Below are 51,062 nucleotides of genomic sequence, written 5' to 3' on the forward strand. Positions count from 1 at the left end.
GGGCAAACTGGCACATGGACATTTTGGACAGGATCTCCTGTTGTAGGGAACTGTCTGAGCAAAGCAGAAAGGCACCGAGAACATCGAGGGGGCGCAGAGAAACTCTGGTGTCTTTGTCTCTATGCCAAGATATCCTGTGTTAGTCACTAATTCCTGTATCATCTGAAGCCCAGTGCAAATGGCCCATGCTTCTGGCCACCCCATTTAAAGCCATGGCTTTTCTCAGGAATTGCCAAGGAAGAGTGCCAAATGTCTGAATTGTCCAGTCCTCTGCACTTTCTGGGTGAATTTCCAGGACGTCACTCTGCCTGAGTATTTTGCTTCCATGAAACTTTTAGCTCCGACAGGACTTTCTCAAATACTCTTCTCACCTCTGTAGAAAGATATGAAAACATGGGCACAAGTTTTGAGAGCTGAAGAAATTCTGTTTGAGGCACAAAAATTGATTTTATTTTTCTTTGATGGCAAATATGTATGTTGATGTTGGGTCACTAATGTGAAGGCGTGGAACACATTACATGTGATGTTTTCCCAAAAATGCCTAACATTCCAAACCTGGAATGAGCTCTGTGCAGACAGGGGGCGCCATTGTACTGGCTGCTGCACATACTTTTAGTAATGGCCTTGTGTCTCTGGGGGGAGATAATTTGCGCTGGTTCTTTGCACACTAACTACTGTAGTGTGTATTAGACAGTCTGCAGTAAGTGTGTACCTTTTGTTAATTTGTATCCTTTTTGCCAAATTGTAAAAAAATTAACCAGCCAAATTAAACCAAAAGACCCCCAACTTTTTCTGACGTTTGCAAAATGAAACATTTAATTTTAATTTTATTTCAAACAATTCAAATAGAGATAAACATTCAAGCTGTTTTCTTTGATCCCAAAGCATTGTTTTCCGACTTTTTGCTTTGCCAAAACTTTTCGAAAGTTTTGTTTTCTATCTGATCCCAAACTATTTTTTCCTCTGAGCTTTTCAAAATTGCCCACAAACTGAAAAATTCCATGATTTGCTGACCTCTAATGAGGGTGTTCACACAACCTTAATGCCGCCCCTTGCATGTAGTCAGTACAACTACCACTAACACCTGCTGCTCAGGTGTGGCAGGTTTGTATAATTTTTGGTGGTGCCCAGAATGAGCCTGCCTAAGGCTCTGGGAGGGAGTTTGGGTGTGGGAGGGGTGCAGGCTCTGGGAGGGAGTTTGGGTGCTGGGTGCAGGCTTTCGGCTGGGGCTGGGGCAGGGGGTTGGGGTTCAGGAGGGGGTGTGGGCTCTGGGAGGGAGTCTGGGTGCGGGAGTGGGTTTGGGGTTCAGGCTCTGGGAGGGAGTTTGGGTGTGGGAGTGGGTTTGGGGTTCAGGCTCTGGGAGAGAGTTTGGGTGAGGAAGGGGGTGAGGAGTGTGGGCTTTGGGAAGGCGTTTGGGTGCATGAGGGGATGAGGGGTGCAGGCTCTGGGAGGGAGTCTGGGTGCAGGAGAGGTGAGGGGTCAGGCTCTGGGAGGGAGTTTGGGTGTGGGGTGCAGGCTCTGGGCAGGGGGTTGGGGAGCAGGAGCGGGTGTGGGGTGTGGGCTCTGGGAGGGAGTTTGGGCGTGGGAGTGGGTTTGGGGTTCAGGCTCTGGGAGAGAGTTTGGGTGAGGAAGGGGGTGAGGAGTGTGGGCTTTGGGAAGTCGTTTGGGTGCATGAGGGGTGCAGGCTCTGGGAGGGAGTTTGGGTGCAGGAGAGGTGAGGGGTCGGGCTCTGGGAGGGAGTTTGGGTGCAGGCTCTGGGCAGGGGGTTGGGGAGCGGGTGCGGGGTGCGGGCTCTGGGAGGGAATTTGGGGGCAGGGGGTTGGGGCGCGGGAGGGGGCAAGGGGGTGCAGTGCTTGCCTCAGGTGGCTTCTGAAAGTGACCCCCATGCCCCTCTGGTAGCGGCTCCTAGGCGGGGGTGGCCGGCGGTCTCCATGCACCACTGCCGGAAGGCACCATCCCCACAGCTCCCATTGGCCACAGTTCCAATGGCAGAGTCAGCACTGCGGGGGCGGGGGGGGGGCACACCACGCGGAGCGAGGGCAGGCAGGAAGCTGCTTTTGCCCCCCTGTGCTGGCGGTGGTGGCGGCGAGGGCCCCTGGGCCATTTTAAATCACCCAGGGGCGGCAGGCAGAGCCGGGAGACGCTCCGGGGGAGGCGTGCAGGGGGCAGCAAGCAGGGCCGGGGGAGAGACCCAGCCCCGAACATTGGTGGAGCCGGGCCCCCGTGCTCTGAATATTCCTGGAGCACGAGTGCCATGGGCCCATACAACCCACCGCCCCTTCTGCTGCTATCAGTGGTAAATCTCAAAGCACTTTACAGAAGAGGTCAGTATAGTTATCACCATTTACAGGTGGGGAAACTGAGGCACAGCAAGGGGAAGTGACTTATCCAACGTCACCCAGCTCCCCTGAGTCCTAGGCCAGTGTTTTATCCACTGGGCCATGCTACCACCCTTTGTCTCTGCTGCCTTGCACCTTGTGTAGTCATTTACATCGCCATAATGGGAGGGTGATGTGCCACCCCATCAGAAAGGCTGTATTTGCACCCGGCACCAATTTTTACACATGTGAGGGGAAGTATAAAAGGGAAAATAAAACACCTTCAGAAAGGTTTCTCTCCAACTCCTCTGGGACTGGCTGCGGCTCCAATTCCTGCTTCTGAGTGAAATCATATTTATTCCTTGGCTTTGGGGATGATTGGTTCCCTAGTGTCTGCTGCTGATGTACCCCATCTCCATCCCCTGACTCAGGGGCTGGCTGAATCTTTGATTTCTCTTTCCCCAGGTTTACATCATCTTCCCCTTCTGCCTTTGGGTGAGGCTGGGTTTCTGACCCATACTCTCGATGTAAACCATCTTTCCACCAGGGCTCTGGTGTTGGCTGAGTGCTGACTTGCAGCTTCTGGTCTGAGCTACCTAACAAGAAAGCCAGAGGGAAAAGTAATTAATGCTCAGAAGTCATTATTCCCTTTCATTTCTTACTTTGTCCTCTCAAGAATTTTCATTCCTAATTGAAAGAATATAACAGATTTGGGAATGAATAAGGATAGTTTCCTCATTTCTTTAAAACCATATCTGACAAGATCAGTCTCTAATCAGAAGATTCTGTGTCTTCGTTGAGGATTTTGCCTTACGATTAGGCTGGGAAGGAGTCTATTTTTATCAGTAAATGTCAGAGAAAACATCAATTTCACCAGAAACAAACAGATTAAAAAATATTTCCATCAATAATAACTGAAATTTACTGATATGCAAAGTAAGAAACTGATGCTTGAGAACTTATTAGAGTTTGATTTAAGGATATTTACTTTGTATATTTTGCATATGATGTTGACAGTTTGTGTTTTAACAATTATAAAGCTTTAACTTGTTGAATATTTTGTCATTAAATAATTATTGTCTGATGCCTGCTGGTGTCTGAACCATCCCACAACTTCCAGCAAGTGTGAAAATTTAAATAAATAAAAATAAAAAGATTAAAAGTAAATATCAGTATTACCTGTCAAAATTATAAAAAATGAAAAATCAAATTCTGCCAAGGCTATTTATGATTCTTGGGTCATTTCTTACAACACACACAATCTTTGCCTGGCTGAGTTCTGGGCAGCACAGAACTAGTGTGCTACCTCATGGCAACAAACATGCCGTTTCTAGATCAAGCCCTTCAAAGTTCTAACAAGCCAATCAAAGTTGTGAAAACTTACCCCAGTTTTTCACCTCTCTCTGACTCCCCTTGTACAATTTGCCTCAAAGATTCCCCAATAATTCTACCCAAGATCAGTGAGTTAAGATCTGGCAAAGTAAGAGGGGGTGTGTGTGAATGGATTGGATGTCTGGGTCAACGTTAATGATGGAGAGAAATTCAGCTGTGCTTATATGGAGGGATTGTGTGAGAGCCACTGAAGGCATTATCTGAAGGCGCTCCTGCTGAACTCATGTTAATGGTAACAATGCCTGTGATGGACAGTAACCCAGCTTGACTTTCAGTTCCCAGGGTGGTCTGCAGTTAAAACAAATTGTGTTTTCCTCTATACTGAAATCATTAGGAGACAATAAACTTAGCATTCATGATGTCATTCCTGCTGGCATTTTTCAGAGTAGAACTGCACCTTAATCAGGTAGTTTACACAGTTAAAACTCAAGCTTAAAAACCCTTTAAAAAAGACTCTGGATGCCTTTCTTCACAAATATTCAGGCAAATTGCTCCATGTTGTTGCAGAGTGAAAATGGGGACTGTTACCTTCATGATTCCAAGCAGACTGAGCTGCAAAGCATGTCTGGGGAATTTGCAGACAGATTGTACTGGTATCTGGAACCTGAGGTGTTTCTAGCTGAACCATGGTAACCTGGCGTGCTGGAAGAGTTTCTGAAAAAGAAAGATCTTTGAAAACTCAACTCCATTCAAACTCCAGTGCACTGAGTGCTTCTCGTCTGTAGATCTCAAAGCACTTCCCAGAAGAGGGTCAGGATCATTTGGTCCCTTCTGGCCTTAAACCTCTATGAATCATTATTCTTTAGGAAAAACTGAGAGACAGAGAAGAGATGGGACTGGCCAGAGATCACATTGCAGGTCAGCAGCAGAACTGAGAATAGAATCCATGTCTTCTGCTACCCATTTCAATGGAAGATGCTGTCTCCATCGTGACTACTTTGCTATAGTGTTGTAAGACACCATCAAGGGACCTGCTTGTCAGAGATGCTGAATTCTACTGACTGGAGTTGTGGATACTCAGCCCCTCTGAAAGTCAGGCCCTAGGAAGATAATCAACAGTGGCCTCATCTTGAGGGCTTCAATTTTCCGCTGCCCGTTCTTGAGACACCTTGGTTCTCTGTTGTGCTGGCCACCCACAATGCCAATTGAACTCAGTGGGAGCTATGGAGAACTCAGCGCTGTTGGGAACCAGTGCTCAGGTGTCTCAAATTGGCCTTTTAAAAATGGAGGCATCCAAACTTAGATGCTACTCTCAACGCTTCGGGCCTAAGTGGCTTGACCAAGGTCATCAAGGGAGTTGGTGTCAGAGATAGGATTAGAACATGGGAGTTGCTTGGTATTGGATCTGTAGCAAGGCCACTAGACCACACTGCCCTTTGGACTGTTAGAGAGCCATTTCTTCTCAGGCCCGAAGTCACGCTGGTGGCTTGATGGGAGGCAGGTTTGGTGGCTGTCAGTAGCAGCCTGGGTAGCACCGTCCCACAGTAGCCATGAACTGTCCTTGAAAAAACCTGAGGGAACCATGACCATAGTTTTCATGGACCCCAAAGGTCAACTCCAGGGCCTGAAGTGGCGAGGCTGGGTAACCTGTGAAGGAAAAGTCAAGGACAAGCTTTGAACCCTACTGCCACTCCACCCCCCCAAAAACATTGGGGAAAAATCCAACTTACCTGTGGGTTCGCGCTTCATCATGCATTTTTTACAACAGCAGTATAAGCAGTACCAACACCAGCAACATGGCAAGCATCTGCTTGTCTCCGGTTTCCTACCACTGGAATTTAGTCCCTCCTGACCTGGCAAAGAATATCAATATAAAAAGAAAGAGAGAGGTACCTCTGTCAGAGCTGTGGCCAGGACTTGGAAACAGCCAATCTGTCCTCCCTACGCTGGACCAACACTTCTCTGAAGCCGCTACATTATTCTCTAGAATCTCAGCTTACCTTGAAAGAGAGAGAATGAATGTTTCTAGCTGCTCTGGTTGTGAAGAAAAACACCTAAAAAATGATGTGAGTGTGCAGAGAGTCTGGAGCAATAACTCTCAGAGGTGTGAACCATCCTACTTGTAGCTCAGAGAGGTGTGAACTCTCCAGTTCATCTCCGTGAGTGTTTAACTCAGATGCTCAGTAATCATCATTTTAAATGCCAACTTTGGTAGCTATTTTATCTCTAATGGGAGGAAAGGGGTGGGGGGGCGGGAGAAAGGGGAATCACAGCTCTGCACAATTTACTATGAGCGACATTCTGGTGACTTAAGTGGGTGCTGCTGGGGAGTCTCCACCACTTTTTTTTTCTCTCAGTCACTAAGGAGCCAAGATTATGGAGACTGGCAGAGCCCATGAGCACACCCAAGCCCCACAGAGGGGCAGCCAGGCTCAGGGAACTCAGAGGAACCAAGTGGCATGTGCAAACCTATTTTTAACACCTGCACAATCTACTATGTGTGGTGTCTCATTTTGGCAACTCACATGGGTGGAGCTTATATTGTGGGTGGAGCTTGAAAGAGTCCCACCCCTTGTTTCCCATCCTGACCCCCAGCTGTGGTAAAGTGTGCATTGTTGCAGGGTTATAGCCCAGCTTTCCCCGTTGAAGGAGCCTTTTATTTTTGGGATGCAGGGAAATCTGCTCCCCTCCCCTTTATAGCTGGTCCGTGGACTTCTGAATTTTAAAATCCCTGGCTGAGCAAGAATTTCATGTTAATAAAAGTAAGCCACGTTATATTTTTTCAATCCAGATCCCATTTTATTGATAGAAGCTGAATTTCTGTAGCTGGGAGCCATGAAGGTCTGTCCTACCTGGCCATCTATGCATCCCTGAACTTCAGGGATATCCCCTGGCCTTGCTTATTTTACAAATATACAATGACTTGATCTGGTTTTTCAGCCCCCCCCTGCAGTCTGGCCACCAGAGGGAGCTGTTGACCAGTAGAACCTGAGCAACTGATGGCAGGCTGGCTGAGCGCATAAAGGACAGCCACTCTTCAGTTACAGTTACCATGTGCTTTCGTGGAGTTTCCATGCAGAGTTTAGCTTATATACAAGCCTATTGCATCATTACTAACCTAAGCTGATGTTTGAGCTTTGGATGTTTTCAGCTGGAGCTATGGAGAGATAAAAGGGGGAGGAGTCAGTGATTGAAGATATGCAAATTCTCAAATGCTATTGGTTGCCTCCTGTGAGGACTACAAAGAATGACCAAGTGAGACATTCTGTTTCCTTCTTAGAGCAGCCAGTCTGTCACGGAAAAGGGGTGTAGGAATTACACTAATTTACATCCCCCCTCTTCACTGGGGTTCTTCAGTTTGGGGAGATAAAGGCTTTGGTTTAATGTGCGCAATTGCTTGGGAGCATTCTTTCCATCTTATTTACCTTTTTCCCATTACCTGACGTTAATTGTTCAGGTGTCCAAACTGAGACACCAACGGCCTGAATTTCATAGATTTTGAGCACCTGTAATGGACGTCAGCTGGAGTTAGTGATGCTCAAAACATCTGGGAAATCAATCTGTAGGTATTTCAGTCATGAACTGAGGGGGGCTGCTTTTGAAAAATTTGGCCCTGAGGGCTATTAAAACAAAGGCTGATCCTTAGTCTCTTTGACCACTGGGTATCTCATTTCCATTAGGTGGCTCGTGTGGGAATAATGGACAACTCTGTGTGTGGTCTCAGTCCTTCTTATCTACACAGTACAGATGTCTCGTTCTGATTGGAGAGTCGTGACTTGTGAGTCTGATTGCTGATGGTCTACACCTGGTAGAATGCTGGCTCTACACCTCCAGCTAAACCGTAGCCTGTGTGGTACTAGTAAACAATGGCTCTACCATGCCGTGACACAGAGTGGAGATGCTCTAAGCTGTTAAGCAACAACAACCAGTGAGAATTTTGCATCCATCCTCCAATATCCTGGTATATTAAAGCTTTTTCTTTGTAGCTAAGATCCCACCTATAAACAAACGCTGAGATGGTATAGATTTCATAGATGTATAGATCATAAAACCAGAATCAGCTGTGATCATCTTGCCTATATAACAGTAGTATAGCATCTAGCCAGTATAACATAGGTCACAGGACTTCCCTAAACTGATCCCCCTTTGTACTAGAGTTGATCTTTTAAAGAAATATCCAATCTTCATTTAAAAATCTGTAGTGGTGGAGAAACCACCACCGTCTTTGGTAAATTTCTCCAATGGTCAATACAATTTGCATTGTATTTCCAGTCCTGAATTTCTCTAGTTTCAACTTCCACTCACTGGATCTTGTTAGACCTTTGCCTGTTAGTTCGAAGAGCCCGTTATTAAATATTTGTTCCCCATGTAGGTACTTATAGATAAGGCTGTGTGTCTGTCACGGAGGTCATGGAAGTCATGGATTCCACGACTTTCTGTGACATCCGTGACTTCTTCAGCAGCCAGTGCGGCTGGCTCCAGAGCTGCCCGAGCAGATCAGGCAGCCCCTGGGCCAACCACACTGGCCGCTGCTGGGGCAGTTTGGGTGTGGAATGAGGCTCAGGGCTGGGGGTTGGGGTGTGGGGCGGTGCTTGCCTTGGGAGGGGGTGGGCTCCCTGGAAGTGGCCGGCATGTCCCTGCAGCTCCTAGGAAGATGGGCTGGTGGGGCAGAGAGGCTCTGCAGGCTCTCCCTGCCTGGAGGCACTACCCCCGCAGCTCCCATTGGCTGCAGTTCCCGGCCAATGGGAGCTGCAGAGCTGGAACTTGTGGAGGGGGCAGTGCGCGGAGCCTCCTGGCCTTCCCTCCCCCTAGGAGCTGCAGGGACATGCCAGCTGCTTCCGGAGAACTGTGCGGAGCCAGGTAGGGATCGGAGCCTGCCAGCCCCGCTAACCCCTGCCCTCCCAGCACCAGTATAGGTCCCAGACTGTGTGCCTCAGCCCAGCCCCTCTCCAGCACCAGCGGTGGTCCCAGGTCGCACACCGCCCTCTGCCCCCCACACCAACAGGGGTCCTGGGCCACCCCCCCAGCACCCACGGCACCCCCGGACCTCATCCCCAGAGCACCCGCCACCCCCAGGCCTACGTTTTAGTTAGGGGTATATAGTACAAGTCATGGACAGATCACGGGCAGTGAATTTTTGTTTACTGACCGTGACTTGTCTATGGCTTTTACTAAAAATACCCATGACTAAAACATAGCCTTACTTATAGATGTGATCAAGTCACCCCTTAGCCTTCTCTTCCTTAAACTAAACAGCTTGAGCTCCTTGAAGCTATCTCTCTAAGGCAGGTTTTCTAATAATTTAATCGTTCTTGTCTCTCCTCTCTGACCCCTCTCCAATTTATCAACGTACTTCTTGAATTGTGGGCACCAGCACTGGACCCAGGATTCCAGCAGCAGCCACCCCAGTGCCAAATACAGAGGTGAGATAGCCTCTCAACTCTTACTCAGGATTCCCCAGTTTACACATCTAAGGATTGCATTAGCCCTTTTGGCCACAGCGTCGCACTGGGAGCTCATGTTCAGCTGATTATCCACAATGACCCCCAAGTTTTTTTCAGAGTCTCTGCTTCCCAGGATAGAGTTCCCCATCCTGTAAGTATGGCCTGCATTCTTTGTTCCTAGATGTATACATTTACATTCGGCCATATTAAAACACATATTGATTGCTTGTGCCCAGCTTACCAAGAGATTAGATCGCTGTGTATCAGTGACCCGTCCTCTTCATTATTTACCACTCCCCCAATCTTTGGGTCATTACTTTATCAATGATGATTTTATGTGAGATCTTTCTGTAGGCACGTGGGAGATCTCCTCCCCTTAGAGAACTCCTTACCGGCTTTCCGTGAATTGGTAAGTCTCTGTTCCAAGTCTCTCTTGTTTATTGTTTTCAGCACCTCCACAGTCACATCCACTGCATAGTCCTCTTGGTAGTAGCTGACAAGCAGGTTAGTGAGGTCGATGCGATCTGTGTTCTCCAGCGTGCCCCAGGGGATGTTCTCATATGGCTTCTTCACGGGCATTGTCTTCAGGTGGAACTTGAAGGTCTTGAGCTCTCTGTCTGTCAGGTCATTGAGTGTCCACAGCAAGCTGTCTCTCACCGTCTTCTTCATGGTGACTCCTCCCACCGGGTCTGAGCAAACTGAAGCACGAAAGGAGCCAGGGATCTGCTTGTGGGTGTGCCACAAGAACTATGGAAGGGCAAGAGAGTGAAACCTGAATTAAAACTCTCTCACACACTCTGCTCACAGAATCTGTATTCTTATATTGCACCTGAGGCCCCAGCCAAGATTAGGGCCCCCATTGTGGTGGGTGCTGCACAGACCCCAACAGAGATCAGCTGGTTGCTGAACAAACACATGGCAAGGCAGTCCCTACTCTGAAAGGCTTGAGCATCTAAATAAACAAGCCAAGGATGGGAGAAAGGGATACAACATACGAACAAGTGATGGGAAACCGAGGCACAAAGGAACGTGGGACAAATTTTCCAAAGAGCTCTGATCCCGATGTTCTGAGCCCTTCTGAAAATTTTGTCCTAGGGGACTCATCCAAGACCACCCAGGGAGTCTGTGGCAAAGATCGAATCCAGGTGCCCTAACCACAGAACCACCCATCCTCTCCTGTCTCGTGCTAGAGGTTTGTGTCTATCAGCCTCTGTCTATCCTTCCGTCAGCGCTATCTCTCCATTTATTTATGTCCTGCACCCTCCCTCTTGCCTCTCCTCCAGCTCCAGACACTGACCTACTCCAATTTCCAGTGCCAAACATTCATCCCCTTCCTCCTTAAGGCAGATGAGCCTGTATTCTCCCAGCACCCACCTGCTGTGACATTACCAGCGCTTCACACTACTGCAGGTGGAGAGAGACCCTGGATCTAGCGGTTCCATAGATGAGTCCTTTGGAATCAAACCTGCCAGAGAAGAAGAAAGGGGCAGGTGGAGAAGACGGAGAGTCTGGAAGGAGTTCAGTAAAGGAGAGCACTGCGTGATGGGTGGACCCGAAACTCACCCGTTCCGGACTCTGAACCCTTCCCGGAGTTCTGTCCTGCTTATCTCATGGCTGCTGTCTGACAGCAAGTACTGAATGTGAGATAAAGGCAGAAGGGACAGAAGTCTGTGGGTGTTAGAATCACTCAGGCAAAGAGAAAGGGCGGCCTTGAGGTTAATGCACGGTACTGGTATACAGGCAACTGGGATTCACTTCTCAGCTCTGTTACAGACTCCTGGGTGACCTAGGAACATAGGAATTGCCGACTGGATCAGAGCTGTGATCCATCTAGTCCCAAATCCTCTCTCTGACTGTGACCAGCACTGGTATAAGAAGCTTGCAGTAGCAGATGTGGGATAATCCACCACCTGCTTACGTCTCTTTCTAATCTCTAATAGTTAGAGATCAGTTCAAGCCCTAAAGAGTGAGGTTTAACATACCTTCCATAACCATTGGTGCGATTAATTATGCTAACTCTGAATATTCTTGTTATCCATAGAAATGTCCAATCTTTTTGTGAATCTTGTTACGTCCTTGGCGTCAGCAGCTTCCTGTGGCAGTGAGTTCCATAGTCTAATGATAGATTCATAGATTCCAAGGCCAGAAGAGACCACTGTGATCATCTAGCCTGACCTCTTGTATAGCACAGGTCAGAGAACTGCACCAAAATCATTCCTTGAGCGATCATCTTTAGCAGAAACATCCAATTTTGATTTTAAAATGGCCAGTGATTGAGAATTCACCATGACCCTTGGTAAATGATTCCAATGGTTAATTACCCTCATTGTCAAAAATTTACCCTTATTTCCAATCTGAATTTGTCTAGCTTCAACTTCCAGCTACTGGATTGTGTTATACCTTTCTCTGCTAGATTGAAGAGCCCATTATTATATATTTTTTCCCTATGTAGACAGTAATCAAGTCACCTCTGAACCTTCTCTTTGTTAAGCTATATAGACTCTTTGAGCTCTTTGAGTCTATCTGTGATGGGGTGTTCACCTCACACCATCCTGGAAGAGATTAATGAGGCTGAGAAGGGGCCAATGGATCAGCTAGTCCACAGTTGATGGGAATCAGGTGTCCTAAGTAATCCCCTGAATGGTGACAGCGCCAAGTTGAGAAGGAACAGGCAAGGTTAGTATAAAGCCAGGAAGCTGGCAACAGAAAGGGGCTGCAGGGATGTGGTCTGAAGTCACTCCTTGGGAGGTGGGAGTTTGGGTTGGTACACCCAAAGAGTGGGGAGCCAGAAGCTGTAATAAGGGGTCCAGAGAAAGAGGAACAGGGTCTGAGAGAAAGTTGACCACAGTTGCCAGGTATAGTGTCCCTGGACTGGAACATGGAGTAGTGGGTGGGCCTGGGTTCCCCTACTAGCCACTGGGGAAGTGGCAACATTAAGGTGGTGCATGAGAAGACTGCAAGAGACTGTTGATATGGCAAGACTTAGATACCCTGGAAGGAGAAGACTATAGTGACGTGACTGGAGGGCCAAGCCCTGAAGACAAAGCACTTAGAGTCACAGGGAGTGAGAGAGAGACAGCAGAGTGGGTGGGCAGCAAGAATCAGAAGGGACCGTCTGAGCTGGGTGAAACTATTCCCAGAGGTGACCACAAAGAGGCATCCCTAGCAGTGAGTAGAGTGCCCCAGGACACTATCACTATAATGTATATTTACTAATTCTTTAATCATTCTCATGGCACTTCTCTGAATTCTCTCCAATTTATCAGCATCCATCTTGAACTGTGGGCTACAGGACTGGACACCATATTCCAGTAGTGTTTGCCCCTGTGTCAAATACAGAGGTAAAATAACCTCTTTATTCCTACTGGAGATTCCCCTGTTTATGCATCTCAGGATCACTTTAGTTCTTTTGCCCACAGCATCAAAGTGGGAGCTCATGTTCAGCTAATTACCCCTAAATTTTTTTCAGAGTCACTACTTCCCAGGAGAGAGTCCCCCATTCTATAAGTATCACCTACATTCTTTGTTTCTATATGTATACATTTACATTTAGCTGTATTAAAAACATATTATTTGTTTGCACCCAAGTCAAATGCCTAAATAAGTGTAGATATATTACATCAACACTATCACCTTTATCAACCAAACTTGTAATGTCATAAAAAAAAATCAAGTTAATTACACCCGGTGTGAAAAAAAAATCCTTTTTATCAGTTATGAATTTGCCACTTTTAAATTTCCATGAAAGTCCCCTTGTCCTTGTGTTAGGTGACAAGGAGAACAGAAATTCCTGATCTACCTTCTCCATCCCTTTCATGTTTTTCATACTTGACCACAGCTCCCTGTATTCATCTCCTCTTTAAAATAATGATCGATGTCTTTTCAATCACTCTTCATAGGAGAGTTTACCCCAGGTGGTTGATCATTCTCATTGCCATACTCTGGATCCCCTCTGACCTTGGCCAGGTAATTACATCTCTTTCTGCCTCAGTTCCCCATCTGTCAAATGGGGAGAGCAAATATTCCTTTGATTCAAGAAAGGGCTTGAAAGGGATATTTTGTTAGTGTCTGTAAAGTACTTTGGGATCCTTGGATAGGAGGGAAAATGATTATAAAATCAGTCTTTAGAGCTGGCCATCATAAAGAAACACAGGGCCTGCACAACAGAATCATACTGGCTCTAACCACAGAGCAAACATGCTGCCACTTTCAGAACAAGCTCCTAGTGCAACACAGAGTTAGCCTATGGAACTCACTGCCACATGATATTGATGAGACCAGTAATTTAATAGGATTCCTGAAAAGGTTAGATATTTATATGGATAATGGGAATATCCACATTTGCCTTAGGTAGGATACAAATTGAGGGGTTATAAAGTCTATAGCTTCATGGTTTAAGACAACCACTAACTGATGGAGATTAGTAAACTTTCCTGGGGAGGTGTGACAAAATGGGAATTTTCTGTAATATTTTATGACCCTTGTGTGTGCCTCAGTTTCCCCTATATTGTGCATAGCTATTGAGGGGGTGAAAAAGGACTGTTTGCTCTCAGAAAATCTGAAGATAATGGCAAATCCAGTCACCAGGACATTGACACCTAGCAAGCAATGACCCGGAGGGAGATTCATTTCCCAGGCTCTCAATATGAAAGCTGAGCAACATTTCCCAAACTGAGAACAAAGGACTGGAGAGGAGTGAGGTGGGGGTATAAGAGATGGCTGCTGGAGAGAGTCTGAGACTTTCACCTGTGAACTGACCAAGGTCAGATGGAGAGAGAGCTTGAGCCATGAGGTTCACTACCTCTTGGCTGGGCTCTGGGCTAACCAGGCTATGCTTTATCTTCATTTCTCTCTGCTAACCTAAGGACCTCTTCTGCTGTGTTTCCTTTGACTAATAAACCCTGCTGTTTAGAAAATGCTGTTTGAGTGTCACTGCAAATCCTCATGAGATGCATTAATTCCTGAAAAGTCTCTACCAGGAGTCTCTCAGTTGGAGTTGGTGAATAGAGCTCACGGTGTGAAGCAGGAGTGCTGGAGCCCCAGAGAGGCAGTCTAAAGAGGTGGTGAGGCCGTATGGAAGCCTGAGGGAAGAGTGGAGACCCCTTGGGGGTCTGGCACACTGAAGGGATTCCTCCTAGAGACTGTTGCAAAGCTGGGGCATAGCACCCCTCCTGTGAATCTGGACAGGACATTATTCCAGAATTATCTACTAGGAGGGTTCTGGCATTTTTTTCTGAGGTACTGGCTACTGACAGAGAGGTGATACAGGTTTAGATGGAGCAGTGGTCTGCTGCAGTCTGGCAGTTCTTACGTTCCTATCATAGAGAAAACCTGCTGGAATCCAGGAGGGAATTAGAAGCCTCGGATTATTTTTACAGAGAAACAAGCCAAAGTGAGAGCTGAGGCAGATTATGTGTTCAGCAGAACATGGCAATGTTAGACCCTGAATGTCCACTATATATAATGATATGCTGGAAGGTGTTAATGGCAGTTGTCAATCATAGACCTATTAAAAGTTGCACTAGTTATTTAGGCTAAATGAGGGGGGCAATTAAATGTCCTGTTTGGTGAGAGCTGAAATAATAGAAGCCACTGCCCAAAGCACAGGCCAAGAGAGCAACGGTTGAGAAAAAACTAAGCTATGTGGCCCAAAGAGTTTCCCTGGAGACTGAATGCAGGTGTTGGGGCATTGATTGGTTGGAGCTGTATATGTAAGGAACCTGAAAGCCACCAGACAACAAGAGAAGCATAGCTGTGAGAGGGAGCAGAGACAGAGCTTCCTGGGACACAGGACTGGCTGGAGAAACAGGGTTGGAAATGGTGAGTAAGGAAACTGACTCCTTGCCTTGTATGTTTCTATTGTGTCCAGAGAAACAGGACTTTGTGTTCATTCTACACAAATAAACAGGATTGCAGCAAAGGATATACCTGACTTGCACCATCAATTTCCCCTCCTAATGGAAACAGCCTGGCAAAAACCCAAATACTGGCTAACAGCTGGGGTAGAAGCTGCTGATGGCACATAGGACCTGATTTTGCAGACAAAACACCCAGGGAAGGGCTGCAGTGCTGGGCCCATAAAGCATCTGGGAACCAGGTTAAAGTCCTGGTCCCTACCCTTGGCAGGAGGGGAAATCCCTGCTGGCTGATATTGCCAATGACAAGATTCAAGCTCTGCTTCCTCTTGTGACATCAGCTCTGCCCTTGAGAGGAAATTCCAAGAACTGGAGTGACCCCTCTTTGATGGGAAGTGGGCAAAGAGTTTAGACAGGAAATGCATGGCTCCCAGGAGCTGTTCTCATAAGAGAAAGGGGAGGTGCAGGGCAGGACCTTTGCTGTCACATCACAAACTCCATATGTCTCCTCTCTTCCTAAATGACTAATAACTCTTGCAACACCACTGCCATTGGTTATGCCCTGAGTCCCACTTCCCTCGCGTCTCGCTCCCTCGGCTGAGCCCCGCATCTCACTGCCCCACTCTCTCTGGCTCTGTCTTGCTGCCCAGTCCCAACGACAGCTTCTTTCCTTCCCTGCAACTAAGGGCAAGAGCAGTCCCTGAACTCAAGGTGACACAGGGACTGCCTCCTCTGTCAGCCCCAGGAAAGCAAACACCTCCCGGCTCCCAACTCCTTTCCCCCAGCTTAAGGGATGGTGCAATATGCAGACATCCTGGGGAGGTGGGGAGCCATGCAGTCTCGCCTAATGCAGGGCACAATCTGGCCTCAAATTCCTTTCTCCCTCCTCATCCCCATGTTCTGACAAATAGGGCAATCTCCTGGATGAGCCTTTGTGAGTTGAGTTAAACCTTCCTGAAGTATGCTTAATATCTTTTGAGTCCATTTTATTAAATGAATGGCTTATGTATCCCTGTGGGCCGTGGATTCTATGCAGTTCCATGGGAAGGGTAAATAGAGCTCCTCCAGGAACTGACAACAGTGGAGGGGTGGTTAGTCAAAGTCATTCAGTTGTAGCATCTCTAGAGATCATCCTAGCCCTAACCCAGCACCACCCCTGGAAAGGTGCTCACAAACTGGATTCTCAAGGGGCCAACCGGCAAAGAAAGGATTTTTGGATAAATAGCCGAGTGGTAAACTGACTCAGGGACCTTCTTCTTGATCCAGCAAATGGACAGGAGGGTCCACAGGGGGCCCCAATCCTTTAGCCCAGAGAGACCCTATAAGACTGAGTGCTTGTTCTGAGCAAAGGGGGTTGTGAATTTGAAACTACAGGAGAACCCCTGGGTGGGGTCTGAAAAACTGCTCACCTGCCAGAACCCATGATGGAGTTGGGATGATCTCTGGTGAGCTTATTAACAGGCATACAGGTTATTGTATTGTTTTGAATGTTTTCTCTGGCTTGCTTTGATCTTAAGAATAAAATGTGCTTGCTAGGAGGAGCTGTGTGGTAGATTAACTGTGGTACAGAAAAGGCAAAAATAAGCCTGCTTAGGCAGTCTGTCTTTTGCTGGGGACATCACAGTGTAGGCAGGGAACTGTTTAGACTGGAAATACCCTGGTCAGGAGGGAGAGAGATGAATGTCTCCACTGAAGTGAGGTGACAGTGAGGGAGCTGGAAGCCTAGAGTGGGTGCCCTTGATGGATCACAAAGGGGGAATATAGATGTAGTTGTCCTCAACTGTGACCCATGTATCCTAGAATTAAAAAAATCTGGTTCATCGAATATCAGGGTTGGAAGGGACCTCAGGAGGTCATCTAGTCCAACCCCCTGCTCAAAGCAGGACCAATCCCCAATTTTTGCCCTGATTCCTAAATGGCCCCCTCAAGGATTGAGCTCACAACCCTGGGTTTAGCAGGCCAATGCTCAAACCACCAACCTATCCCTCCCCCCATCTAGTAATACTAGATGATCTAATGTCTGTCTTGGTTTACCTGGTAGCTGGTGGTTTTATGATTTAATAGTGGGGCTGAACCTATGAGGGATAAAGTGCAGAGGCAGGAAAGTGAATCATTATCTGATCTAATCTGTCTTTGTACACTGCAAATCGCTGATGTAGCTCAGCACCTCATAGAATGGCTGAGGGCCTGATCCAAAGCCCATTGAAATCAATGGAAAGACAACACAAGAAGGGATCGGCAGGGGGGCTCCCGTCCCAGCGAGCCCAGCTCTGCCCCTGGGCTCCCAGGTGCCATCCCCAGAGCCCCCAGCTCCTGTCCTCCCCATGTGGCCAGCTCCTGAACCACCAGCATCTGCCTGGGGCAGCCTTTCCCTGCCACTGCCTGGGGCTCTGCTTGCTTTGGGGCTGGGCACAGACCCCTCCCCTGAGCCTGCAGCCTGGCCTCCAAGCACAGGCACAGCCCTGCCCAGGGGTCTGCATCCATTGGGCCCTGGGGAGCCCTTCATAGTCCCCCCCCCCAGCACCCAGGCCAGCCCCTGATCGGCTGCTCCAGCCTCCTCTATGCAAATACGCCCCCATCTCCTAAGGCTAAGGAGGGCCCAGGTGGATCTGTGGGAGGAGGGGAGCGTGGCATTTTCCTGAGGTGACAGTTAAACAGACACACTGACCCCCCAGGGGAGCAGGGGGGAGGGTTGAGCTCAGGGGGCCCCTCAGGGGCTAGAGAGGGGGGAATTCAGGGTGGAGCCAGGAACAAAGGGTGAGGGGAGGGAGAAGCTTGGGAGGAGGGGTCGATTGGAGAGGGGAGAATTTTGGGGGGTCAACTGGCTGAGGGGAGCTTGGGAGGGGTGTCAATTGGGAAGAGGGTGTTTTGGGGGTCATTTGGGTGTGGGTAGGGGAATTTGGGGGGGTCAGTCAGGAGAGGGGAGGAGATTCAGTTATTGGAGGGGTTAATTTGAAAGGGGGAACAGTTGGAAAGAGCGGGGTCAGTCAGGAGAGCGTGGGTCAATTGGGGAGGGGAAGGGGGACAGCTGGGCAGGAGCAGTTGGGGAGGGGGTCAGGGAGGGAAGGGGGACTTTGGGGGGAGGATTTTGGGAGGGGGTCAGTGAAGAATCAGTTTGTGACCCCCCCCCCCCGCCCCCAAGGGCCCTGTCTGCAATGTGTTGCTGTGTTTGTGCTGCACTGGGCCATGGAGCCGGTGCTGGGGCTCCCTGCTCACCCTGGGGGGTCTGTGGGTTGGGCCGGGGCAGCCCGCAGGAGGGACATGCCTTGTGGATCTGCCTCTATGTAAATCGCGAAAACATGGCACAGGGGCTGCTTAGCCCCGAGGCTGAGTGCCCCCGCCTGGTCAGGGGCGCAGAGTTGGGTCTGACTCATTAGTGAGGGAACAGCATCCTCAGCCCAGCCCTCTGCTCCATGCTGCTGCTGCTGAGCTGCCAGGGTTTGAAGGGAGCAGCCTCCCAAATGCCCCCATGGGATAGCCGCTCCGTCCACCACAGATCCAGGAAGCAGGTACCAAGCCATCGTCCTTTGCTGCAGGAAGACACCACAAGGTAAGGTTGAAGGAGTGGGTGAGGGCAGATCACTGCATGGACCTGGAGGGTTACCCCATAGCTCTGGATAGTTCAGATAAACTGTCCATGCTTTGAATTGTATGAGGTTTCTTCGTCACTAGAGTCACATGGAGTTTGGCAATTGTGAGGGTGGTTTATTATGGCATGCCATTAAATGGAGCGTGTGACTATGGCCGTGTTTCCCAAAGTGTATGGCACAACTCCCCGATGAGGGCACGGGGGTAAAGGACGAGTCCTGGGGGCACATACACACATCTCAACTGTTCCCTAGCGTTAGCTTTCATTTTTAAAAAAAGTAAGTCTAGCTGTTACGGTTGCAGAGAAACTCATCAAAATGTGACTTGAAGGTAATTGATGACTCAGTGTTGTCTGTCTGTCTGAGTCTGCAGAGACCCTGAAATAAGAGGCTGGAGAGGTGTGACGTGCCCCTTTCCTTTCAGTGGGGACTGACTCAAATGCCAGTGATGCTGTTTTAAAAGTCAGCACTGGGAACTATTTTGCTGCTCAAAGCATGTAAGAAAGAAGAGGAAGTATATTATGAAGATCTAAAATATGGCTAGGCCTTTAACACTAGATGGCAGTATTAGTGAGTGGGGCGGGGGGGAGAGGTAGTGTTTGATTTCATTTTACTGAAGGGGGGGCTCAGTTTTCAGAAGTTTAGGAAAGACTGGCGCATGGTGAATCTTGTATGGCATTTTGCAGTGATAAGGCTGATTTAATATAGGGTGTTATATGGAGTTTGACAATTATTAATGAATTTGCATGTTTTTTTTTTAAATATTCTTTTGTAGTCATGTGGGTTTAATTTTCAAACTGAGTCTCCAGTTCCACAGCTGAAATTTTGCATCCACAATAAATTGTGGCCCACAATTTTTCTCCTCAAAATTGTCGGTACAATTAACTGAGGAAGCAAATTTGCACCTGCTAAACTGGAGGGTCAGTTGGAAAATCAGGTTAATAGTTACAGTTTATAAGAATCAGAAATACTTTTGGCCTTCTGGTGGGAAAGAGGCTGGCTTATCAGCCTCACACTGCATAGGGCATGTACACCACTTCCCCTGCCTCTTGGAATCTCCTCATTTATAGCCTGTTCTTGCCTGTGGTCTCTGAGTGCCTTCTGTACTTGTGAAATTGGGGGTGGGGTAAACAAAATTTTCCTCACAGTAAATTGCAGTGATCAGTGTGTGGTTCATGCAAAATTAATCAGCTGGACCAAACCCCTATGATGCTGTTGGGAGAGTGATGAAGAAAAAGGTTGCCACTGTATTATAAGGAACATGGAATTAGGCGAGAATGCTGAAATCCATGATACATAATGGTGAAGAGTCAACATCCTGTGGGTGTGGGAAAGGGTAATGTGTTATACTAAGGGGTCTATCCATCTCTCTCATTTTAAATGATCCCTTATCCCCATGAACTGTTCCTCTTCAGAGAATTTTGCTGTAAAAAGTCACATATGAACATTATAATGAATCAACAGCCAGTGACTACGAAGCAAAGAATTGTATTAATTTTATTTTGTTTTTTGTATAAGTTGTTTTGTCCTTATACAATGATGAATTTTCAACAGCATTAAAGTAGTATGCAAGGCTAGTTTGCTAGTAGAAATTAGTAACTGCTTCTAAAAGTATGCATAGCACTCTGACCCCTGGATTAATCAACAGTAATGTATTACAAGAAGAAAATAGGTTTCAGAGTAACAGCCGTGTTAGTCTGTATTCGCAAAAAGAAAAGGAGGACTTGTGGCACCTTAGAGACTAACCAATTTATTTGAGCATAAGCTTTCGTGAGCTACAGCTCACTTCATCGGATGCATACTGTGGAAACTGCAGAAGACATTATATACACAGAGACCATGAAACAATACCTCCTCCCACCCCACTCTCCTGCTGGTAATAGCTTATCTAAAGTGATCACTCTCCTTACAATGTGTATGATAATCAAGTTGGGCCATTTCCAGCACAAATCCAGGTTTTCTCACCCTCCGGCCCCCCGCACAGGAGAGTGAGTTTGTGTGGGGGGGGCCGGAGGGTGAGAAAACCTGGATTTGTGCTGGAAATGGCCCAACTTGATTATCATACACATTGTAAGGAGAGTGATCACTTTAGATAAGCTATTACCAGCAGGAGAGTGGGGTGGGAGGAGGTATTGTTTCATGGTCTCTGTGTATATAATGTCTTCTGCAGTTTCCACAGTATGCATCCGATGAAGTGAGCTGTAGCTCACGAAAGCTTATGCTCAGATAAATTGGTTAGTCTCTAAGGTGCCACAAGTCCTCCTTTTTCTTTTTAAGAAGAAAATAAAACCCTTCATGTTTGAAGTAACCAGCTTTCAGCTTTTCTGCCCTGCCCCAACACACGTTTTACCAAATTAATAATAATCACAACAATAACTTGCCCTTCTTTAATGTTTTCCATTAGATAAAGAAACATTTATTGAATTAAGCATTATAACCCACAGAGAGGTGGGTCAGATTCATTATCCCTTATTTTACAAATGACAAACTGAGGCATAGGGAGGAGTCAGGGAAATGAAATGACCCAAAGTAACACAGCAGGTCAGTGGCAGAGCTAGGACAGAACCCAGGAATCACTAATCCCAGTACCTCTGGCCCACTAGCCCACATTCCCATCTCAGAACTAGGAAGAGAACCCACGTGTCCTAGGGTTTAGCCATCAAGACCATCCATCCCCCGACAGATAGAGAAGAGAGAGTGAGGTGCTGCTCTGTGCCAGGAGTCCCTTCTTGTTAGACTTCTTTCAGAATCCTAGTTCTTTTCATCAGATTATTTTCAGCACTGGAATCCTGAGCTGCTCCACAAGTTACCGTCTAGATGGTGGATTCCACCAGTTACTTTGAGGAGTGTAGTCATCAGGAACATGGCAGTGGGGGAAGTGAGTAGATGGCATAAGCAAAATGGAGCAAAGAGGAGGAGACAGGCCACAGGTGGAGTGTGAACAGAGTATATGGAATGGAGGGGAGAGGGAGCACTACAAGTGAGCCATCAGTGGCATGGGATTTGGTAATTTATGATCATGGTACAGTGTCCCAATTATAACGGGGGCCAGAAATGCAGATAACCCTTTATCTGGAATGACACTATTCAGCTTTTGTAATAAAACAGATTTTGTTGGGCAAAATACAATTATATAGTATGGTGTATCGTACTCTGAGATTAGCTGCTTGGGTCAAGGTATTGATACTTGAATTCATAGGAGAGTTGACCTGTTTTGGAAGAGAATTAATTGGTGGTTAGAAAACACCATTACTGTGGTGAAATGCACCTAAGACTCGATTCTCTCACACGTCAAAAAATAGGTTTTTATTCTGAAGTTATGAACAGTGCCTGATAGCTTCATAGATGAAATTACATATTTATTTGAAGTTGGATTTTTTTCATGTCTGTTTTTAAATCAAAAGAATGTTGATTTTCCTATCTGACCACATGAATATCCCATTTAGGCAGACTGTCTGTGTGTTTATTTCATAGTAAATGCTTCCTTTAGGCTCTCCAGAGCCTCTTCTTTGGTTATTTTTTGCCAGTCTGTTGGGAGATCAGCTGGTTTAGCACCATACTCCTTAGCAAACTGTTGATTGAACTCCTTAAAAACAAATTTCCAGTAATCAGAAGCAGAGATGCTGGGATCTGGCTGAATGCGCCAATCTGGGTAATATTGACGATAATCTTTATAAGGATGATCCTTCCAATCTGTGTCTGAATTTCTAAATGTAGTGCTGGAAACCACATCAGAGGAACATAGAGAATAGGTAAGTTTTTCTGTTACCACACTTCGGTATTCCCCTAGCCCTTGAGGACGATGTACTGATGCAAAGTGCTCTTTATGATCCCCTCCTCCTGCTTCGCAGGGGACTGTACAGAATGGACACTGCTTCCCACAGCCAAACACTCGCTTGAAGATTTCATCCTGGGGCTTCAGCGGCAGATGGGAGAGCTTTAATCTAATTTCCCAGTCTTTCAATTCAGCTAGTAATTGTTGCTGCAGAGAAGGAAGAAAGGTTTGAATCAAAGTAGAAAATTGATCTGGATCTGCAGTGTTTTTAAACTGTATCCCCACTAAGCTATCCTTGGAAATGACTAGGTCCTTCTGCAGCACTTTACAAAAGTTGTTTAGAAAGGCTGAGACTGTCTTAACACTTTCATCTTTGGCTTTCTCCAGAGCATCCCTGACTTTCTTTATTATCTTGGATAGAATTTCTTCCTCCAGAGCTTCCAAATCCTCAGCCTCTCTGTAGTAATCTAATATGTGCCTCCATATCCAAGCTTTGACAAACTTTTCGTAGTTGATAATGTATTTCACATAGTTGTTGAAGTTCCCATCTTCTAACAGCTTCTTCTGCACAGTGAACTGGAAAAAGCTCCGGCTGGCATATTCAATAGACTGTCCGCTGCTGAGAATGTCATCCACTATTTCCAGTCCAAGTCTTTTGCTAACATAATCCATTAAGACAGGTTTGAGACACTGATCACATAAATCCCTGGCTCTATTTTGTCGGGCATCTTTTTCCAGGTAGTGGTCTTTAAATATAGAGAAATATTGAGGTTTCAGCTTCTCCAACCGTTGCTGAGGATCATTTTCCTTGAGAAAATCTTCATGCATCTTCTGAAATGCATGAGCGGCTTCCCCCAAAATGTGAAGTTTCAGATCAACTTCAAAGGAAACAGAAGTCTGTAGTTTTTTCATTTCCTCCTGTTGAAGTTTCTCATTGATCAAATGCAACAATTCTCTGCAATAGGTTTCATCATAGTCTGCCTTGGAACAGACTCTCTCTTCAATGTAACTATTGCATTGGACCATCAAGGATTCAGCAAGTTTTTCTGTTTTCTGTGACTGTTTTTTTGTAAACCAATGTTTCACAGCTGAGGTAAATGAAAAGTCTAAATATTCATATCTCATTGTGAAAGAGTTAATTCTATAATTCATCAAACTTCCTGCTTCCTGTATCTTCTGATTGACTGAACTTCCTCTATTATCCAGGTCTTTTCTCAGATGGAACTCTATATCTTCATGAATTTCATGTTTCTGTAAACAAACGGGCGATAATTCTGAACATGTTTCTTTCCACATTTTTTCAAATTCCATTTCCAATTCTTTATTTTCCAATTTACTTTCTTTTTTCCTGCATTGTTCTAAAAGCATGTCCACTTTCCCTTCAATTACTTTCATGTACTCAGCCTGGATATTGGCTATCTTGTGCTGGCCTTTTTTAATGTGAATGGCTTCCTTACATTTCTTAAATGAATAACTTTCCAGCTCATTCTTCAGGCTCTTTGCACTTCTGATAAAATCTTCCCTGTACTTTTCTATCAGATGCAGATTTGCTGCCCCGCTTTCAAAATATTGTTTTAAAAGCTCCAGAATTCTCTGTTCTCCACACGGTAGTTTCTGTTGCATTTCATATTGTGACTTATCAGCTTCTAGTTCATCAGGAGAAAAGTTATGAATTGCAGTTTCTTTTTCAGTTATCCAGAGGTGCATTTCCTTGCGGAAACCCCATTCCCACTCAGAATACTTCACAGACAGCTGGTTATAGGCTTCAGCTATGAGGCTGTTTCTAAAGCTGAAGATGAAGTTCTCATGTTTGACAGCATTCCACAGACTCTTCACCCATTCAGTAAACTGTGGAATGTCCTTCGTGGTTCTTTTAAGTGAACAGTTCCTTATGAATTCAAACAGATACCTCTTTAAATCATACACTTTTTCACTGTATTCCATATTCACCGGAGCCATGGGAGGGACTCCATGCCAAAGCCCAGGGATGTACCAATTGTGTTTTTCCAGATCATACTCCATGATATCAGAAAATTTTATTTCCTTGTTTAGTTTTTCCATCTTTGCTGCAGCTTTGATCATTTCATTCAGCTGCTCCAGGAGGTGTTTCCTGTCCCTCATGTTTTGTTCATCCGCAGACACATCACTGACGTTCTGATGTACAAACTGGCAGTTTGGCTTATGCCCTATTTTTTCCATTCTGAGAAATGCATGGACCACAATTTGCAGAATATCTTTCATTTCAGTGGCATTTTCCATGGCCATGTTAACAATGGTTATGTCACTTAACCCAATCACCAGTGTGGCCAGCTCATTGTCATGTTGATAACTGTCCTCCAGCTTGGTCAATTCAGGGGCTTTCAAGCCTTCTGTGTCTATCACCAGGATGAAATCACAGCCCAGTTCCTGCTGAAAGTTCTCTGCCACTTTAATGAGTAACATGAAGGCTCCTCGTGTACATCGGCCACTGCTCACTGCAAACTGCAGGCCGAACATGGTGTTGAGGAGGGTGGATTTCCCAGTGCTCTGCACTCCCAGCACCGTTAGAACCAGCATTCTGGACCTTCCCCTCAGCTTGGCATGGAGCTGACTCAGAATATCTGTTACCCACTGCAGTGGGATATTGGATGCATCTCCATCAACCAGCTCAATAGGAAACCCTTCCAGCAGCAGGTCAGCTGCTATGTCTGGGAGGTGGGTGAATTGCCTTCCACTTTTCAGAATTTTGCCTTCTTTAACCATGGAGCATTCAGCCTCATAAAACTGCCCCAACTCACGCATGAAATGCTCAACCCCTAAAGAAGTGGAAGAGATTAATTTATCTAGTTCTGCCAACTGTTTGGGGTCATCACCTAAAGACTTGCATTTCTCTTTGTATTCAGCCCGTAGTTTAGAAAGATTCCCCCTAGCAATGTAATCCAGCTGAAACTTCATCCATTTCAGGAAATAATGTTTTTCTAATGGAAGTAGATGTTGTATTGCATCAATGAATTTAGTCAAACCATCAGTAAGGTTACATTTATTCTGTTGTTTACGCAATTCCAACATCTTATCTTTCAGCTGAGATTTATATTTCTCAGCAGGGATATCCCCCTGCCTTCTCATTCGGCACATTTCTTTTTCCACTTTAGCCAGGCTTTTCCATAAATCCCCTTGGAGCCTCAGCATTTCTTGTTTGTAATATGCCACATCCTTTATTTCTGTGATGATTTCTTTAACGCAGTCGCTCGCAGTCTGACATTCCACATGGTCTTCATCTATTTGGATTCCTAGTTCACGCGCTGTCCCAGCCATGTCTTCTATACCTATCCTCTTGGGAGAAGAGTTCATTATGCTTTGTATGGTGGACTGCAGCTTTTCCACAAATTTTGCTTTATTTGTGTTGCTGTCTTTCATCAGCACATGTGAATTTTTCAGTTTCAGCACAGGGGCTAATTTGTTAAGGATTGCCAGAGTTTCACTGGATTTCCCAGTCTGGTGGTTGAGAATGAAGTAATATTTAGTTGTGGATTCTTTCAAAGATGATAACAGAGTGTACTCTCTTTCAGTGATGTTTTCAGCAAATATGAACACAGCTGAGGAGACCTCTGTTAAAAAGCTGAACTGCAGCCAGTGAGATTCAATGTCTCCACGCAGATTTGTAGCTGCAACGGGTTCTGGGAAAAGATCTGAATTCTCCCTCCCAGCAGGGAAATACCAGGAAATCTCAACCAGCCCATCTGCGATTTCCCGAGGGACATTCCCAGAGTCCATGTCCTGATGGATAAAGAAATCGTGGTGCTGCTGGGAGGGGCTGAGAACCTCATTGAGGAGTTTGGACTTGGAGAAGCTGCAGTTCCCAATCCGCACAAAGGAAATGGTTGGCATTGCTGTGAGCACCAGGCTCTCCTCTCTGAACCCTCTGCTGTCTGCCAGGGAGTGGGGCCTCCATTTCCTCACAATGTCCCTCATGGCCCACAGCAGTAGGGTGCACTTGGGGGTGGTGAGGGCAGGTAGCAGCAGAGGGAGGGCAAACTGGCACATGGACATTTTGGACAGGATCTCCTGCTGTAGGAAACTGTCTGAGCAAAGCAGAACAGCACACAGAACATCAAGTGGATTCAAAGAGACTTTAGTGTCAGTGTCACTAACAAAGAAAATTTGTTCATTGATACCTTGTTCCTCCTCATCCACCCTGGTTCCTTGATCATGAAGTGCCCCACACCTAAGGCTTGTGCTTCTGGCTGTCACATTCAAAGCCATGACCTTTCTCAGGAAATGCCATGGTAAATCTCTTAATTTCTGAGGAGTCCAGTCCTTTAAACTTCCTGAGCTGATTTCCAGGATATCATTCATCCTGAGCTTTCTGCTTTCATACTTCTGTAATTTTAACTTGGAGATAACTTCTCTGAATGCTTTTTTTCTCTCTGGAGAAAAGTGTTAAAATATGAACATAAATTTCATAGCCGAAAATATAGGGCTGAACTATCTTATTTGCAAAGGCCACTTGTGGTACCTAGGTGGTGGAAAATGGCCCGAGAGAACTTGTGTAGAATTCCTCCTGAGTAGGAGAACTTTCAACTTGTGGAAAGTTGGCAGAAGTGGCTCTCTCCGCCGCCCCACCCAGATCCCTAGCACAGGGAGACATAAGTGGTGGAGTGGAGCGGTACTATATCTGATCCCCCCCAGGCATGATGTTTGTTACAGACCTTGCATCAGTGGCATAAACTAGTGTAGGCCCCAGGCTGCTCTAACTTCCACAGGTTCTGGGATGCTGAGGATCAGGGAGATGTAAACTGCTCCCTGCACTGGCCACTCCTCACTACCTCTGAGTTGCAGTGGGATGCAGTGGAGAATCAGGGTCGTTGTGATTTCTGTGGTATTGTTTGGCAATTGTTGATTGTGACACTAGGATAGTGATGCCAAGCTGTAATTAGAGTATGGCAATACATACAAGTGACAGATACATCAAGGAGCTACACTTCTCGTGCACTTCAATAATTATTTAGATTGCTCTGTATTCTTAGTTTTCCCTCCGTGAATATGTTGCTGTTTTCAGTCAATGATGGATGCTAGTGTAGGATTTTTGTAATCTTGCCCATGTTCCCAACTTTTCTTCGTTCCTCTCCCATAAACATGACTTATAGGGACATACAGACAACTGCAGCCTCACCTGAGGACAAATCCATGTCTTCCATGATACAATGTGCTCTCTTCTTTGGAGAGTCAGGGGTCATAATACCACTCACAAACCAGGCCTTCTCACAGCTCACTGCTATATGCAGCAGCCTTCGTGCCTTCTAGTCTGATAGTATGTACAGTGGGTTACTAACATATTTATCCTTTCTAGGGATTTATACAGTACCCATCACAGTGGTATCTGAGGATTCCTGGATCTGCTACATCATTAATCCTGGGGTTTTAAATTGAGATGTTCTAAACTACTAAGGATTGATGCTTAGTGTTTTTGTGTGGATTATATTAGCGAAAGTATCCAAAGCCATCATAAATCTAATAGTATTTTTAACTAATGAGATGCAATACTAATGACCCATGGATGTGGGAAAATTATGAGGACTACCTTTGGGGAGGTCTTTTTGCTTCTGTTCTGGGTCTTGCTGGATAGCAACTTCTTGTTCCTGAATTAAAGAATCTAGGAAGAAATCCAAAGGAAAATATATTATCACCATTAATTACTAAGTCTCTATATTTACTAAGTAGTAGAAAAAACACCGCTGAATTCCCTAGGTGCAGAAGTTGTCAGTGTATCAAGGACCATCAGGCATGAAAAAAACAATTTCATCTGCACTTTAGTAGAAGGAAGTGATCTGAGGACTTGTACTTATCAGACCTTCCTTAGGGGAAAGGCTGTCTGGGAATTCCCTCTTTTGTCAGACTTAAATTTGGCTGCATAAATCCTTCAGGTTTTTTTTGTTTTGTTTTGCTTACAGTAATTTGAAAGGCTTCTTTCAGACTCATTTCTAAACTCTTAATTTTAATCTAACTTTGAGTTTTTGCTTTGATTGGACTCTGAGAACATTAGTCCAAAATTTGGACTGAAAAGGTCCATGGATATTGGATCTATATCCAATTGCAGTTCAACTAGCTTGCCTCTTCTAACACTGACCTAATACTGTTATACTCAATTGCACAGAAACTGAGCTTTAGGAAATAGTCTTGTAGAACTTGCAAAGAGGAGTTGACTGAAAATCCGAACATACAGTGAGAAAAACCATGCTGGGAAGAAAGATGGAAATCTAGTAATTTCTTCTAAAACTTCTTGTGCTACTACGAGAAAAAAATATGATCTTAACCAAAACATTTCACAGATTCAATGCTCAAATTAAACATGCAGCAATTAGTTGGTATTGTTAGAATAATAGCTGAAACTAAAAAATTCACATATGCTGATGAAAGATAGCAGCACAAATAAAGCAAAATTTGTGGAAAAGCTGCAGTCCACCATACAAAGCATAATGAACTCAGATTCCCTACAAAGTATGGTCCTGAAGTGACAATCATAGTATTACCATATTGCTAATCATTTTGCTTTGAGTCACTACTCTCTCTCAGTGAAAATAACCAGAGAATGACTGTAACTGTGAGGGAAATACTGCCCTCGCTTTCAAATTCTCAAGTGTTTCCTTTATTTAGCACTTTTTGAGTGGCACCTATGACCCTCCTTTCCCCCAAATTTAATGTGCCCTCACAGGGCAAAAAAGTCAATTTGTAAACCTGTCTCTGCCTCTAAAACCTGTTCCGTTGCGGCCGTGGCTGATAGACAGCTCCCCACTCAGCAATTGCCTAAATATATTTTCTCTATTATTATATTTATGATTTGTATTGCAGTAGCACCTAGGATCCTTGTCTATAATTGGGGGCCCCTGTCTATTAGCACAGTGACGGATCCAGCTCCCGCTGAAGTCGGTGGAAAGGCTTCTATAGATTTCAGTGGGATATGGATAAGGCCCTTAATGAAGCAGTGGCTGGATTATATTTGTCTTCCTGTGTTATAACATTCAGAGAATTATATCAATAAACAGTAATATCTAGTAAAATTGTCAAAACTAGTTCCGAAGCTAGTTGCCATTCACATTTACAGTAATGTGACACAGTAGCCAGCAGGAAGGGTTGTAAGAGGCAATACCTTTAGGAAGTTGTGGTGTTGTCTCTGTTAGCTCTGGTGCTTGCAGGATGTCCGCTTTCTCCTCTGGAATAAAACAATTTGGCAAGGGAGCCAAGAGGAAAAATGCATTAAGTGAAATTCTGTTTTCTACAAGTTCTTAGACCACACTCCTCACAGAAGTATCTGAGCGCCTTCCAGCAATGCATTAAGCAGCATGATGCACATCTGTCAATTGTTTGTTCTCTCAGCCTATTCCCAGAAGTGTGAGCAGGGGCGTGTTTTGTTTTGGATTTTTAAAAATAAATATGTTAGAGAGAGCAAGGCCAATGAAAGTGCCTTGCACTTTGGCCAGAAGCTGGTGAGGTTTGTGATGGTCCTTAGTTCCTGGGGGAGTTAATTCCACAGTCTTGGGTCAGCCCCTAAAAAAGCTCTGTTCCAGTTTAATTACCTCTGTCATTGAATAGAAAAATAAGGTCATTCTCTGCTTCCATTGTCAAAGAAATGAGATGGGGAGTTCTTTTACTCTGAGGATAACCTAGAAAAAGTGTGTAATGTGAGATGGACATAAGGGTCTGCAATTTGGCTAAATTCCCTTTAAAAAAACACTGAGATTGTCCTAAGGGCAGATGCTCCAGGGATCTCCCTGTTCTACTAAGAACAGAAATATTTAGAGACAAATTGATAGGAGGGACTGCTGGTGTTGGGTTATTTTGGTGTCGATATCAGAGTGCCTTCTGCCACTGATGCATAGGATTTGGTATAAGTCCTATTAACAGAGTCATGATGCATAAATAATCCGACAGTGAAGTGGGAAGATAGCACCTTTCTCTGCAAGGTGCAAAACACTGAAATACAGGGGATGAAGGCAGCGAGAGGTATGAGATCTATACACTCAGAAGCTCTCATAAAACTTTTAACAAGGTCTGAGCTGTGTATCTAGGATTGAGTGAAGACTGACTGAATGACAGAGATTATGATGGTCTTCTCAATTAATTCTCCATCAGAAGATAATGTTGTTGTATATCGAATACATTATCTTTGGGCCTGTCTACACTATAGATATTTACTGAATCTGGATCCATCTTCTAAAATGGTTTATTCCATGTGCAATTCATATCTATATACTACAGGGGGTTAATGTATGGTTCCTCACTGTGTGGGTTACCTAGCCGATCTGCCTGTGAGCTGGGTTGAAAACAACGGACAGAGTGTAATCAGGACTTAACGTTGTTCCTTTGCTGTATAGACATTTACATTACAATATATATTTCTTAATATAGATCTCTAATTGGAAATGTGGACATACTCAATTTTATGGCTATCATATTCTTTCCTTATGAAAAATAAAATACAACTCACCAGAACTTAAATATAAATCCTGATCTATACCTGGAAATACAATTTCTAAACACTCCAGAAATTGCTGGCAGGCTGATTCCCCCTTTTTCTGTATCAGAATCAACAATTTTCTTATCTTCTTCTTGGGATCCTCTTCTGTTTTATCCAAGGTATTGTACTCCTCCTCTGTGACAATGGATTGGGAGAGTAATTCATCCAAGATGAGTTCTAGGTCTTTTTGAAGAATTTCAATTAACTTTTTTCTTTTGTTGCGTATAATCTCTGAGGGTTTTTCATCAGCAGATTTTTCTAAATCACAAGTCCTAGGACAAAAAAGACTTTTTTTTAAATCTAAAGAACAAGAAACAGGATTTGTAAAGCAGCTATGGTTAGCTTTAATGTACTTAGTCTTGTAGCATTCCTGGAACATTCACAGGCAATCTGCAAGTTAAACAATTTGAGATGGAGAATAAACACATTTTCTCCTAAAACATTTGAGTTGAAAATTGTCACTTAGAATCCTAGAATCGTAGAATATCAGGGTTGGAAGGGGCCTCAGAGATCATCTCCAACCCCCTGCTCAAAACAGGACCAACCCCAACTAAATCATCCCAGCCAGGGCTTTGTCAAGCCTGATCTTAAAAACCTCTAAGGATGGAGATTCCACCACCTCCCTAGGGAACCCATTCCAGTGCTTCACCACCCTCCTAGTGAAATTTTTTTCCCTAATATCCAATTGGAAACTTCAATTGAAATTTTCATCTTCTTCAAGTTTGAAAATAAATATTGACTTTTTTCCTCTGAAATCATGGGGAAAACGCTTTCACTTTTTACTTTCACTTTTGTCCAACTGGAATTTAAAAAAAAAAAATTAAGATAAAATAGAATTTTTTCCACCGAAACAAAACAAGAAGGTTCATGACAAATTTAAAATACTAAAAATCTTTTGTTGTTCTCCCCACCATGCTCATTTCAACCAGCTGTGCTTTTGAACAGAATACTTCTGTGCTACTTGCTCTATCTAGTGTTCAAGGCTTGTATTACACCAAGGCTTGCATTCACTATATTTAAAAGCCAATGATCCACAGTATAACTATATTTTGTAGATAATCCCTGCTCCAAAGAGCTTTCAGTTTATGTTTGGGTATTATACAGAACCGAGCGCATATACTGTCAGTTGTAAACAAGTAAGTACTATATTTTGTATCTTGTCTTTTATATGAACTGTATTCCAAATGCATTACAGTTTTAAATACTATAATAAAACTATTAAGAAAGAAAACAGGTGAAGATAGAATTGAAATGTTTCGAAACAGGGGAGAAAAGAGAGATTTTCAGATAAGATCTTAAAACAGGTGAAATCTTGATGCGGTAGAGAGTTGCTGGGTGTTCCGGATGGTAGGGACTTGCAGAGAGAGAGGCACCACTATACCATTGTTATGGCTGCTGCTAGATGCACAAAAGGATGTAGAGGAAGACAGAGGTTTGAAACATATGGATGGTGGTTCTGAAATGGAACCTGAAATAAACAAGGTGCCGGGGGAACAGTCTGGGAATAGGTATAAGTTGGACATAGATCCGTGGACATTTGAGAAGTCAGCAGGGGCATCAGGCACACTGTATGTAGGAGTCCGGAGAGGTGAGATTAGAGAAGGGAACTGCCACTGCCCAGGCCAGAGCAGATGGACCTCTAGATGGGAATCTCAACAGAGGAGGAATCTTAGGGAGGCCATAGAGGGAGTGTCAGTATCTCAAGGGAGAAGAGATGGTGGCCTGCATGGGACCTTATAGAGCAAGGAGCTGGGACTCAGACCAGTCATTGTTGAGGAAGCTACAAAAGTGTAGGCAGAAAAAAAAAAGAGGCTTTGTTCACATGCCTGGTTTAAATCCTGGGTGTGTCATATCACTTGGAACGAAGTGAAAACCAGGTTTTGTATGGAGAGGTTTGTTCAGCTGTAATGTTGATCCTGATAACTGTCCAGTAAATATTATACATAGGGCTGCTGGGGCCACACAAATGTGTTGACTCATTGGTACCCAATGTTACTCGTACAGGAAACAAAATGGTGTCAAAATAGGATGTAACTTTTGAATCACTATGGGCCAATTCCTTTGCCTAGTGCACAGGTATAGTAAATGGGCTGTGGTGGTCTGGGCAATGGGAGCCTTCTACAAACTGATTCAGGCCACCAGGAGACCCCAGAGCAGCTGCATCCCCCTGTCCAATGTAGCAGATCTCTGTTGCTGTGGATGTACCACCCCTATCTCTATCCATGGAGTACTAATCCACAGCATGTGGGAATTGGAGACCTCCTGTTGAGTGATCTTACCGCATCCTCCCCCCACCCTGCACAGTAGAACTGCACCTGCTCTGTTGTATGAAGGGCCTTCTGTGGCTCTTTCTCAGGTTGGAGGACTTGGCTGTATAAGAACTTATACATTGGTGGCACTATAATTGGAGCTGACAAAGCATGTGGATTTTCAGATTCAAATTCTGCTCATTCACACCCTTGTGAATCCAGAGTAACTTCACTGGCATAACCATGGATTTACTCTGGTGTGACTGAGATCAGAATCTGGTCCTAACCACACTGACATCAGGGGTATTTTTCTGGATTTACACAGGGTGACTGAAACCAGAATTCAAGTCTACTACTGAGATTTTCACAGTAGTGCAGGAAACCTCGGAATAGTCTCTAATCACAGTTCATTATAACTTTTCAGAGACATTACCCTTTGGCTGGTGTTCTTGATGGAGTGGCTCCCTCTGGTTCCTTCTCAATAGTCCTTGCTGCCAATAGGTCACCAGCTGTTGCTGACTCCGCCATGTTTGTCTGGCTCCAAGGTCCAATAAGTTCATTTTGGGCTTGTAGGAACAATTGCTCTGGTTCCAGAAAGTAAAGGGTTATATTTCAGAAAGACAGTTTATTAATCTTAAACATTCCTAACATTTCCTTACAAAGGCCTTTTTAAAACCTACACAAAAGCCTATAATCTATGACCTCTCTAAGGTCATGTATTTATAATTGTCTTGTGGCTTCTAGTCCAACTAACATTAATCAGGGCATGAGATGAGTTAGTTACAGCAGGTTTATTATAATAGAAAATATGAGATTCACAAGCATGTCCCAGTTAGCAACTTCACTTTTCATTGTAGGTGTTTGCTAGCCCATTGTGTGTGTGTGTTGACCTGTGACTGTACCTAATACTGCTGAGTTTCTTTTCTTGTCTAATTTGTAAACTTTTATCTGGTAAAAGTGTACTGCTGAATCTCATGCGGGACGTATACATATGATGGGTAAGAAAGGTAATATGTTGTCACAGACTAAAGGGTTCTAAAGGTGATGCTTTTGGAAAGTCTCTCACCATTGTATCTGCAGATACAGTCTAATACAATGCAGACAGGGTGGATGACACCTTAAATGTTTCTTAAACATGGTATGTCCTGACCCCGACTGCCTTATTCTGGCTAAACCTCATTGATTTTATTGGGAGCTTTGGCAGGGCATAAGGCCTGAAGGTTAAATCCCAAAATGTTGAGGATAAATAAACCTTCAGAATTCTCTTTCTCTAAAGTCGGGGGGACTTCTGGGCTCTTCACTCCTTTCCCTTTCTCCGAGGTTGCAGAAACTTCTAGGATCTCAGATTCTAGGATCTCAGATCCCTTTTCTGAGGATGCAATAGCTTCTGGGCTCTCTGCTCTATTTCCTTTTTCTGAGGATGTGTCGGGTTCTGGGCTCTCAGCTCCATTCCCTTTTTCTGAGGATGTGTCAGGTTCCGGGCTCTCAGCTCCATTCCCTTTCTCTGAGGATGTGTCGGGTTCCGGGCTCTCGGCTCCGTTCCTGTTCTCTAAGGATGTGTCGGGTTCCGGGCTCTCGGCTCCATTCCCTTTCTCTGAGGATGTGTCGGGTTCTGGGCTCTCGGCTCCGTTTCTGTTCTCTAAGGATGTGTCGGGTTCCGGGCTCTCGGCTCCATTCCCTTTCTCTGAGGATGTGTCGGGTTCCGGGCTCTCGGCTCCATTCCCTTTCTCTGAGGATGTGTCGGGTTCCGGGCTCTCGGCTCCATTCCCTTTCTCTGAGGATGTATCGGGTTCTGGGCTCTCGGCTCTATTCTTTTCCTCCAAGGATGTGTCGGGTTCTGGGCTCTCAGCTCCGTTTCTGTTCTCTAAGGATGTGGTGGGTTTTGGGCTCTCAGCTCTATTCTTTTTCTCTGAGGATGTGTCGGGTTCTGGGCTCTTGGCTCCGTTCCTGTTCTCTGAGGATGTGTCGGGTTCTGGGCTCTCGGCTCCATTCCCGTTCTCTGAGGATGTGTTGGGTTTTGGGCTCTCAGGAAGATTCTTTTTCACTGACGATACAACCATTTCTGGATCTTCTGGTCCATTCTTTTCTCTGAGAACACTGCAGCTTCTGGATTCTCAGTTCCATTATTGGGATCTAAAGATTCAAAAAACAATATCAGATAAAATCCTAGTCAGATTCTTCAAGTTTCTTGCTATTCTGGTGTTCTTGACACTAGACTCCAATTTTCCTTCCTTCCAAAATTACACCAGAGTATTTGGAGATAGTAACACAACATAAGTGCAAAGAAGAGATAATATAATATAATTTCTAGAAAGTTCTGAGAGTCATGGGCAGATGAGATGTGATCTACTTTTATATCAAATGAGCATATTGCTTTGATAGAGATATATTCTGCAATTATCCACTGGGGGTTTTCTTTTAAATGAAAAAAGTAATTTACTATATAGACCCAGGAATGAAACCCTTAAAAGAAATAAACTAGGCTTTTACATTGTCCATTAGGAAAAATCTAACAGGATTTATCAAAGGGTTTTTAAAAAAAAATAAAGCATCTGGACTCCTGAGATCAAATTCTGCCTAGGCTAGACATGAAAATGAGTCTAGTAACCTGATCCCATCCTGCTCCATTGTAAAAGATTAGACAAAGATGTAGTAGATGGAGTGATGGATATGAAAGTCTGTTTGGAAGATGACTTTCTCTTTTAAATTATACAGGATGGTTCAAAAAATCTATAGAAAGGTGTTCGTACTGTATGAAATTGTAGAGGATTTTTCCTTAAGAGGAGGATCATTCTTTAGAGATAATCTGAAATATTATTTGATCTTAAAAAAATCCACTAGAAAGAAAATTTTACTCACCATCTTCTAAATACTCAGAAATTGGTCCTAAGCCTGGAAATGTGTGTTGCAGGTTTTCCATACAATCTAGAAATTGCTCATGGGCCAATTCTCCCTTTTCGAGTACTGCTTCAATCAGTGTCACTATTAGCTTCTGTGGATCATTTATTTGACTCAGTGTGAAGTACTCTCTCTCTGTAATCAGGAGATGGGCATCTACAGCACTCAAGACAGCCTCTGGATCTGTTTGAAGAACATCTGTTAGTTTTCTTCGGGCCTTTTGTATAATCTCTGAGGGCTTCTCATTGGCAGCCATTGCTTCCAAATCACAAGAGCTGGAATCAAACAACAATAATCACAAAAGAGCATTACAAAAAGAGCATTCTAAGACCGGTCACATTCAGAAATTGATCTTTACAACCATCAAGGGTGAAAAAGTCTTCATTTTTTTTTTTAAATGAAAGCTTTCATTCTGAAGAGTTTGTAAATGGCACAAAGCTATGGCTTTGATTCTGAAAGTCCAGGTTTCATTTGCACTGATGACTGTGGTGTCTGCATGTATGGTTATTTACAAATGACAGCCCAGATAGTAGGTGAACTCATCTGGTTGTCAGACACTTGGCATGAGCTTTTTCTTAAGAGTACACTTAACATTTAGATTGGCATAGCTATGCTGACCTAACCCTTGGTGTAGATGCAGCTAAGCGGATGTAAGAATGCTTCGTTGATCTAGTTACCATGGCTCAGGGAGGTGGAATTCCTATAGCAATGGAAAAACCCCTTCTGCCACTGTAGGCTGCATCTACACTGTGGGGTTATTGTGGCATAGCTATGGCGTCACTGTCCTCATAGTGTAGATGTGGCCTAACTTGGAGCATTTGTAGGTAAAAAACCTTGTAAGCATGTTTGATCATGCGCCCTCTAGTGGCGGCTTCAACAGAGCTTAGAGTCTGTTATAGTTAACAGTTCCTTTAGCTTAAAGAGTAGAGTGCTGGAAGTGCCAGGTTTGATTCCCACTGATGAATGTGGTCTCCGTGAGTATGTGTACACTGGGATAGAAAAAACGTAGCTGGCCTGGGTCAGCTGACTCAAGCTTGCAAGGCTCAGGCTCCGGGGCTGAAAAACTGCGGTGTAGACACTCAGGCTCGGGCAGGAGGCTGAGCTCTAGGACCCTGCAAGGTGGGAGGATCCTAGAGCTCAGGCTCCAGTTTGAGCCCGAACATCTACACAGCATTTTTTTCACCCCATAGCCGAAGCCCTGTGAACCCAAGTCAGCTAACCCAGGCCAGCTGTGGCCATGCCACGGGTCTTTTATCCCTGTGTAAACATACCTTGTACGTATGAAGCCATGGCCCCTTACCCAGAGATGAATGAACCAGAGGCTGTTGATCAAATATTGTCCTCTGAAAGAGGTGCAAGTAGGTCTAAGAGAGCCTTGTGTATAACAGGAGCCAATGTACACCACCTTACATATCACCTCTGAATTTGGCCAAGGGTCACTGCAACCAAGAATTTACAATCCTATAGTTAGATTGTGCCCTTGTCCTACTTTACCTCTTCTCTCAAAACACTCCCCACTATAACCAGTTGTATATGTACACAAGTTACATAACTATACTAGTTTGTTACTTATGTAAAAAGAAAAGGAGTACTTGTGGCACCTTAGAGACTAACCAATTTATTTGACTCAGTGTGAAGTCAAATAAAGTCAGCTTATGCTCAAATAAATTGGTTAGTCTCTAAGGTGCCACAAGTCCTCCTTTTCTTTTTGCGAATACAGACTAACACGGCTGTTACTCTGAAACCTTACTTATGTAAGTAACTTATATAACGAATCCCTGCAATGCTAACTGTAAATTGCATATTTGGCTTCAATATTTGTAAATCAAAACTCATGCTGTTTGGGCTAGCCATTCAAACAGATATAATACTCTGTTAGTTATATAACTAACCAACAGAGTGGGAATGGGGAAATGTAGAATTCAAATCTTGCTTTTAGTGAATAGCCGAGTTAAAACACTTACTTTTTCACAAAAATTGGTGCCAGCAAAGTGTCACTACTAGAATATTCACAGAAAACTGAGAGCTTTGCAAATACAGTCAAATCAAAATCCACATGACTATTGAAAGAAAACATTTCCCAATAATGGACTTGAATCTCCTCTCACATTTGTACAATTGTCTGATCCAAAGGTCATTGAAGCGAATGGGAGTTTTTCCATTCGCTGCTGTTGGCTGTGGTTCAGGCCCAAGAATAACTCAATTCAAGTCAGTGTAGTCACACTGATTTTACACCAGAGTGAGAGCAGGATCAGGCCCACTGTCTCAAATCTAGTAACACTTGAGTTGGAACTCTTAGGGATTTGGTTCAGAGGGAGGAGGTCTGCACAAACAGAGACAAGAATGAGCCAGTGCTGGAGATTTCCATGGCAATAACATCCAAATCTGTCATAACGTATAATTTTTTTTTAAACTGACCCTCGTCACTCTCACAACCTAGTCCAGTTCTGCTATCTGACTGGATACCAGTCTGTTGTGATAGGATCCCACGTGCTGCTAAGCTCTCTTGGTTTGAGGAGTGATTATTTGCAGTCCTAGCTCTGGGTTACTCCCCAGGTGCAGATCCTGTGTCTGACAGCCCTCTTCACAATGGGACCCTGCAGTCTGAATATCTAGACCCCAAAACCACTGCCACAGCCCTCCCAAGCTCCCCACATTCCCTCCTCAGTCCCATTGGCTGTGTGAGCTCTGGTTTCCTAGTTGCACGCTTCAGGGACAACGTGGCAGAAAAGCAAGGGAAACAGGCTCAGCAAGGGAATTTCTTAAACACACACACATTTGACTCATAAAATGAACAAAACAGTTACAGATCTATGGAAAACAACAAACTCCTGGACTTAACCCCCCACCACACAGTCTAGTCTCACTCATTTGTGATCCTCTGGGTTTTATCCAAGGCTTTAGCTAAGATCCATCCTGCCTTCACCCCTCCTTCTGGGGGCAAACTGCAGCTGTCCCATGGGGCTGTGTTCTGAGGGGGAGGAGAAAAGTCCATTCCCCCCCAACCCCTCTTGCTGTGAAGACAGCCCATTCAGAGGCAAAGGAAAAGGCTCTGGCTGGTAGTAACCCTATTGTTTCACCCAGGGAGGGCCATTCAATGTGGAGGACCCCTTGATTGGCTTGTCACACTCTTCTAGACAGAGCTTCTCACTAGGTGTTAAATATCTGCTCCAGAATGGATTATCTAATTCATAGTGCCAGTTACAATTACAAACAGGATCTCATAAAGTCAAATGGAAATCACCAACAGGACACAGATATAATATTCCCCAAACTATCTCAGTCACTATCAGATTTCTCAATAACACACTGGAAACTAGTGAAAACAATCTGATAAGCAGGAACTGTATTATCAGCGGTTGCATTTCTGAATATTGCAAAAGGTCCTATTTATAGATTAAAATCTTACCGCACTGGGCTATATAGATTTATCCAAAGGGGACAAATTCTGCGCTCCTTTCTCAGTTTGTACTCTGTCCTTATTCAGGGAAACTCTTGATTTTTTTAAAAAAATCATGATTGGATGTTTTTCTGAAAGCTATGATCTAATTCAAATGGGAATTATTTCAGGGCAGTTATATGGCCTGTGCCAGGGGTGGCCAGACCGTGGCTTGTGAGCCGCATGCAGATCTTTCACAGTTAAAGTGCAGCTTTCAAAGCCCGCATTGCCCACCCCATTCTATGCCTACCAGACTGTTTGGGGGAGCTCGTGGCTTCTGCCACAGGATGGTAGGGCTAAGGGCTTGTGCTCAGTGGGGAGGGGGTCTTGGGGCTTCAGCCATGCGGGAGGTGCCTGCTGAGGCTTGGGGCTTCAGCGGGAGTGGGGCTGAAGCCCTGAGACCTGGCAGGCGTGCCCCGCGGGGATGAAGCCCTGAGACCCCCTGTCCCTGGATGGCAGAAGCCCCTAGTCCCACCACCCCGCCTCAGGGCTTAAACCCCGAGCCATGGCAGGCATGCCCCGGATCTCGAACTTCTGAAGATTGTTGTATGTGGCACAGAGGGTCAGTAAATTTGCCCATCCCTGGCCTGTGCTATACAAGTCAGACTAGATGATCACAGTGGTTCCTTCTGGCATTAGAATCTCTTAATTAAATCAATCTGGTAAAATACGAGAGAGAGTTTCAGGATTTACCCCACTGATCTTGATTAGAATTAGTCCCCTGGAATGAAGAATCGTTCCTACCTTCCATTCCCCATTAGAATCAAGAGAGTGATGAGGTCTCTGCTGCCAGTTAGGTTTCTACTCTCATTTCCTTATGTGAAGAGATGGAGAGTTGAGTATATGAAACTGAAACTAAAGTGCTGGGAAAGCAGCCAGGTGGAAACCTGGTTGGCATTCTAAGGAATAAGAAAAGGAGGACTTGTGGCACCTTAGAGGCTAACCAATTTATTTGAGCCTAAGCTTTCGTGAGCTGCAGCTCACTTCATCGGATGCATCTCACATCTGCAGCTCATGAAAGCTTAGGCTCAAATAAATTGGTTAGTCTCTAAGGTGCCACATGCCCTCCTGTTCTTTCTGCGAATACCGACTAACACGGCTGCTACTCTGAATTCTAAGGAATGAATTTCAGACAAACCTTCAAAATGATCCTCCTCATGAATGAGTCTGAGACATTTATTGACAATAAAAGTGCCCCAGCTAGGGGCAGCCACCCCAAAGAGGCTCATAGGGTACACCACAGAGATGCCTGCACCGCAGAACATATTGTAGGGGATAATCCAGCATCCCTGCACCAATAATCCAGGTTAGGGGGGTGGGTAGGAGGGAGAGCTGGATATGACCAGGTCCAGGTGCCACGTTGAAGGGCTCATTGTAAATATACACACAGAGAGGTCTTTTAGAGTAACTGGATCTAATAGATTGTATCCATCTCTTATCTTTGAGACTTACTTTAAAATCATTTATACTCTGAAATGTGACTCTGTAAAAGGGCACTGTAGGCTTCAGAACTGTTTTTTTTCCAGGGACTCCAGTGCAAATTTAAGAACTTCAGAATGGCCAGACTGGGTCAGACCAATGCTCCATCTAGCTCAGTATCCCGTCTGCCGACAGTGATCACTGTCAGATGCTTCAAAGGGAATGAACAGAGTAAGGCCTTGTCTACACTGCCACTTTACAGTGCTGAAACTTTCTCGCTCAGGGGTGTGAAAAAACACCCCTCTGAGCGATGCAAGTGTCAGCGCTCTAAAGCGGCAGTGTAGACAGTGCACCGGCGCGGGGAGAGCTCTCCCCCGAACTGGTGCCGCGACTACACAGCCACATTAAAATGCTGCTGCGGCAACGCTGCCACAGCAGCGCTTTAACGTCGGCTGTGTAGACAAAGACAAAGTGATCCCCTCTCATCCAGTCCCAGCATCTGGCAGTCAGAGGATTGGGGCCTGGAACCCCAGAGCATGGGGTCGCATCCCTGACCATCTTGGCTAATAGCCATTGATGGACCTATCCTCCCATGAATTTATCTAGTTCTATTTAAAATCCAGTTATACTTTTGGCCTTCACAACATCCCCTGGCAGCGAGTTCCACAGGTTGACTGTGCCTTGTGTGAAGAAATACTTCCTTCTGTTTGTTTTAAACCTGCTGCCTATTAATTTTATTGGGTGACCCCTGGTTCTTGTGTTATGTGAAAGGGTAACTAACACTTCTCTATTCACTTTCCCCATACCATTCATGATTTTATAGACCTCTATCATTTCTCCCCTTAGTCACCTCTTTTACAAACTGAACAATTCCAGTCTTTTAAATCTCACCTCAGATGGAAGCAGTTCCATATCCATAATCATTTTTGTTGCCCTTCTCTGTACATTTTTCATTTCTAATATCTTTTTCGAGATGGGGAAACCAGAACTGCTCACAGGTATGGGAGAACCACAGATTGATATAGTGGCACCATGGATTTATATATATTCAATTTACAAGTAAGACGTGTGTGTGTGTGTGTGTGTGTGTGTGTGTGTGTTTATAAACTTTCAGCCTGCAAACTCATCCTGCCTTGTGTAGTGTTTCCCACCCTCACCACTTTATCATTAATCTCCTGATGTTTTGTATTTTTAATTAAGGCTCGAGCTCCTGGACTCATGGGATTACAGGAGAATCTCCGCTTTCATTTTTTTAAAGTAAGTTTCTAGCCCTTAGATTGCAGAGTAATGCTTGAAATCTTTTGTAAGAAAGAAAAGTTTAAAGGCTCAAAAAGCAGAAGCAACATAAAAAGAATCCAAATGTTTTTACTTTTTTTAATCAAAGATTTTTAAGCCAATCTCATGATTTTGGGGTCCTGATATGATTTTGAACAGTTGGTATTGGCAAGACTGGAGCCAGACTCTCAGCTGGCATAACCCCTCCTTGTCTCGGTGTAGGGGCTATTACAGGGTGGGCACGTGATGTGCTGCAGCTGTCTTGACCAGTGGAGCGGCTGGCTCCTTGGGAGCTGTTTTTCACCAGCACAAGTTAGAGCAGTGCAGAGGCTGTTTTAACATAGGACAGAGGGGATGATTCAGCCTGTAATAGCTCCCAGGATCAGGGGAGCAGAAAGCTACCTAAGCTCCCCATCTAGGTGGTCCATAGCAGTGCTTGGTGCTCCTGGGGATCTGGTCCTGAATTATACTGGGTTCCTTTCCCATCATTATCAACAGTTACAATTTTGGCTAGCAAATTCTATTCTTTTGTATGTATATTCCATTCTGTACAATTCCATTGTTTTCAACTTCTGCTCTGTGACATCTGTGCTGCCCAATTGTCTTTAAACGCATGGATGTGAGAAGTAAAGGGAAAAGTCGGCATTCCTTGCCATCATCACAGTTCCTACAATACTGTCTATAATGCATTCCGATACTTGATAAGGCTTTCACTTCAATCTCCAAAACCCCCTGCCATGTGATTTTTCTGGCCCCAGGGCTCACAGATGCAAAAGGTGGTGGTGGTGGTGGGGGCGGTCCATGAGGTAATTCTTTCATGAGGTCATCCCTGACTCATCTCTGGGTTGGAATTTCCCCTTCTCCATGGTCTTGTAAACTGGTTTCTTCCTACTGTATTGAGAATCAAGGTGATTCGATCTAGACACTTTGCTTTTTAATGGGTATCAATGGACCACTCTCTCCCCTAAAGGCTGTAGCTGTTGCTATGGGCGAAACTCAGCCCGTGTACACCTACATCTTAGGTCGGCATAAGTTACGTTGCTCAGGGGTGTGAATAAGCCACCCCCTCCCCCGAGCAATGTGAGTTACACTGACCCAAGCACCAGCGTGAAGAATGCTGTATCCGCAGGAGAGCTTCTCCAGTGACATAGCTACCGCGGCTGGCAGTAGTTGGAATAATTGAGTCGACAGGAGAGCTCTCGCCCAGTGGGTTAGAGAACCTGCTCTTGCAATGCTGCAGCTGCACCGCTGTAAACTCTGTCGCACAGCCACAGTCTCAGCAAGGGCCGGTGGCTCTTACTCTCCTGGGACGTGTCCCAGCCACGTGAGAGTTATGTAACATCCATGTACAGACGTTACTTGTAACATGAGAAATGCAGAATTAGCATATGAGTAGTGGACTCATCCATTCACCAGCATTTCGGAACGTCCAAACACTACATATTTTAGTGGAATGTTCACAAAATGTTAATAACGTTCCCCCAGCATTAAGCCTGACAGACTCTCAGTTGATACGTAGGCCTAGAGTTGGCCTAAGCCTGCAGCATCACACCAGCTTCCTTTTTGGCTCCCAGGTTGGCTGAGTGTCTGACTCCTTCTCTGGTTTTAAATCATCTTTTCCCCCTGGCTCTGGGGCTCACAGAGTCTTTGACTCTTGCTCTGGGTTTAAATGACCTAATAAGAATGCCAGAAGAGAAAAAAAACTATTGTTATTTAAGGAATAATTGTCTTCATTCACCTGCCTGACCATTTAGCTACATAGCCATTTGTTTTCTAATATATATTAACACAAATGAAAACTTTGTTTAACAAGAGTTAATTCTGCAAGAGACAAAACCTTTAAAGCATGGAAAGGGGAAAGTCTCCAGTATTCATTTCCACCTTCGCATCATCGGCTGCACCGTTGATAACACACGGCAACACTCCATCTCCAACAGTTACTGAAAGCAGGATGCAACCCAACTTCTCACAAATCTCACACTCTAATGCAAACTTTAACGCCTACTTTATTCTCCCTTGTAGGAAGAAATTGGCACATCAGACAGTTGCACAGTCCATGCATGTATAACATTATTCTACCTTAACAGCACTTCGATTGCAGTCAAGATTTTGCATTAGAGTGTGAGCAACAGAGGACAGCTGATCCTGTGGTTAAGTATCTGGACTGGGACTCAGGAAATCTGGGTTTAATTGCTCGCTTTCGCACAGACTTTCTGCGTGACCTTCAGCAAGTCACTTAATCTCTTTGATTCACTTTCCCATCTGTCAAATGAGTGTAATCAAGTTTGCTTAAACTGTAAACTTGTTGGGGGAGAGCCTGTCTCTTATTCGGTGTCTGTACATCACCTAGCACAATGGAGCTCTTTGATAGATGACTGTGAAATGCTGGGAATCAGGAAGCCTGGATCTATTCCCAGCACTGACAGAAGAGTGTATTCTAGTGGTTGAAGTGGTGGTTATGGACAGCATAGCCAAGCAAACATATTTGGCACGTGCATTCTGAAAGGCAGCATGGCTAAGTGGGTGAGACTTGGATCTGTATATTAGAGACACTTCACCTGAAGGCACCTTGTGAGACCTCTCCTTTACCTTATTTGTAAAATGGTTGAGTGATACCTCCGACTGAGAGAGCCACGGCCACCACTTAAGTCCTTTTCCCATCCCTATAGTGAGAGTCAGGAGGAGAAGGACCAAAGAACTGTTGCTCCAGGAGCGTAAGAATGTCTGTTGTCGTCTGCCTTCAGCCATTCTGGAACCCCACAGCTCCTCCTCCAGCCAGGAAGGAAGAGCAGCTGCTCAGAATGAGGCTCAACCCAGAAAGGAGAGAAGAGTAAAGAACAATGAGGTACCTGAGATGCCAGAGCAGATCAGCAAGGGACCCTGGCTGCCAGCAAGGGACTGGAGATGCCAATGAGGGACCAAAGATTCCAGTTTTTTCCTGTATAAGTGGCTCTTGGATCTGCACCAGTGCCAACTCAGACGTGCCCAAAGCTAGGAGCACAGCAGAACCAGAAGGTTCTTATATATCTGTTTATTTTTAAATTGATTTTGTATTTTGGGGGACAGGGGAAGGAGCACAGAAGCCCAGTCAATGTGTGAAACTCATTGCCAGGGATGTTGTGAAGGCCAAAAGTATAAAAAAAGAATTAGATAAGTTCATAGAGGATAGGTCCATCAGGAGCTCTGAGCCAAGATGGTCGGGGCACAATCCCATCCTCCAGGTGTCCCAAAACCTCTAATTGCCAGAAGATGGAGTGGTTGACAGGGGATGGATCATTCAAAATTGCCCTGTTCTGCTCATTCCCTCTGAAGCATCTAGCACTGGCCACTGTCAGAAGACAGGATATATTGGACTAGATGGTCCGTTATTATTGTCTGACCCAGTATTGCCATTCTGAAGTTCTTAAGTCTGAGTTATGAGCTTGCTGGAGTCAGTGAAGTGTCCTTTAGAATCTACTATAGTACACTCTTGCTATAACACCCTCGAGATGGGATCTAGGGACCAGAGATCCAGAGTCCTTGCAGTCCTGGGGCCATGGCCAGGGACAGAAAGAGTCTGTCTGGCCCCGGAGCAGGAGGAGCTGTGAGCTCCCACAGTGGCCCCACTACCCCGCGTCTTTTGCTATAATGAACCCCTGGTTATACTGAACAACCGGCTTGGATTCCTAGAGTTTCGTTATGTGAAGGGGCACTGTAGGTGATGCAGTGAAAAGCTGAGTAAGTAACTGAAGAGCCTTGCAAGAAGTCCAACAAAGAACAAGAATCTCTGTGTACCAGACCAGGCTACTCCTTGTAGCCTGGATGCACACAATGCTCTATATAGCTAACATGAACCCTGGCTGCTGGACTCTTAGCCAGCCCCTGCAGAAACAACCTGAGTGCCCTTGGCTCATAATGAAGACTTGACAGTACTGCACAGTATTCAAAAGTTGCACCAGTTTATCTAAATTGTAAGAAGACACCTTTCTTCTTAGTGTGGACACAGCCAGTGATGCCATCCTAGACACAGGATTTGTCCGCTTCTCCGGCAGACATTTCTGTGTTTTTCCCTACACATGAAACACCCTTTCTGAGCTTGCCTGCAGTGCCAATTAATTCTTCACGTTCAAATCTCTCCTTGCAGGCTCACTGCTATCATGATGATACTGGAAACTAGCCAGCTATCCTGGCAGGGTAACAGGGTATCTCTTTGATAATGCAAAATAAAAATGGAACTCCTTTCAGTTAAAGATATTTTTGTACTCTCAGGACATCACAGTCTGGCTTCTTGAAATTGTACAGCTGGATCTTCTGAACTGCACCTGAGTTCCATCCAATCTAAATGCCAAATGAGGCAGGGGTCATGAGGCTGGAATATCTGCATGTACTTAATGAAGTTAAAGCCTTTGGGCATTATTGTCCAAAACATTACATCTGTAATTGGAAATATGCCCCAAACTCAGTGTAACAGCTGTTGTGCTATTTTCCTGTGAAAAATAAAGTGAGAAAGAGGTACGACTTACCATGTCCTGAAGGTTGTAAATCCAGATTCCGTAGCTGGAAACAAGAGTGCTAAACACTCCAGAAATTGCTGACAAGTGGATTCTCTTTACTTTGTTTGTTTGAATTAATAATTTTCTAATTTTGCTCACTGTATCTTCTGTTTGATTCATGCTGCTGTACTCCTCCCTTGTGATAACAAACTGTGCAAATAACTCATCTAAGACATTATCAGGGTCTCTTCAGAGAATTTTGATTAACTCTTTGCGTTTGAGTATAACTGAGTGTTTATCACTAGTGGCTGATGCTATAGAATTACATGCAACTGCAATAATTTAAAAAAAAAAAAAAAGGTTTTTCCTAAGCTGCAAGAAATAGGTTTTGTGAAGCCTGGTCTCCATACAGTATTTGTACCAATTTAACTGTGTCACTTAAGGAGTAATTTTTTACTGATAAGAGTTAAATTGGTGCAACCGTTAGTGTGGATGCAGTTATACCATTTGTGACAAAGCTCTGTCCTTGCCTCCATGGGTCCCGCGTTTCCTGGAGGATTTCGCGAGCCTCAGAGGCTCACTGTGACCCTCCACGTAACCCTTCTCTCTCTAGAGGCAAGGGTCACAGTCTACTGAGCCAATTTCATCATAAGCCAGCGAGGGAGGTGAGGAGAAGGTACCCTCCCCTGCACAGTCTCCGTTGTCTTCCAGTCTCAGTGATGAATCAGGGGACAGTTAAACCAGTACAATGGGGAGCAGGGGGGACAAAGGGGCAGGGAGTTCAGGGGGAGGGGTAAAGAATGGGGGGGATTTAGGAGAGGGCCATGGTTGGGGAGGGCACAGTTTACATGGGTAGGGAAGGGGGAACTCCAGAGAGTGGAGAGAAGCAGATTTGAGAGAAGGTTGTGGGGAAGAAAAGGGGCAGGATTCATGGAGCCAAGGGGAAGGGCCCTGTGGGATGTTGGGAGGGATCAGAGGGGAGAAGAGAGTTCAGAAGGCAGCAGATGTGGGGGAGTCAAGAGGAGGGAGGTTAGGAAGATGTACAGGGGGAAGGAGCAGCTCAGCATCAGTGAGGAAATTTAGTGAAGGGGTTTTCATGGGGTGGCACTTCTCAGGCCTTTCCCAGGCCCCTGGCTCTGGCAGCTGCCACTCCCCCATCAACCCCATCTGGGCCCCTCTGCCCTGGGCAGCGAGCTCTCAGGACAGGGCTGTTTGCTTTGCAGCCTCAGCCCCCTGTTGATTCCCTGCCCCAGAGGAGCTGCTGCCCCATCCCCCTCAGGCGGAGCAGTTCTCGGCTGACAGGACAAAGGGGGCAACCGGTGAACGAGCATCCATGAAAGGACTGGATTGCTACCTGCTCCAGGGTGGGGGGACATTGCAGCCACTGGAGGTGGCAATAGACCAGGGAGTTTAGGTCAGTCCCATTCCCTTCCCCTGTGATGCCTCCCAGGGATACCCAGGGCTGTGAGTCACTTCGCTACCACCTGCCCTCCGGGTGAGGAAGCCTTGTCGGTGCATGCCAGGGGGTCACTCCCCAACACAAGCACTCCCCTCTAGGCCTCTGCAGGTCTTGCTCTCTCGGTATAGATGAGTGATAAGCACACACCAACCCTCGAGCATCTCTCTGGAGTGTCCAGCCCCTGAACCACCAGACCTGGTGTTCCCAAACTGCATCTTATCAGTTACACCACACTACACAGCTCCATTGAATACTCCGCACTCAGACTTGTTCACACAGAAAGCAAGTATGTTTATTTAACACAGGGATTCAAATGATAAGAAGTAGAAATATTAGAAACAAAGGGTTACATATAAAATAAAATCATGACATGCATAGTCGACCCTCAACTTGATTAATAGGACATTGTCCTGTCATAAGAGCAAAAGCTTGCCCCAAATCCTTCCAGCCAGGTGTGGCTGTGATCTTCTATTCATGAGACAAGCACGCAGTCCTCTTGTTTCCTCAGTGGAAAGATTCAGAGTTTGTCTCTTTATCTACAGTTATCGTCTAAAACTCCATTGTGTGCGCTTGGAGGATAATTCCCGCTGCTTGTCTTTTCCTGTCCAGGACACTCTGCGAGCACTTGATTAACATTTTGCTCAGACTGTAAATGGGTGCCCATTGTGAACCATACAGTACTCAGCAAACATGCAGATAAACCGATAAACATCTCTTGTCTGAAAGAAACCTGTTTTTCACCTTTTCTCACCAGTCCCAAGTCATAAACCTTAAGAACATGATTTTCAGTCTATATACATAACTCCTTACATGTTATCTGTACATACATTTTGCAATGATTAAGATGACCAGTGTGACACAGGCTTTCAGTAGAGATGTGGTATGATACTCTTTGGTGAACTAGTATGTAGATATCAGGCCCAGGGGATCCCTGAAATCCTAATGCACCCCTGTGTCCTCTGCCAGTTGGCACCAAGAAGTCCCTGGGTCACACACCCCCATCTGTGTCCCAGTAACACTCATGCTACTGACCAGGGAAGTCCCTCAGAGTAGAAGAGACTGGGATAAAGGGAGCAAGGCTCAGGGTGGGGAGGACTGAGTCCTAACCCCACAGGGTCTCAATTACTCTGTAGGGACAGCTCTGCTCTGGTGCTGCAGGAGCTCAGGGTGAGAGCTGGGGTGTCCTCCATGGGTTCAGGCAGGGGCTCATTCACTGCAGGGAGTCAGGGTGTCCACAAGGCACTAAGTGCTGTCCAGGGTATTTATTAACCACCCAGGAGAATGGGGCCAAGGAGCATATGGGGATTTGCCAATGATTCTGTTTTTTGGGAAGGGGAATTGTGGTGAGGCTCCAGGGAAAGATGATTACTGGGTTGTGCAATGGCAGGGGCTATTTGGTGCAGATGAGCACGAGGGGTGGCCCCTGGGGAAAGACACAGAAAAGAGAGTGACACTAAAATATCAGGTTTCAGAGTAGCAGCCGTGTTAGTCTATATTCGCAAAAAGAAAAGGAGGACTTGTGGCACCTTAGAGACTAACCAATTTATTTGAGCATAAGCTTTCGTGAGCTACAGCTCACTTGATCGGATGCATGAAGCTCACGAAAGCTTATGCTCAAATAAATGTGTTAGTCTCTAAGGTGCCACAAGTCCTCCTTTTCTTTTTACTAAAATATCAGGGACAGAGATCGCAATAGCCAGAGAGGATGGGAAGAGGGAGGGGTGTTGCCTTGAGGACACTAGAGGGAGCCACTTCCCCATCCAGCCACCTTCTCAGGCCAGCAGTTGAGAAAGGGGACATGGGCAGGGAGAGCAGCGGGGGTCCTGGGCTGGGGTGACTGCAGAGAGTTTGGGCCAGAAATGCTATTATTGATTATTTTTTATCTCTACACATTTCAATCAATGTCTCTATTTTTCTTTTATTTAATCCTCTTATTTCCTCTTTAACTGTAGAAAATCTTCCTTCTGGGGCTAAGGTTTAGCTGCATCCCTTGGGGACTGTTCCAGCAACTCAAAAGAGACCTTCTATTAACTGTGGGAACTATGGCCAACCCAACATTCCATAACAGATAAAAAGTATCTTTTCCCCAATTTTTATTCCATTTTCACATCCCAGTCCCTTAACTTGCTATCAGTCTGTGACACACTCTAAGACAGTAAGTGGCTGAACTTGGGGTCTGGGGAAGGTCTAACATGATCCTGGATGCATAAGGTGCTGACGCCATGGGAGTTGAGGCGGGAACTTTGGGGAAGGCAGTGGGATGGGGGCGGGACAGGGGTGGGAAGAGGCAGGGCAGGGATGAGGCCTCAGGGAAGGGATGGAGTGGGGGCGGGGGGCAGAGGGGGGTTGGCGCCTATGCTGAGATGTATAAACAAAGAAGTATCAAGGAGGATTAGGGAGATATTACTTCTGTATATGCCAATGGTGAGACCATTACTGGGACATTGTGTCCAGTTCTGGTGTCCATTGTTTAAAAAAAGTGTGTTGGAAAATTGGAGAGGTTTCAGAAAAGATCTGCAAGAATGATTCAAGGTTTGAAAAAACCTGCTTTATACCAAGAGACTTGGAGCTCAATGCATTTACTTAACAAAAGAGAAGGTTGATCATGATCTATAACTACTAAAGAAGAAAATAACAGATAGTAGAGGCCTCTTGAGTCTAGCAAACAAATGACAGGTTTCAGAGTAACAGCCGTGTTAGTCTGTATTCGCAAAAAGAAAAGGAGTACTTGTGGCACCTTAGAGACTAACCAATTTATCTGAGCATAATCTGATGAAGTGAGCTGTAGCTCACGAAAGCTTATGCTCAAATAAATTGGTTAGTCTCTAAGGTGCCACAAGTCCTCCTTTTCTTTTAGCAAACAAATGTAGAACAAGATCCAATGTCTAGAAATTGAAGTTAAATTTATTTTTAATTGAAAATAAAATTCAGCTTTTGCAGTCAGAGTAACTGATCTGGAACAGTGCATTGGTAAATTCATCATTATTTGGGGTTTCCTTCTAAAATATCTGCTCTTCTTAGTTCAACCACAAATTACTTGGTTTGA

General features: G+C 45.0%; 1 protein-coding gene and 1 long non-coding RNA gene across 2 annotated transcripts; both read right to left on the reverse strand.

The window, feature by feature from the left end:
• Nucleotides 1-5,449: 5,449 nt before the first annotated feature.
• Nucleotides 5,450-9,544, reverse strand: LOC141988616 (uncharacterized). The gene is made up of 3 exons (XR_012639787.1): nucleotides 9,487-9,544; nucleotides 6,769-6,807; nucleotides 5,450-5,503 (listed from the first exon to the last, which is right to left on the reverse strand). It is a non-coding gene; the product is annotated as an uncharacterized LOC141988616 (long non-coding RNA).
• Nucleotides 9,545-21,999: 12,455 nt separating this feature from the next.
• Nucleotides 22,000-40,149, reverse strand: LOC141988520 (interferon-induced very large GTPase 1-like). The gene is given in 9 exon segments (XM_074954313.1): nucleotides 22,000-26,717; nucleotides 27,872-27,943; nucleotides 29,438-29,500; nucleotides 30,806-31,077; nucleotides 33,488-33,638; nucleotides 34,307-35,140; nucleotides 35,143-35,187; nucleotides 35,914-36,227; nucleotides 40,136-40,149. Coding segments are annotated over 9 exon segments (6,483 nt in total).
• Between the last annotated feature and the right edge of the window lie 10,913 nt (nucleotides 40,150-51,062).

Source organism: Natator depressus, chromosome 6 (genome assembly GCF_965152275.1).
Source record: "Natator depressus isolate rNatDep1 chromosome 6, rNatDep2.hap1, whole genome shotgun sequence".
NCBI lineage: Eukaryota > Metazoa > Chordata > Testudines > Cheloniidae > Natator > Natator depressus.